Genomic DNA, 72,089 nt, shown 5'->3' with positions numbered 1-72,089 from the left:
TGCCATCAAGTGGTTACATGTACAACTACATTTTCTTCTGTACTCCCAGAGTTTATCGCAGTTCATGCTTCTGGTGATGAGACATTTTTCATCAGTGTCCTGAATCCAATTTTCAGCAATTTTTGTCATTTTTTTAACATCCCTTTTTCTTTGGTGCAAAAAAAAAAAATATTAATTTCCATGCTTCTCTTACTTTTTAAACTTGGATGACACACAGATGGGCATCCATGCGCTGTCAATTTTTTTGTCCACCAGACACATTGATTTGAATGGGTGCGTTTGATCCGTAACATGGATCAAAAAACATGTATATATATCTCCACGGAAAAAAAAAACAGGAACAGCAAAAAATACACTTAAAAAAATGAATTCTCCATTTTCTTGCATAACTACATGGAATAATAATAAAAGTACTTTTAGCTGCAATCATTTTCATGTTGTGCCGATCTGCCTACAAATTTGTACTCCATCGTAGCTGCAACATGTGAACATAGCCTAACTATGGGAGTGCAGAGTAACTATTGGGAGTGCAGAGTAACTATGGGAGTGCAGAGTAACTATTGGGAGTGCAGAGTAACTATGGGAGTGCAGAGTAACTATTGGGAGTGCAGAGGTAACATTTTTTACTAATTTATTAGGGGTTTTACATGGCAGTCTGCAACATAAGAATGCACTAATATATACATGATCCATGGTAGATACTTTGCATGTAGTTTCATGAGCTTCAATTTACGCCTCTGTTCTCCAATATATGTAAATATTACCCTTTATGCATAACATACAGTTTGTGAACAATTTCCTAGGCAGTCAGTCAACCAAAGATAATTTTGGAAGGAAAACATATTAATTTTAAGAAACCCCAAAAAAAACAAAAAACTTGCAGGGTAGGAAACATAACGAAATGATACGGTAGGATGCATGTGGAATGAATGGTATTACACTAGCTAAATACACAGCGCTCAGGTCACTCGCTTACTCATTGTGACGTACAACTGCAATTTATAAAACTGACGGGACCAATTAAGTGAATTGAATTAAGCCAAGAGTCCGGGAATATGCCGAGATCACACACATACATTCCCAGTGTCTGCAGCCTAGAGGCAGGAGATGCTGGAAAAGGATCGTTTAGATAATACAACAATGTATCCAAGGAATATATTTTGTAACCACTGATCTTTTGGGAAATATCCCACGATATAAATGCTTATCCATCACTCTTTCAATTTTTTTTCCCTCCTAATATTGTGCTCTAATTCAGAATTAATTTTCATTATTAGTTGGTTCACTAGATACAGAAGAATGGTACAGGTAGCCCCCTGGGCCCAACTGTCAGCCTGCTGACCCGATCTAAGAACCTCATATGAGGCCACTAGCTCCACTGTGTGTTCAATTACAGAGTTTATCCATAACTATTTTTTTTCACTACCGTCCTAAGAATTAACAGATAGGTAGTTGCTAACCACCTGCCTTCTTCACCCGGCTCCGGCACAGAACTGTCATTGACCTCTCCTGCCGGCAATTCAGCTGCTCAACGTTAGCAGAGCAGCTCTTCCTCTTCTGCTCTGCTCTGTTGATGGGGCGTGACCACTGACATCATGGTGATTGACAGTTGACACCCCACAGTGGGGGGGGGGCAGCTGTCAATCAACATGATGTCAGCAGTTACGCCTCCTCAATAGTGCAGAGAGGAAGAGAAGCAGAAAAAAATGCCACATGTACTAAAATCATGCCACAAAAAAAATTATTTTTTTTTAGGTTTTTTGGAAGCGCATTCTTTTGGCTAAAGACAGAGCAGACAGGTAAAAGAAAGCATAAGCTGTGCAGTCCAGCAGAAAGGCCTGTGTCTTAGCTACCATACAATGGTGAGAAGAACTTGATATTAAGATGCAGTACACCCAGAGCTTTCGAGAGGTCCTCAAGGGAACGTATAAAGAACTCCATCCTGACCTAGGCAGGAAGCCACCCATACACTCTAATCTGTCAAGTGTCAGAGGGACCAGGCCGCAAAAAGGGAACCGTTCCCTGGGCTAGTCGTGTCACTTCAAGTCTCGGCTAGGAAACCGGAGGCTTCTGACTTTTATGGTGCAGTTGCCATACTCGCATTCTAGCAGCCAAGAAAGGTAGCCGAGTAGGACCAGGGAACTCCAGGTGTCCCTGAAGGATCCGAGGACTCCATCTTGGGGCTCAGTTTGTGAGGCGCAGGCCAGGAGGGAGAGACCCAGCGTGGAAAGTCGGCTGAGGAAAGGAACATATAGAAAGGGGGTCCCGATAAGTACTCTCGAATTGCCGGAGGGACTTCTGAACCCCTGCTTGGTGAACGCAGCGCGGCACGGGAAGCGGTAACCTGTACAGTGTACCCGGGGAACCTAAAAAGAACTGTGAGTAAAATCGGATGACTGCACTCACTGTCTCTGTCGGTTATTGCCGACGCACCATCATCCCTTCTACGCCACAACGCCCTGCATCCCATCCATCAACACTGCCCCGGGGGCCCGCTCCGCCTGTGGGAAGCAGAAAACATCCCAGCTGCCATCCCATCACCCCCAGAGGTCTGCAGCAGCGCCGGTAACCATTACCGGAAACCAGAGGTGGCGTCACGAGACAAACTGTACACTAAAATCCCTTTTAAAGAGTGACCCCAGGGTACGGGCCCAGGAGCCGACTGCCGTGACATCCCAAGGAGGTAAAGGCCCGGGTACCGAGTTTCCCCCATATCCCCCCTGGGCGAGACAACTACCTTATTGTCTAATGTGAGATTTTCTAACCACAAAACATATTGCCTCATGAGAAAGTCTGTAACTCTTTAAGCTCGTTGCCTCCCTGTAAGTAAAATTGTTGAACGTTCGCCTGTGTGCATCTTCAGTCCTTCTGCCATCACTGAGTAGGGAACCACTCTGTCACCAAAAACTATATTAACCAATTTCCTGAAAGGGTCTGCCTTCCACCATACAAAGGATTCCAACTTTTTAATAAGACCTCACCTACTTGTTTAGAATATGTGAAGAACTTACTTGTCTATGTCCCCGCAAAGCGTGCCCTTACCACCACTGCTCGGTCCTCTGTAGCAGAAGGATTGCAATGCCGGGCAGCCAATATTCAGTACTAACTCCAATGCTTTCTTTTATGTTTTGCTTACTAGTCTTATTCTGGCCTGCTCCTTGAGCCATGTACAGTGGCTTCATCCTTTATCTTGCTGATATCTTGCTCATCACATGACTTGATTTTTGATCTACTTAATTTCCAGACCTTCAGTTTGACTGTTCATTCGTTTGTTAACATTTGTACTGTCTTTAGCTACCCAACTCTGTTTTTACCCTAATTAGTTTTTTAAAGGGTTTGTCCAACATTAGACAAGCCCTTTCAAATGTTCCTACTGCCCTGAATAAAATATCAGCATACTTTTCTCCAGGAACACGACTGTTCCTCCGATCTGAGCCCGTGTTAAATGTCTACAGTGTGAACGTGCTCCTACACATTGCACGTATACTAAGTTATGCTCCGGCTCATTTCTTTGGTTTTGCTGTAGTTTCTTGTACTGTGTACAAACAGGACATGGCTCCCCCTTTTTTTAGCTAGGCATTTCATCTGTATAGCTTCCCATAGGCAGGTGTCTGACCAGTCGAACCCTGGTCCTGCTCGGCCCCCATCTACATTGAGGTCGTCTGACACAAGGTGAAGTTTTAATACTAGAGGATAGGCCCGTCCCAATTAGGTACAGCTTGTTGCGGTGAGAAGATTTTTATGTTAAAAACAGCATTTAATAAGTATCCTATGTTATTTACATGGACTATTACTATTTACTTACTGCAGGGTATATGCTCATTTTTTTTCTATCTTAGGTTTTGTCTGTTAAATGGTCACAGTGTGAACGTGCTCTTATACGTTGCATGTATACCAACTTATGCACCTGCTCATTTCTTTGGTTGTACTTTGTAGTAATGCGTTTGCTTCACCTGTCATTGCTGGTCCTCCTTGCTTTACCAGTCATAACTAATTCAGCTCTGCTTTACCAGTCACCACTGTTCCAGCTCTGGTATACCATTTATCACCAATCAAGCTCTGCTTTAGCAGTCATTATTGTTCCAGCTCTACTACAACAGCTCAACACCTCCTGAAAAACTCGCTCCTCTCTCCTGCTGCTCCAGTGCCTCCTGTTTTTGCAGCTCAAACTTCTCTTCTGGACCAAGGGCTTTTAGGATCCACCTCACAAGGTGAGACATAATCGGTAATACAGTACACAGGTACCATACAGGGGCTTAAGCTCATCATACACATTAGATGCAAATTGTAAGAGACTGATGAGCAATTTGTGGGTTTGGCAGTAAGAACCTTGATAGGGAAACCTGATGCCGCTCATTAGTCATCCTGCAAACAACATAAATTCAGGATGCATTAAAAATATGACGGCGAAGTGTAAGTAAATTTGCCCTGTACTTTAACCCCCTATTTTGTTCGCATGCTGAAATATCCTTGTGGACTATATTATGTCGGGGTAATGGTCCAAACTTTTGCCTCCAAAAGTTATCTCCAATTAACTGTATTTAACTGCATAGATTCTGCGGTCAAGGAAGACTTTTAAATGAATGATGAGATGCTGTCTTTGACTGCAAATAGTGAATCAAGTGTATGGTGCTAACTACTGCTCATCTAGGGTTATGGTGGGTGTACTCCTGCACAGCGGCCCACCGGGGGATTCACCTGTTCAACCGTGGGCCAGTCCTAGCCTGTCTGTATAGCTAATAAGCCGTTTAAAGTCTATGCCACTAAAGAAGACAGTCAAGCGCTGTGCTTGGTTACCGATCCAGTGGATAGATGATCATTTGCTTAAAACCCGAACACCCCTGTAGGGCTTGTGGGTTTTTGTATTTTCAGGGTTTTTTTTAAACCGATTAAACACATCTGTTTGGATCTCAATTAAAAATTTCAATTACACTTTTTAGCGAATGATTTCAATCGATTGCCCAACAGATTAGAAGACAACGGGGCTAAATGCAGTGTTTGCTCTCGGCCTCCTCATGCAGTGTGCATTTAAATGGAAGCAAATTATTAAAATCTTCAGTTCAGTAAAGCAAATAACAGGAAAATTGCTGTTGTTCAGTAAACAGATTAATGATTTTTATGCTAATCCTGGTGTTAATTAGCCTTTAACAGCCACAACATTGTTTGGGAAAAACAACTTTATTTTTTCTCGTGTCATTTCACCATAATTAGTATTCTACTGCTAGCAAATAATTAATGAAATGATTGCAGTCATCTATCAGGCCGATTCGAACATTCTGTTATTTTGTCTATAAAGGGGTTAAACTTATAAAAGAAAAATCTGCTAGCGCTATAGAGATCAGTGGTGGTGAGAACGTCATCAATTCTTTCAATTTTCCTTTTTTTTTTCTCTTTTTTATTTTTTCTCCTTCATATTTTCTTCCTGTTTCTTATCCTCTTTTCTGACTTCTGTGGGTTTTGTTTTTCTAATGTTCTAATAATTATTATTATTATTTTTTAAGTAATGATATGTGTAATTATGTACAGTGGCATAGCTAGAGTTCAATGGGCCCCAGTGCAAAATTTGGACCTGGGGCCTCCCCTTCATGTTGGTCAGATGTATGGGCCCTTGTAGCCTTCTAGATCCTCTAAAGACATATGTGCTCACCCTCCATGTAATGTCCCTCGTCCTGTCACCTTCCTATAATAATGTAATCCCGTACTTACTATGCACCTTATTGTTGCTCATTATGGTCTCTATTTTATGATCTAATTATTGCATAATCTGTACTGATTCAGGTTTATTCAATCATGTAATGCGTTTATAGCTATGTCCATTACTAGGTCAAGTATATATTAAAACCATAGAAATAAGCCGGATCATAAGTTGGTATACATGCAATGTGTAGGAGCATGTTCACACTGTGGCCATTTCACAGACAAAAAAGAAAAAAACAAAATGATGATGAGAGTGATGACACATTCTCTCTTCAGAATTCCCCATAGGTGTTTGGTTGGGTTCAGATCAGAAGACAAATGTACACTTAATCACTTTCACCCTATTCTTCTTCAGAGATGCAACAGATGTGTGTTTTGGATCATTGTCATGTTGGAAAGGTGCACGTGTACCAAAGGCACGGAGTGATGGTAGTGACGCGCCCCCTGGGCCGCGCGGGGAACCCAGAACCGGGCCCTTTTGTGGGATGCTGGGGGTTGTAGTCACCGTGGCGGCGACCCGGTCCCGTGGCTCAGGGTGGTCAAACCAATGGCAGTCTATTTATGTGGTTTTGATGATATTAAATGTCCGACTACGCCACCCGTGGATTGCGGTCAGGATGAACCACCGCTGCAGGCCAGACCGCTTAGGCTGGTGTTGTGGGTGCAGCAGAGTGTGGTACAACTCCCCACGGGAGGTGTATAGCCTCAGGGCAGTGTAGAGTTATGATGGTGGTTGTGGTGCGGGGCGTCCCAGTACTAGTAGTGCTGACACGGTGAGAAAGTACAGAGACAAGGTGTTGCAGTTCAGGTTCTTTACTCACAGTTCTCATCCAGGTCACTTGTGCACAGGTAGGACCGCCTGAGCCGTGCTGCGTCCACCAGGCAGGGGGCTCGATCAACCCCCAGGCAATTCCGGAGTGTGGCACAGGACTCCCTTCTATCCTTTCGTCAGCCGTGCCCCACCAGTGACACTACTTCTGTCCAGCTGCCTCGGGTCTTCTCCTGGGAGGACTGGGTGTCCACTTCACTGACCCTATGTGGTGTGCCTTCCTAGTAGGTGTAGTGAGGGGTCGCACCAGTAAATGATCACGACCACCGGTTCTTGGTTAAGGATTCGTCACCTCCACCAACTTGGGATCCGGTACCCTGTTCTGCCAACCTGTCACCCGTAATCTCCTGGGTCCTTAGGGTTCCTTCCGCCTTCGTGTCTCTGAGCCCTTCTACACTTTGGGTACTTCTCTTTCTTTGCTGTTCCTTTCTGTTTCTGTTCCTTTCTTTCTGGCTCCGGCCTTCACCCTAGGCCTGCCTCGTGGAGCTGGGCCCAGACTGAGCCACAGCTCCCTGTCAGCCCTCTCTGGCTGAACTGCTTCTCTCTCTTCTCCTCCAGCCTGAACTGACCCAGAACTAAGATCGTGCCCACCTCTTATACCTCCCTCTAGTGTATGAGCCCAGGTGACTTGCAACCAATGGGCTCCTACCTATGCCCAGAAACCGTCCCCTCCTGCTCCTACATCACTGGGTTTTCCTCCCCCCTCCCCACTCCAGCCAGGGACATGTTCTGTCGTGCCTGCATTACTGTACTAATGGGAGCACCGTTGAGCTGTCCCCCGGAAAAGGGGTGTGTGTGATGCATGCAGCTGAGTCCCGGTCCACACACCATCCTTACCTGGGAGTGGGATATCACACCTCTGGTTGAGGTGCAATACCTCTGTAGCGACCGAACCCACGGGGCGCTACAGTAGCATCTTCTCTTTCTATATAGAGCAGTACATCTGCCACCACCATGACTCACTGTAGGCACTATATATTTAGAAAAATTAATTTAGAAAAATGCTTGGTGCCTGCAGTGAGACCTGTTGGTGGCAGTGTCCTTATGTGGGGCTACATGAGTGCAACTGGTGTCGGGGAGCTACATATAATTGATGGTATCATGAATTCACGGATGTACTGCTGAATATTGAAAGAGAAGATGCCGCCATTACTCTGTGCCCTTGGTAGACGTGCGCTTTTACAACATGACAATGATCCAAAACACACATCTGTTATATTTCTGAAGAAGAACTGGGTGAAAGTTATTCAGTGGTCAAGTGTCTCCTGATCTGAACGCCTATAGGGAATCCTGAAGAGACAAGTTGTCATCACTCTCCATCCAGCATCCAGTCTCTGAAAGAGGTCGTTCTGGAAGAATGAAAACAAATAGATGTTGCAATTGGTTCATTCCATGTCTAGAAGACTTGGTGCTGTCCTTAAAAGTCATGGAAGTGATCAACTAATTTGAGTAAAATAGAAGATTTTGTAATGAAAGTTATATTTTTAACTTTACTTTCAATTTATGGGTTAAAAATATTCTTTGAAACTCAGACTTGTCAATACTTGGAAATTGTTCTTGTGTTCAGTGAGATATTGATTCAAATGTTACTTATACTCACTCATTTATACAGTACTCATTTATGCGGAGTACTGTATATATATATATATATATATATATATATATATATATATATCCATATAAAAATATGGAGGCAGCACACAGAATAGAATGAAGTGATAAGATTTAATATCCCATGTGGCAACGTTTCGGTCCAAGATTGTGGACCTTTCTCAAGCCTTCTCAATCTTGGACCAAAACGTTGCCACATGGGCTATTAAATCTTATCACTTCATTCTATTCTGTGTGCTGCCTCCGTATTTTTACATGGATACAGGCCCCTTTAAATTTTTCACTCTTTGTTTCATTGCAGCCATTTGGTAAATTCTAAAAAGTTCATATTTTTCTCATCAAAGTACACTCTGCACCCCATCTTGACTGAAAAAAGAGAAATGTAGAAATTTTTGTAAATTTATTAAAAAAGAAAAACTGAAATATCCCATGGTCATAAGTATTCAGAGCCTTTGCTCAGATACTCATATTTAAGTCACATGCTGTCCATTTCCTTGTGATCCTCCTTGAGATGGTTCTACTCCTTCATTGGAGTCCAGCTGTGTTTAATTAAACTGATCGGACTTGATTTGGAAAGGCACACACCTGTCTATATAAGACCTCACAGCTCACAGTGCATGTCAGACTCAAAGGAACTGCCCAAGGAGCTCAGAGACAGAATTGTGGCAAGGCACAGATCTGGCCAAGGTTACAAAAGAATTTCTGCAGTACTCAAGGTTCCTAAGAGCACAGTGGCCTCCATAATCCTTAAATGGAAGAAGTTCGGAACCACCAGAAGTCTTCCTAGACCTGGTCGTCCAGCAAAACTGAGCAATGGTGGGAGAAGAGCCTTGGTGAGAGAGGTAAAGAAGAACCCCAAGATCACTGTGGCTGAGCTCCAGAGATGCAGTAGGCCGATGGGAGAAAGTTCCACAAAGTCAACTATCACTGCAGCCCTCCACCAGTCGGGCCTTTATGGCAGAGTGGCCCGACAGAAGCCTCTCCTCAGTGCAAGACATATGAAAGCCCTCATAGAGTTTGCTCAAAAACACATGAAGGACTCCCAGACTATGAGAAATAAGATTCTCTGGTCTGATGAGACGAAGATAGAACTTTTTGGTGATAATTCTAAGCGGTATGTGTGGAGAAAACCAGGCACTGCTCATCACCTGCCCAATACAATCCCAACAGTGAAACATGGTGGTGGCAGTATCATGCTATGGGGGTGTTTTTCAGCTGCAGGGACAGGATGACTGGTTTGCAATTGAAGGAAGCATGAATGCAGCCAAGTGCAGAGATATCCTGGATGAAAACCTCTTCCAGAGTACTCTGGACCTCAGACTTGGCCGAAGGTTCACCTTCCAACAATATAATGACCTTAAGCACACAGCTAAAATAACAAAGCAGTGGCTTCAGAACAACTCTGTGACCATTCTTGACTGGCCCAGCCAGAGCCCTGACCTGAACCCAATTGAGCATCTCTGGAGAGACCTGAAAATGGCTGTCCACCAACGTTCACCATCCAACCTGACGGAACTGGAGAGGATCTGCAAGGAAGAATGGGAGAGGACCCCCAAATCCAGGTGTGAAAAACTTGTTACAGCAGTCCCAAGAAAACTCGTGGCTGTAATAGCTCAAAGGATGCATCTACTCAATACTGAGCAAAGGGTCTGAATACTTATGACCATGTGATATTTCAGTTGTTCTTTTTCAATAAATTTGCAAAAATTTCTACATTTCTGGGTTTTTTTCAGTCAAGATGTGGTTCAGAGTGTACTTTAATGAGATAAAAAAAATTAACTTTTTAGAATTTACCAAATGGCTGCAATGAAACAAAGAGTGAAAAATGTAAAGGGGTCTGAATACTTTCCATACCCACTGTACAGTGTCTCACAAAAGTGAATAAACCCCTCACATTTTTGTAAATATTTTATTATATCTTTTCATGGGACAACACTGAAGACATGACACTTTGATACAGTATAAAGTAGTCAGTGTACAGCTCGTAAAAACAGTGTAAATTTGGTGTTCCCTCTAACTCAACACACAGCCATTAATATCTAAACCGCTAATGAGTGTCAATATTTTCTGTCACCACCATTATTTTCAAGCACTGCCTTGGTCATGGAGTTTACTAGAGCTTCACAGGTTGCCTCTGAAATCCTCTTTCCTCCTCCATGATGACATCACGGAGCTGGTGGATGTTGGAGACATTATGCTCCGCCACCTTCCATTTGAGGATGCCCAAGAGATGCTCAATAGGGTTTATGTCTGGAGATATGCTTGGCCAGTCCAGCACCTTTACCCTCAGTTTCTTCAGCAAGGCAGTGGTCATCTTGGAGGTGTGTTTGGGGTCGTTATCATGTTAAAATACTGACCTAAGGCCCAATTTCCGGAAGGGAGGGGATCATGCTCTGCTTCAATATGTTACAGTACATGTTGGCATTCATGGTTTCCTTAACCTCTTAACGACCTTGGGTCTTTCTGTTTTTGTGTTTTCATTTTTTGCTCCCCTTCTTCCCAGAGCCAGAACTTTTTTAATTGTCATTCAATATGGCTGTAAGAATCAGCTGACATGTGCCCGCTTCAGTGCGGGCTCAGCGCCGGAGCCCCCGCTGAACCGGCCTTTCCGACCTGGTGGGTACTATTACTGACCTGGTCGGAAAGGGGTTAAAGAACTCTAACACCCCACAGTCACCCCCATGACACTCCCACCACCATGCTTGACTGTAGGTGACGCGCCCCCTGGGCCATGTTGTTAGGGATACCCGGTGCCGGATCAGATGGGGGTTGTAGTCTCCGAGTGGCTGTGACCCGGTCCGTGCCCAGGGTGTCAAGCTCAGTGTGTGGCAGTCCTTATAGATGTTACTAGATGTTCTTTTGTGTCGACTACGCCACCCGTTGATTTGCGGTCAAAAGGCCGCCGCTGCAGCAGGGTCCACTGAGGCTGGTGATGTGTGTGCAGCTTAGATAGTATAACCCCCAACGGGAGGGGTATAGCCTCAGGGGGTCAGTTGCAGAGGATGGGGGTTGTGGTGGTGCAGCGGGGATGGAAATGAGACGCAGAGTCGGGCTGTGCAGTTCAGAGTTTGTTTACTTACTGCAGTTGTTCTGGTCACTCCGGCCTTAAGTGACCACCCGAGCCGTGCTGCGTCCACCAGGTCCTGGACTCGGCCAACCCCCAGGTGATTCTGGAGCGTGGTCCTGAGCTCCCTTTCTGTCCTGTCCTCTTCTCTGGCCTTCCCCACCAGGGATCCACCTATGTCCGGCTCCCTCGGGCCTCTTGGTGGTAAACCCTTGTCTCTGGGTTCCCTGACCCTATTCCTGGTCTGCCTTCCAGGTGGATTTAGTGGGTGATCGTGGCAGATCGATCCTGCCCACGACCTCCGGTTCCTGGCTAAGGTGTGCTGTAGCCTCTGCCAGCTTGGGATCCGGTACCCTGTTGCCAATTCTTCACCCTCTGGTCTAATTTGGGCTCTTGGAGTTCCTTCTTTCTCCCCCTCTGGGTCTTTCTTTCTCCTCTCTCTCTCTGGGCCTTGGAGCTGCTCTTCTCCTCTGCTCTCTTCCTCTGCTCTGCTCTGACAAAAGACTGACAGACTGACTGACGTCTCACAGACTGACCCTGATCTAAGATGGTGCCCACCTTAAATACTCCCTCTATGTGTGAGCTCAGGTGACCAGCACCCAATGAGCTCCTAGCTTTACCCAGGCTGCTCCCCCTATCTGCCCCTACACTACTGGGATGTTCCACCCCCCTCCCACTCCAGCCAGGAATAGACACTGTCGTACCTGCACATTTCTCTAGTGGGAGTACCATCGGTCTGTTCCCCGGAAATGGGATGTGTGTAGTGCATGCAGCTAACTGAGCTCAGTTCCACACTCCATCCTTACCCGGGAGTGGAATATCACACCTCTGGGTTGAGGTGCAATACCCCTGTAGCAGCCGAATCCTCAGGGTGCTACATTCCCCCCTGGTAAATCACAGCACGTCCTCGGGCTGCAAGATATAAACATCCACAAACATACAATTTTTTTTTTTTCATAAACATAAACATATAAAACATCATATAGATATATCAGCAATAAACTTTTCATATAAATAACATTCTTGTTTCTGGTTCCTCCGGTCACGGTGCAACTTGTGACCGGGTAAAGTGCGACAGTCTCTCTTGGAATAAAACAGTTCTCTATAAAACCGGTAGGGGGCGCTTTAGGAAGCGCAACTATATACAAGGGGATATGGCCGCTCTCAGTCCTCGGCCAGGTATTAGGGAGGATTGACCGCTCTCAGTCCTCGGTCAGTGGGAATAGGGACACACGGGGTTAACAGTTCACTCTTGACTGGTCCCAACGGGGACTATATTTTAACTAGAACAGTTCTTATACCCTGACGGGTAACTTTATACAGTCTCTCTCTACCGTACTTCAACGACGGCGTCCTCCTGCTCCTTCTTTAGATTCTTCAGACCCGTCCGGGTCCTCTTGCTCCTCCTCACACCGCAGCTCCTCCTCCGTCAGGCGATGCACATGGAGGGCGTAGGGTCCTTTGGCACACTTGTGCCGGGTGAAGGTGACCTCGTCCCCTAAATACAGGTCACGACCTCTGTGTCCCTCCGGTAGGTGGGACTCAACGTCTCTCCTGGTCACGAAGACGTCGCCTGGGGTGCGGTGATCCCTGATGAAACCCCACCCATGCTGCAGATTGAACTTTATCACAGTCCCGATGGTACGGGGACCATGCGCTGCACGGGGGTTTCTCCTGGTCCGGCTCTTCTGCTCCGCGCTCCTTATTTGGGCTTGTTGTTCCCGGACCCGCCTCTCTCTCCGCTCCCTCTCAAAGACCTCGAGCTGCTGGCGGCAGCACTCTGCACGCTCCGCTGCGGCTGCCCGAGTCTCCTGAGTGAACCCCATGAGGTCTTCTCCGGTGGGATCCCACTCAAACTGGGTCTCTTCTAGCGGGGGCGAGATCCTCTTCATGGGCTTTGGAGCCGGGATCAGGGATTCGCACATGGCCCTTGCTTTTTGCAGCTCCAGCTGGATGTATTCCTGGGGCCATACGAAGGGCTGCCCATCCGGGCACGTATGCTGGGCGAACAGGTCATCACCCAGGTGCGGTACTTTAGGTGTTATGGGCGCCGTGGTGGTAGCGGCGCCCGGGTTAACCAGGCCTTGCGACCAGGCCTGGGGCACCTTGAAAGTAAAGGGAACCGTAAGAACGGCGGCGCCCTGTGTTACTTGGCCCTGCGACCAGGCCGGGGGCTCCGCGGAGGTAGGGGGCGCTGTTGGTATTGCGGCGCCCGGGGGTACTAGGCCTTGCGACCAGGCCGGTGGTATTTCCTGCTTGGCCACGCTCGGGGTCGAGGCGTGTGACGTCACAGGGGTCGCGGCTTCCGTTTGAGGCCTAGTCTGCGGCGGTGACGTTGCAGCGACGGGCACGGCAGGGGGTACTTCGGGCTCTGCGACGGGGAGCTGGGGCAGGCACGCGGTTTCCCGGCTCGGGGTAGTGACGTCCCCTTTACCTGCCTCCATTCGTTCGGCTCCCTTCTCGGCGCCGTCTCCGGCCTTCAGTCCTCCTGCGCCATCCTCAGAGGTGGTCTGTCTCCTCGTCTCGGGTGGCGTGCTCCGCTGACGAGTCTCGGTCTGCTGGGCCATCTCTCGGCTCCACTCCGCCAACGTCTCTCGTTGCACCCGGGCCATCCTCCGTGCGAGGCCCTCCAGCGCGGTCTGTGCACACTCCCGGTCTCGGGGGAGCTGTGCTAGGATCTCCAGCAGGCCTTCTGGAGTGGCGACCTGCAACAGGCTCCTGACCACTGGGTCGGTGCTGCCTGGAGTGGCGGCCCGCATCAGGCTCCTGACCGCTGGGTCGGTGCTGCCTGGCTCTCCCTCCATCTCCGGGTAGGCTCTCTCTGGACTCTCTTCCAGACGTCTTGTCTCCGGGTGCGCTCTCTCCAGACTGCTCCAGGCGACACCCATCTTTGTTCTCTTCTTCTGTCTCCGCCCACATCGAGGGTGGTCCCGGGGCAACTTCAGTTCCAGGGGCAGTTCTCTCACGCTGATGGACACTTCCAGCATCACAGTCTCTGTTGGTGGGCGCGGTTTCCGCTTTTGGCGCCATTCTTCGACCTGGCCCACGATGGGAGGTGGCCTCTTGCCACCCTCTGGCACGCCCATAATGGCGTCCGCTCTTCCAAGGCGGGAAATCTTTGGAAATGGCGGGAATCGTCTCCCAGTGGCGGGAAACTCCATGGATGGCGGGAAAAAGCTGCAAATGGCGGACAACCGGCGGGAAACGACCTGTGATGGGGCCCGATGGCGGGGACCCTCCGGAACCGGCGGGAGACTTCTTTTTAAGGTAACGGTGAACTTCTCTTCAGGCACGCAGTACCCGGTTGTTGCGGGCACGTTATCCTGCCGGCTACGCCAAAGTTGACGCGCCCCCTGGGCCATGTTGTTAGGGATACCCGGTGCCGGATCAGATGGGGGTTGTAGTCTCCGAGTGGCTGTGACCCGGTCCGTGCCCAGGGTGTCAAGCTCAGTGTGTGGCAGTCCTTATAGATGTTACTAGATGTTCTTTTGTGTCGACTACGCCACCCGTTGATTTGCGGTCAAAAGGCCGCCGCTGCAGCAGGGTCCACTGAGGCTGGTGATGTGTGTGCAGCTTAGATAGTATAACCCCCAACGGGAGGGGTATAGCCTCAGGGGGTCAGTTGCAGAGGATGGGGGTTGTGGTGGTGCAGCGGGGATGGAAATGAGACGCAGAGTCGGGCTGTGCAGTTCAGAGTTTGTTTACTTACTGCAGTTGTTCTGGTCACTCCGGCCTTAAGTGACACCCGAGCCGTGCTGCGTCCACCAGGTCCTGGACTCGGCCAACCGCCAGGTGATTCTGGAGCGTGGTCCTGAGCTCCCTTTCTGTCCTGTCCTCTTCTCTGGCCTTCCCCACCAGGGATCCACCTATGTCCGGCTCCCTCGGGCCTCTTGGTGGTAAACCCTTGTCTCTGGGTTCCCTGACCCTATTCCTGGTCTGCCTTCCGGGTGGATTTAGTGGGTGATCGTGGCAGATCGATCCTGCCCACGACCTCCGGTTCCTGGCTAAGGTGTGCTGTAGCCTCTGCCAGCTTGGGATCCGGTACCCTGTTGCCAACTCTTCACCCTCTGGTCTAATTTGGGCTCTTGGAGTTCCTTCTTTCTCCCCCTCTGGGTCTTTCTTTCTCCTCTCTCTCTCTGGGCCTTGGAGCTGCTCTTCTCCTCTGCTCTCTTCCTCTGCTCTGCTCTGACAAAAGACTGACAGACTGACTGACGTCTCACAGACTGACCCTGATCTAAGATGGTGCCCACCTTAAATACTCCCTCTATGTGTGAGCTCAGGTGACCAGCACCCAATGAGCTCCTAGCTTTACCCAGGCTGCTCCCCCTATCTGCCCCTACACTACTGGGATGTTCCACCCCCCTCCTACTCCAGCCAGGAACAGACACTGTCGTACCTGCACATTTCTCTAGTGGGAGTACCATCGGTCTGTTCCCCGGAAATGGGATGTGTGTAGTGCATGCAGCTAACTGAGCTCAGTTCCACACTCCATCCTTACCCGGGAGTGGAATATCACACCTCTGGGTTGAGGTGCAATACCCCTGTAGCAGCCGAATCCTCAGGGTGCTACATAGGCAAGACACACTTGTCTTTGTACTCATCACCTGGTTGTCGCTGCACATGCTTGACACCATATGAACCAAATAAGTTTGTTTTGGTCTCATCAGACCACAGGACATGGTTCTAGTAATCCATGTCCTTAGTCTGCTTGTCTTCAGCAAACTGTTTGCGGGCTTTCTTGTGCATCATCTTTAGAAGAGATTTCCTTCTAGGATGCAGTGTGCGGCGTATGGTCGGAGCACTGACAGGCTTACCCCCCTTCCCCTTTAACCTCTGCAGCAATGCTGGCAGCATTCATACATCTATTTTTAAAAAGACAACCTCTGGATATGAAGTGAAGCACGTGCAATCAACTTCTTTGGTCTACCATCGTGAGGCCTGTTCTGAGTGGAACCTGTCTTAAAAAAAATACTCTGTGGTCTTGGCTACGGTGCTGCAGCTCAGTTTCAGGGTGTTGGCAATCTTCTTATAACCTAGACCATCTTAAGTACAGCAACAATTCTTTTTTTCAGATCCTCAGAGTTTTTGCCTTGAGAAGACGCGTTGAATTTCCAGTGACCAGTATGAGAGAGCGTGGGCGCGATAACAACAAATTTACCACACCTGATCCCCATTCACATCTGAGACATTGTAGCACTAATGAGTCACATGACACCGAGGAAGGAAATTGGCTAACGGGGCACAATTTGCCCATTTTCACTTAGGGGTGTACTCATTTTTGTAGCCAGCGGCTGTTATACAAGCTGTACACTGATTACATTATATCAAAGTGTCATATCTTCAGTGTTGTCTTATGAAACAATATAATAAAATATTTACAGAAATGTGAGGGGTGTACTCACTTTTATGAGATACTATATATATATATATATATATATATACACACAGGGTGGTCCAAAAGTAGATGGACAGAAAGTGTAATAAGGTTATGAAGGGGGAGATTTGTCAAACATGGTGTAAAGTGAAACTGGCTCAGTTGCCCTTAGCAACCAATCAGATTCCACTTTTCATTCCTCACAGACTCTTTGGAAAATGAAAGGTGGAATCTGATTGGTTGCTAAGGGCAACTGAGCCAGTTTCACAGATCTAGTTTTCACAGATAGATCTCCCCCAAATCTGTTTTCTTTTCAGATAATTCAGATAAAACATAATGGCAAATAATTTAAATACAGATCAAAGAAAATGGATATTAACAGAGTATTGGAAATCTCAAAATGCTGAAACCGTTAGAGCAAATTAGGTTGAAACATTTGGTACTCAAGCCCCAAAGAGACAAATCATTTACCACATTCGTGACAAATTCAATGCCACTGGCTCAATCCTTAATGCTCCAAAAACTGGTCGACCCAAAACAGTCTGTACAGAAGATCATAAACAACTTGTTGCTGAAACATTTGTTCAGAGTCCAAAAAAGTCCACAGAAGAGCCTCTATGGAATTGGGAATTTCATGAGCTTCTATCATGCGAATCCTGAAATCTATTGGGTGGAAAGCTTATCGTCCTCGTCTACTTCATGGTTTATTGGAGGATGATCCAGACAGGCGGCTGCAATTTACTGAGATTATGCTTAACGAACTTGAAGAAAATCCAGTAATTGTAGATAACATTATGTGGAGTGATGAAGCTTCTTTCAAATTATCCGGCCATATTAACCCTAGAACGCATGACCATAAAAATCTACACTTTCACATACCTGGGGCCTTTTAGGCCCGTGTGCAAATAATAAATAAATGACCAACTGGAAATGACAAACAACTATATACCTGAGGAATACCTAGAGTTTCAAAATTCTAACTAAAGAAATCTTGCAGAAAATAGATAACAATTAACAGGGCGGGCCTGCGAGGCCCCAGGTATGCGTTCTAGGGTTTTAACAGACATAATTGTATTTACTGGTATAATGAGAACATGCATTTAACATTAGAGCAACAACTAAATGAGCCTGGTGTCAATGTTTGGGGAGGTATTTCAAGTTTTGGTGTTTTAGGACCAATATTTTTTGATGGAACAGTCACAGGAGATAAGTATCTCGAAATTCTAATGAATCAAGTTGTTCCCCAGTTACAGCAACAGCCTAATTCAAATGACCTTTATTTTCGACAAGATGGGGCCCCTCCACATTATTCAAGAGTAGTCCGCGAGTATCTTGAGGAAACATTTCCTAATAAATGGTTTGGCTGAAGAGGCCCACTTGATTGGCCGGCACGCTCACCAGACTTGACCCCAATGGATTTTTTCTTTTGGGGAGTACTCAAGGACAAAGTTTATAGTCGAAAACCAAAAAGTGTCAGTGATTTGAAAAATTACATAAGAGATGCATTTCAAGAAATTAATACCCAAAGAGACTTGTGCAAAAAAGTTTGTCGAAGCGAAAGAGGCGACTTCAAAGCTGTGCAAATTGTAATGGAAAACAGTTTGAGCGCCTGCGGTGATAAAATTTAAGGGCTTTTGTATTATTGTTCAGAATAAAATTTAATTGTCAATGTTATGGTGTGTTAGTAAATATCATTTTATATAGAAATCAAAATAAATGTTATTATTTTCTGGCCACCTACCTTTGGACCACACTGTATATAGATATTTTTTATAGAATCATAGAAAGGTAGAGTTGCAGGGGACCTCCAGGGTCATCGTGTCCATCCCCCTGCTCAATGCAGGATTCACTAAACCATCTCAGACAGATGTCTGTCCCGCCTCTGTTTGAAGACTTCCATTGAAGGGGAACTCACCACCTCCCATGATAGCCTGTTCCACTCGTTAATCACCCTCACTGTCAAAACGTTTTTTCTAATATCTAATCTGTATCTTCTCCCTCTCAGTTTCAACCCATTGCTTCTACTGTTTCTTTGTGCAAATGAGAATAAAGCTAATCCCTCTACAGTGTGACACCCTTGAGATATTTGTAGACAGCTATTAAGTCTCCTCTCAGTCTTCTCTTTTGCAAGCTAAACATTCCCAAATCCTCTAACCTTTCCTCATAGGACATTGTTTGCGGACCAGTCACCATTTTGGTCACTCTTCTCTGAGCTTGCTCCAGTTTTTCATGTCTTTTTTAAAGATGAGGTGCCCAGAACTGGACACAGTATTCCAGATGAGGTCTGACCAAGGGGGAGTAGAGGGGGATAATTACTTCACGTGATCTAGACTGTATGCTTCTTTTAATGCAACCCAGAATTGTGTTTGCCTTTTTTGCTGCTGCATCACACTGTTGACTCATGTTCAGTCTGTGATCTATTAGTATATCCAAGTCTTTTTCACATGTGCTGAAGTAAGACTTTACATTTCTCCTTGTTAAAAAACATTTTGTTAGTTGCTGCCCACAGTTTGTTTGTTTAGATCTTTTTGAATCCTTTTTCTCTTCTCTAGTATTAGCTATCCCTCCTAGCTTTGTGTTATCAGCTAATTTAATCAGTTTACCCTCAATTCCTTCATCTAAACACATGGTCCAGGACAGAGCCTTGTGGTGTCCCACTTGAGACATTCTTCCAACTGGATATGCAATCATTTATGACCACTCTTTGGCTCCAATCACTAAACCAGTTATATGTCAATACAATTACAATGAATCTTTTCCACCAACCTATTTATTAGTCTGTCCACCTCCTCTTGCTCTATAATATGCTGCCCACAGATTGCACGCAATTTACAAGATGGCAGTTTTTTTTTTAGCCATTGTTAGAGAGGAACAGTCTCCAAATTTTTCTAGTTTTTCATATTGGGCACATGATGTAATAGTGGCTGCAGAACAAAATAAAATTTTTTTTTTATTTTTATTTTGACTCTTTAATATTAGTAATAAAAGAATTAGCACCTAAAGAGTTAACTTGTTAAGGGGGTTCTCCAGGCTTAGGGTTCAACTCTGCAGTCACTCTATCAGACTGCATAACTGTGAATCTTCACAGTGCGCGTTATCAGGATTCTCTGGTGCCGGGAGCGGGCAGCTACATTCCGACCAGATGTATCTGGCCTCGCTCAAATCACTTGTATTGGGCGAAGCCAGCATGTCTAGTTGGCACGTGACCACATGTATGCAAATCACATATTTGTATTCACGTGTTTGCCTGCTCCCGGCGCCGGCAGAGGATTACCCTAGAACGTGGAGACGCCGGGGTCACATGCCTTGCTATTCTCCTATCTTAAACCTTATCTGTTCCCTCCCCCACCCAGGGAGGTGTGAGGCTAAAGTGTGTAGGAATACACTAACCAGACAGACAAGGAAAGACAGGCATTAAAGAAAACTACAATCATGCAAAATATACTCACAAAACAACAGAGTGGAACACCGGGGAGGGATAGGTAGGAGAAACCAAATGTGAGAGGATAAGGATACACGCAAACCACCAACTCCACACAGAAATCTCCTGAAACAGCTCTCCAACCAATAACTCCAAACACTGAATTTCTCCTCCAACACCTAAACAGGAAGTAGAAGTATCACTGTCAACTCCCAAGTGCCAGTGGTGAGCATATACAGTACAGACCAAAAGTTTGGACACACCTTCTCATTTAAAGATTTTTCTGTATTTTCATGACTATGAAAATTGTACATTCACACTGAAGGCATCAAAACTATGAATTAACACATGTGGAATTATATACTTAACAAAAAAGTGTGAAACAACTGAAAATCTGTTTTATATTCTAGGTTCTTCAAAGTAGCCACCTTTTGCTTTGATGACTGCTTTGCACACTCTTGGCATTCTCTTGATGAGCTTCAAGAGATAGTCACCGGAAATGGTTTTCACTTCACAGGTGTGCCCTGTCAGGTTTAATAAGTGGGATTTCTTGCCTTATAAATGGGGTTGGGACTATCAGTTGTGTTGTGCAGAAGTCTGGTGGCTTCACAGCTGATAGCCCTACAGAATAGACTGTTAGAATTTGTATTTTGGCAAGAAAAAAGCAGCTAAGTAAAGAAAAATGAGTGCCCATCATTACTTTAAGAAATGAAGGTCAGTCAGTCCGAAAAATTGGGAAAACTTTGAAAGTGTCCCGTAGTGCAGTTACAAAAACCATCAAGCGCTACAAAGAAACTGGCTCACATGAGTACCGCCCCAGGAAAGGAAGACCAAGAGTCACCTCTGCTTCTGAGGATAAGTTTATCCGAGTCACCAGCCTCAGAAATCGCAGGTTAACAGCAGCTCAGATTAGAGACCAGGTCAATGCCACACAGAGTTCTAGCAGCAGACACATCTCTTCAACAACTGTTAAGAGGATACTTTGTGCAGCAGGCCTTCATGGTAAAATAGCTGCTAGGAAACCACTTCTAAGGACAGGCAACAAGCAGAAGAGACTTGTTTGGGCTAAAGAACACAAGGAATGGACATTAGACCAGTGGAAATCTGTGCTTTGGTCTGATGAGTCCAAATTTGAGATCTTTGGTTCCAACCACCATGTCTTTGTGTGACGCAGAAAAGGTGAACGGATGGACTCTACATGCCTGGTTCCCACCGTGAAGCATGGAGGAGGAGGTGTGATGGTGTGGGGGTGCTTTGCTGGTGACACTGTTGTGGATTTATTTAAAATTGAAGTCATACTGAACCAGCATGGCTACCACAGCATCTTGCAGCGGCATGCTATTCCATCCGGTTTGCGTTTAGTTGGACCATCATATATTTTTCAACAGGACAATGACCCCAAACACACCTCCAGGCTGTGTAAGGGCTATTTGACCAAGAAGGAGAGTGATGGGGTGCTACGCCAGATGACCTGGCCTGCACAGTCACCAGACCTGAACCCAATCAAGATGGTTTGGGGTGAGCTAGACCGCAGAGTGAAGGCAAAAGGGCCAACAAGTGCTAAGCATCTCTGGGAACTCCTTCAAGATTGTTGGAAGACCATTTCCGGTGACTACCTCTTGAAACTCATCAAGAGAATGCCAAGAGTGTGCAAAGCAGTCATCAAAGCAAAAAGCAAAAGGTGGCTATGTGGTGCCCCTGAGGGTTCAACCGCCACAGGGATGCTGCACTTCTTTAATGGAGTGTAGTGTTCCTCCTCTGAGGTAAGAACAGTGTGATGGTCAGGACCCAACCTCCACATCCAACATCACACTTCTCCCACCAGAGGGGGCTAGAAGGCACTAGGTGCTGCCCCTACTGGCACTCGGGAGACAGGGGAACAAAGAGAGAGGAGAACCAATTAGTGGGTGAGGGTGGAGGACTCACATTTTAGTGACACTTAATATTTCATATTTAATACACAGCCATTTTGGTTCTTGGTTCTTTTTAATGGCTCTTTGACTGTTCTCTATCGTGATCTCCCTCCCTGAGCGTGGATCCTGTGTGGAACTGCAGAGGATGGGGACACAGCCCTCGTACCCTGGCCTTGGGTCGAGGGGCAGGCTGCAGACGATGTATGTCTCAGCCCGGTCAAGGACCATGGCCAAGAAGGCCCGGAGCTTAGGAGTGTAGGTCCACCGCAAATGGATCCCGGGGAGGATGCAGACGGAGCGGTATACGCCACCTGTCCTCGCCTAGCTGATCTATTCAGAGGGATTCCGGCTGCAAGAGTGGTACCGGCCCCCGACACCTGACCTTGCTACTCTACGTCCTGGTCAGGGAAGCCCGGTGGGCCCTGAGGATCCCACCGGGTAAAGGAAGGAGCGGAGCTGCCACCCGAACCCTTTTTCTGAGTGAAGTTCAGAGGGAGACCCGGCCTATCTACACACACACAGACAGGAAAGGACTCGGTCTGAAGTCTAGGAACACTCCGGTGCAGGGTCCTGATTGAACACTTGACTTACTCGCAGGTTGTCGGACCCCCGTTCCTGGTGACCGCAGAACTCCGCGAGGAGCAGGGAGAAGCCTTGCAGCTGTACTCTACATCGTGAGTAAAAACCCTGGAAATTAACCCCTATGGCCTCCGGACTCTTATTCTGCACTACACCGCACTACGCAGCACCAGACCTCCTAGACTACTACCCCCTCCATCCTGCCTCTCTGCCCTGAGGCCCTGCTCCGCCTGTGGGGAGTAGTATCAATGACAGCTGCCACAACATCACGCCTCAGAGAACTGCAGCAGCGCTGGTGGCCTTCACCAGGTACCACAGGTGGCGTAGTCGATAGCAACCACTCAACCCTGATAGCCCTTACATCCTTTTTAATGTGACGGCCCTTGGCACGGAGCGGGTCCGGGCCACGACTGCTTCCCCTCAACATCTGACCCAGCTCCGAGTACCCCCATCTCCCAGGGTAGGGCTGTGAGCGTCACAGCTACTTTGAAGAACCTAGAATATAAGACATATTTTCAGTTGTTTCACACTTTTTGGTTAAGTATATAATTCCACATGTGTTAATTCATAGTTTTGATGCCTTCAGTGTGAACGTACAATTTTCATAGTCTTGAAAATACAGAAAAATCTTTAAATGAGAAGGTGTGTCCAAACTTTTGGTCTGTACTGTATACCAGAGGGGAGTGGCCAACACTGATCAGCTGAGGCAATTCAGGATGGAGAACTTCAGGAGATCAACTGAACTGATTAACCCTTGCACTGACAGAGCAAGGAAAACTTGCTCTGTTTAATAGGATGGTGAAGCAATTCTAATCAGTGCAGGATTTCGTGTGACCAGACGCTGCGATCTTCTTGCCCCTCTCTTTCGCGGTATCCCTTTGACACTACAGACTTGAACCCTAAACCTGGAGAACCCTTTTAAGTCCAAGTAGGTGTCACCAGACAGCTTCTCATACAGAGAGAAGTACCCACCCACAGTGAAAACTATCTAATAACACCCACTTAGAGTTAACAAAAGTTAACTCATTAGGTACCAAATACTTTGATTGCTAATATCTCTGCAACGGAAAGGTGAAATTAAGAAATATCAAAAAAGTGTTTTCTTCCCCTCTGCAGCCACCATTACTTCGTATGTCCAGCTCAACATGAAAAATTTGGTCACAGGTCTTCTTTAAAAGACATGCAACTTACCCACAATTATGAGACCCCTCTTCCGTATACATGGACACACTTAATGAACACATAAGAGGATGATAACTTTATTGGTCTTCATAGAGATTCATAGACAGTACTGTTCAGACATGTGTAATTTATCCTTTATTTCTAAGGAGGAGAGATACACACAGATACGGGACATCCCATGGTAGTACGAGTTGATTTGCTTCTCTGCATGTGATTCTACAGATAAGGATACATTCACAGCTTGGAAAGGTAGAAGAATACCTACAAAATCACAATTTGAAAGGTTCAGTATATCTCGTTGACATATATATATACTGTATATATATTTCATTGACCACATGGAATACTGCACCCTAAACAGCTTATTATTACCGAATGCAAAACACTTAACATGACTTCATGTTTCGGCTAAAACGCTGATCTATTGAGCAACAGACAAAGCACACAGTTTAATATTGTTTTAGCCAGTTAAGTTATTCACTAATGCAAAAGCTAATCTATCTAGCTTTCCAATTAGTCTGATGTTCATAACAAAAATACTCTAATAAAAACTAAAAATTAAATTAAAATTCAGGCCGTCTGCTTGGTGAGGTCGCACACCAATACTTTATGGGCAGGTACCTGTAAAGTGTACAACATTTCTATAAGAAACCATAATACTTGAACATGTCCCTACACAAAGGACGTAATGAAGTCTTCTCAAGTTTTCATTTTTTCCAACATGTTGTGTAGACAGATCAGGAAATGCCCGGAGACCTCATCGAAGGGATCCCAGTCGGCTCTGATCAGCCTCTAACATGGGTGAAAAGCATAAAAATCCAGTGATGTCACTGAGGCTGGTTAAAAGAGGATGTACAGAATTAGTAAAAAATGGTTGCATCCTTTTTAGAAACACAGAGAAGAAAAGGGGTCTTACTTGCAATACCACACACTACCTGTGGACAAGTGTGGCGCTGTTTTGGGGAAAAAAATAAAGTTGATCCTTTTCTTTTTCAAATTACTTTCAACCACTTTAGTCAGTTTTCCTCAAACAAGTTCTATCCGTGGTTTTTACAGATTGAACTCATTCCTATTATTGTTTATGGAGTTGTTCACATGTCCATGTATTTTGGCTAGTTTCAGTTTAGGCACTGTAAGTAACAAAATAGCTGCATGTTACTGGACTGCACTGTAGAAGTTGCCAATTAAATGCTCTTCATTGACATCACTTCCTGCTCTGCAGTGATTGGCTGAAGTTGCATCTAACAGACTTCCTGCTCTGTAGCAATTGGATGAAGTTGTATCTTACAGACGTTATGCTCTGAAATGATTGGCTAAAGTTGTATCTACCAGACTTCCTGCTCTGCAGCGATTGGCTAAAGTTGCATCTTATAGACTTCCTGCTCTGCAGCGATTGGCTGAAGTTGGTGGTCTTAAATGAGAAGATCAGGAATTCTGTGTGATGCAGCTAATAAGTGCAGATTGTTCTGCCAACCTCTGCTGCACCACCCAGTAACTTTAAGCGGTAGTTGTTTGTTGTCTGCAGTGCTAAATTTGCATCTGGGAGATCAGTGTCAAATAATAATTCCTCTGGGAATGTTAATTTGGTCCATACTAATAAAAAATAGGTTCAATTCTAAAATTAAAAATTATTGTTGAGTGTCCCAAATTTTATACCCCACACATGTCATAATGACATCAGTAAAAATTAAAACTGGAGAACCTCCTGTGAGGCTATGGCTGCAATGCGACTTTGGCCACAACACCTGTCGCGCTGCCAAAGTTTTCTCGGTGGTGCTGCTACATCGCAGGGCAATACAAGTGAATGGGGTCGCATTGTGACCCCGATGGTACTGCGATCGCGACAAGCAAGATGTAAAAAGTCCGAAGTGGACAGATTATGATCGACTGGTTTGTTGCGATCGTAGTATTCTAGGGGTTGCAATGTGACCCTATCCACTTGTATTGCAGCGACACATAGCAAACTATGGCGCCACGACTGGTGTTGTGGCCAATGTCGCCGTGTAGTCCTAGCCTTATGATTGTAATGGGCACAAATTGAGTCAAAGAATAGAACGCCAAGATCCAGGATGCTACATATTATATTATTACATTAGAGGATAAGTGCTAGAATTTGCTTCTAATCCCATCCACAGTAATGAACCTAGAGGACTGAATGTTAGAAAACGGAGCTTTCATTTAGATCCTTTCCAACGACATCTATTGAAACGTTATCCCTTCTTGTACTTGATAGATGTCTTTTTTAACCGTACCAAATATGTAACTTGTTATTTAGAGTCACTAGATGGCTTATCTTTGACGAACTATTGGGCACAGTCACAAAAGCTGAATTTTGAGGCCACATTGAAGGATTTTTAAATCTTGGAAAACCCTTTAAGGGGAATCTATCACCAAGTTTTTGCTACTCCATTACTCACTGGGCTACTTGATGTAGTTTTGATAAAATCACTGTTTTCTCTGCTGCACATCTAGCAGTTCTCTGAATACTGAGCTCTGTATAACGACGCCCACACCACTGATTGGTTGCTTTCTGTGTACACTGTGCATAGATAAAAAACTGCCAATTAGTAGTGGGGGCGAGGTTATACAGAGCTCATGAATATGGAGGACTACACGGCAGCAGGTTTACTAGTCCAGTGAAAATCTGCTGATAAAACAATAATTTTATCAAAACTACAGCAAGCAGCCCAGTAAGTAACACATCAATGGAATCAGGGTTGTTCCCCTATATTATGCTGCTTGCAAAAATCTGATGACAGATTCCCTTTAAAAGTCATGTTGGTGCCCCCTGACTATTCCTAGTACTTTGGCAGTTTTGGACTAGGACATGATAATTCTAAAGTTCCAATCTCCAGCATGGCCGCTGTGTTTGCATTGCTAGGTGAACAATGATAAGAGTCAGAACACAGAATAAGGGCGCAGTCACACGGTCGTATTGCTTGCGCGAGGATAGCATCGCAATCCTAGGACTGGCTGTCGGCTCTCCTGACTGCAATGTGACAGCTGGTATTTTTATGCGGCTCAGGTCAGGTGAGCAGACATCCAGTCCGAGGATTGTTATTCTATCCTCGCGCGAGTAATACGGCCGCCTGACTGCTCCCTTAGTCAGCCGTTCACACCAACACACCCACGGGCAAGGTTTTCTTATAGCTTTTAAATTAGACATACTTCCTTTTTTTCAGATAAACTGCAGTTTTCGTCCAAAACCATGACCATGCAATAATAATGTTATTTCTCTGTATTACCGACAAAGTCCAGCAGCCAATCAACGTACGTTGTGATGGTTTCATTCACGTGCGGCTGCTGATCCATGTGTTTTCACCTTAAAGGGAACCTGTCATGTAAAAACACGCTATTAACCTGCAGATATGGGGTTAATCGGCAAGTTAATAGAGTTCTGAAGAGTTAATAGAGTTCTGAAGCTGCTCGGCCCCCGCACTGAAAGCCCCACTGCAAGTAGGAAATTAACTTTATTCCCCCCGGCAGCCTCCAGCTTTCAGTCATAGGGGTGGTGCCGGCGCGGCTTCAGTCATTAGAGCTGGCTGTCAGTCAGAGCCAGTCATAGGGGTATAGCGGCATGGCTACAGTTTCATTTCCTCCTGGCAGCGGGGCTTTCAGTATAGCGGCCGGGCAAGCTCAGAACGCTATTAATCTGCAGATTAACCCTATATCAAATAAGTTAATAGCATGTTTTTACATGACATGTTCTCAAAGGTTCACTACCACAATGAGTTTTTGATGCTGCTTATTTTCACTGAGCTAAAAACGCAGCGACTTACGGTTCCAGCAAAGTGGATGGGATTTCTTGAAATCTCAGACCCGCTGTGCATTTTTTTTTACATTGACTGTGTTGCGTGTTTGAAATCCGCAACATGTCGATTTCTCTTCGCTGAGTTTTATGTGTGAATTTTCCCTATAGAATTGCGTTAGATGCAGAAAATCCACTGGTAAAAAAACGCATGTGCGGAAAGGCACTAAAAACATATGTGATCCGCACATGACTATCAATAAAATTTTGTCAACGTCAAATACTAGGAAGTATCAAAAACAGAACAGCTTTATTGAAAACATGACACACCAAAAAGATAAAAAAATGCAGCATCAAAACACGGTAAAAACTCATGTAAAAAAACACAAGTTACATAATAGGTGCAGAAAATCTGCAACATCAAAAACTCACCAAATACTCATCGTGGGAACGTGGCCTTAAAGGGGTTGTCCTGTCCACTACTAGGTCAACTCCTTCTTGATCTAAGTGTTTGGCCCCAATAAAATAAAAAAGCTTATACTCACCTCCCGTGCTGGCGCCGTTCCAGCGGTGTCGGCACTCGCAGTCCTGGGACTCTCGTTCGGTTGTAGTGACACGTGAGCCACGCACCCAATCAGAGCTGGAGTCACTGTCCCCGGCTTCTGTCGAATTGAACATGAAGAGGAAGTCCGGACTGCAGCTGATCTCTGACTTCCTCTTCTTGCTCAATTCGACAGGACGCGGGGACAGTGACGGCAGCGCTGATTGGGAGCTGGCGTCACATGTCACAACAACAGCACGGGAGCCCCAGGGAGAGCGAGCGCCGACACCGCGGGAAAGGCACCAGCACGGGACGTGAGTATAAGCTTTTTTATTTTATCAGGGCCAAGCGTGGGGTACGACAAAGAGTTGTCCAAGCAGTGGACAACTTCTTTAAATATTCAAAACGCATAAATTATAAAGGTACTGAAGCAAGATTTTGTGGAACACATCCAATATTTGGCTAGATGCTCATTTTACAGAATTTTTCTACATCTAAACCACATAAAAGTCGACTATGGAAGCCCCGTCATCTCACAGGACGTGACATCCTCAATAACACAACCCTGTTACATTCTATGGAGCAGTTACAAACTTCTCGAGAACTTTCCTCTTTGTTTTCCAGGAAATACTGTAGATATTTCCCTGATAATGGGATAATTGTGCTTGTTAATAGGAAGCACATTAATTTCAATTTTTTTTTCTTAAAAAGCACCAGCGAACAAAAGACATTTTTTTTAAAACGGACATAAAAAATATGTGATACTGATATAAAAATACTGTACAGAAGAACACAAATCTAGTTCATCTATGCCATTCAATGATAAACACGTAAACCTGATAGTTATGAGATGAAAGTGGTGCACCCTGTGTGTTAGACTTGGGGCATTTTGTAACACAAAAAAACAGGCTTTGTACATTTTTGCACAGAATTTTTTAAATAGTTAATTTGCTTACTTAATGCACAGTTAAGCAGTTTTCTAAATTGTCTTCATTAGAAATGTTCTAGCAATTTCATTATCCAGCTTAAAGTTACAAATCTGTCAGAGCTTCAGCTCTTTGTTCCGAAAAGACCTCTGCTCCCCTCTCCCTTCTTTCAGGGTTAGAAATAGCAGCAGGGATGTCCACACAGATATCCACAGTGTGGATAGGGGAGATAACATATACAGCTTCAGGGAGGGCAGAGAAAATACATTAATATAAAAGTAAGAAATCACATGAAGAGAAAATAAGTGCAGTATAGGAGCTGATCATGAGCTAGTGGAGACAACAGCACCCTGGATACAAAGAGCTCACATCCAGCCTATATTACCGGGAGAGACACTCCCACAATAGAGCAATCTGAAATTTGGATCAGGTTACTAACTGCACATCAGGGGATCTGAAACTTAACGCAATTGAATTAATTTAAAGGAAACCTGTCATGTCTCCAAACGCTATTTACCTGCAGATATGGTGTTAATCTGCAGGTTAATATAATTCTAAAGCTGCTCAGCTGCAGCACTCAAAGCCTGGCTACTGGAGGAAATGAACTTTAGTCTTCCCGGCAGCCTGAGGCTTTCAGTCAAAAAGATGTGGCTTCAGTCACCGGCAGCTGTAAGCTAGCCCTGGCAATGACTGACAGCCATCTCTGCACTAATACGCTGTTGAAATGGCTGTCAGTCAATGTGACAGAGCATGCCTACAGCCGCTGCTCAGTGTGTACGGAGCAGTGACTGAAGGCGCTCCAGACATGCCTGAATGACTGAAAGCCAGAAGCTGCCAGGAAAAATAAAGTTAATTTACTCCCGGTAGCCGGCCTTTCAGTACAGTGGCCGCACAGCTATGGAACGCTATTATCTTGCAGATTAGCTCCATATCTGAATAGTAATAAAGTTTGGCACGTGATAGGTTCCCTTTACAGTAACCACTAATGTATGTAAAAATAATTTTTCCATGTCAAAGGTGTCCAAAGCCTTAAAGTCAACTCTTAATTTGACATTAATTTTGTGCCTAAAAATGGACCAGTCTAATTTTAAAATCTGGAGCTTTTGTTCAGTGTCCAAAGCCATATCTGATGTTCTTTATGGCGCAAACCAATAATAAAATTTGTCTAAATTGATTTCCTCCAAACTTTTACCAAATTTTTAGTGCAAGTAATTGTAGGCGAAGGTTCTCCCATGCCTAGACTACAAAGTGGACAGATCTTCTTCCCATCAGTGTCTTTCTTGAAAATTTTCTTACTTGTACCTGTGACTTTTAGCCATTCATGTTTCATCCATGGTGGCGGACAGGAAAGCTATACCGTTCAAGTAAAACAAAAAAAAAAAATGGATACAGTTAGAAGCAGCGCTCTAGGTTTTTGAAAACTAGATCATATTTAGGATTCTAAGTCTTGGATTTTACTAGCACTAAAATACTAGAGTAGTTTTACTTGATCACAAAATCTCACATATTTCCATTTATGCAGGCACATCAAAATGTAGGGGCTCACTATTTGGCTGCACGCTGACCTCTCTGCCGAAAACAGCAGAGGAACATACCTGCGTAAGGCCCTGTTGGTAGACAGAACATAGATCAAAGTCTACAGACAAAGCAACAAAGACGATGGCGGACCAAAGTCACTGTAAAACTAATGTAACGTACTATTGAGGTGCACACTTTTATTGTAAGTGGCCCTCTCGTTGAATACGTAGACGTTCTTTCTCAACCTGAAGACGTTCCTTCTCTATGTGAAGCTTCTCAGACTCGAACTTTAGGAGCTGTAGCCTCTCCTTTTCTAGCTGAAGATGTTCCCTTTCCAGTTTTAATTTTTCAGCTTCTATGTCCAAGGGTTGCAATACAGTTTTTTCCGATGGCGCAAAATCATTCTCCAGGTTGGCTTTCTCTGCGTGCATGACTTGTAGCCTGAGCTTCTCTCGTTCAATTTGCAAACGTTCTTTCTCAAGCTGGAGTCTCTCGTGCTCCATGTCTAAGTGCCGCAATCGCTCTCTTTCGATTTGCAGTCTCTCCTTTTCTACTTGTAGTCTCTCGGCTTCAATGGTTAAACGTTGTCTTTCCATCTCCAACTTCTGCTTCTCTAGATTTATAAGTAGATGGGAATCTTTATAGGGGATTCTGGCTATAGAACTTAGGGTGCCAAACTCCTCGATTCTGGGAAACTCCTCGGGAAGGTCATTTTCTTCTCTAGAGTCGGGCAATACAGTCGATAACATTTCATCTTCTTCCATTTCGAACTAGGAAAAAAGGAATAGGAAAGGTTTTTGAAATTTGCAATTTAAAAGACAAATATCATCCAAGACACGACTACCTTGAAGAGATCCCTTTATTGGTTTTTTTTATATGCTGTTCTAATAGTCTCATGGTTGTCATGTTGTTGTATAATCCGTATTTGTAAATCTACTTCTACCGTAAGTGATCACTTTGAGTCCATGATTCTTTAAAAGGGTCGTCCGGGATCTAAAAATATATTCTAACAGCAGAGAATGTGAGAAAATATGCAATTCTCACATCTTAAAGGGAATCTTCCAGCAGGTTTTAGCTATGTAATGTGATAGAAGAATGAGGTAGGGGCTAAAGCACTGAATTCAGGGATGTGTCACTTATTAGGTTGGGTGCTGTTGTTTACATTCAATGAAGGTTTTATCACCAGGACATTATCACTGCCAGGACTAGTGCTTATGTGCCTGCTAGTCCGACCACACCCCCTCCTCTGATCAGCAGTTTACTGTCACTGTACAGTGCACACAGAGAGCTGTGGTGTGGGTGGGGTTAGCTTTCTCAGCTCTGCTTCATGCAACATCTAAAAATTCTGATTGTGTCACAACAGCTGTTCCCAGTAAATTAAGTAATACACTGTTGGAATCAGGGTCTCTTTTCCTACATTATGCTGCTCTCAGATGAGGTAGCAATTACCTGCTGACATATTCCCTTCAATCCTTCTGCTGCTCCTGTGTGGTCATTCAGGTGGTCTCCACCGGTCTCGGTTTACTTTGCTGCCTGCAGTGATCACTTGCAGATACATCTATTTGACCACTGCAGCCAATCACTAGTCTCCTGGGCGATGCCTGTGTGTACGGCACAAGGATCATGAGGGAAGTGACTGCACTGATCATGTGGGTATACAGAGACAGGTAGGAACTGCCAGATCGAGAGTATTGAAGCGACGACAAGTGAGTATTGGTTACTTTATTTTTTCACATTCATTGCTGTTAGAATTTTTTTTAGATCCTGTTGACCCCTTTCAGATTATTACCCAATATCATAGTAGGGCTGCTCAGTGATACTTCAAGCTAATAATCAAGACAGAATACTGTTTTATTGGTGCAGACAAGAGGCCCGATAGCGAAAATAAAAATGAAGGCGTCTTGGGTTTGGAAAGGGTGGCATGACACTCGGATCAGTGTCTGGTGGGAAGGAGAAGCCTGGGTTCACACTAAGATTTTGAAAAATATATGGTGGTCTTTAGAGGAGAATGTCTTTATAATGAGCCAGGCGATTTATTATACATCATTTTTATTTTCTTGCAGATTCCTTATCAATTCTTGGAGAATAACTCTTCTTGGGCCACGTTCACACGTTCAGTATTTGGTCAGTATTTTGCATCAGTATTTGTAAGCCAAAACCAGGAGTGGAGCAATCAGAGGAAAAGTATAAGGCTACATTCTTACAATGAGCTTTTGGTGCATTTTAGGAAAGTGGATGGGATTTATAGAAATGTCATGCCCACTGTTCTTCTTTTTAACGCTGCGTAAACTGACTTTTGGTGCGTTTTCAAATCTGCAGAATGTCAATTTCTCTTACGCTGAGTTTTCTGTGCGGGTTTTCCTATAGACTTACATTATATGAGGAAAATCCGCAACAAAAAAGCCTACAAGTGTTTTTAGTGCATTTCCAAAGGCGGAAACGCATCAAAAATGCGTGTAATCCGCACCTAAGTATAGCAAAAAAGTTTTGTCAAAGCAAAAAAACAGGAAGTATCAAAAACAAAGCAGCTTTATTTAAAGCATGACACACCAAAAAGAGACAAAAAATGCAGCATTAAAAACACGCTAAACATGCATGCTAAAAAACACACACAAAAACACAATGAAATAATGCAAGTAACCTAATTTAAAAATGGTATTTTTTCGGACTATAAGACGCACTGGACTGTAAGACGCATCTAGGTTTTAGAGGAGGAAAATAGGAAAAAAAATGTAAGCAAAATATGTGATCATGACGCACTGTTATGGGGGGGGCGGTCTTCTGCTATCACTGTTATAGGGGCAATGTCCCCCAATTCTGTACTAATATCCCCCATCCTGGTATATATATGTCCCCATCCTGGTATATATGGCCCCCATCCTAATCCTGGTATGCATGGTCCCCTAATCCCCATCCCAGTATGCATGGCCTCCTAATTCCCATCCTGGTATGCATGGCCACCCATCCCCATCCTGGTAAGCATGGTCCCCAATCCCTATCCTGGTAAGCATGGCCCCCCCATCCCTATCCTGGTAAGCATGGCCCCCCATGCTGGTAGGAATGGCCCCCCTTCCTGGTATCCATGGCCCCCCATCTCCATCCTGGTATGCATTGCCCACCATCCCTATCCTGGTATGCATGGCCCCCCATTTCCCTCCCCTGGTAAGCATGGCCCCCCATCCTGGTAAGAATGGCCCCCAATCCTGGTATCCATGGCCCCCCATCCACATCCTGGTAAGCATGGCCCCCCCATCTCCATCCTGGTAAGCATGGCCCCCCCATCCCCATCCTGGTAAGCATGGCCCCCTATCCTGGTAAGAATGGCCCCCCATCCTGGTATCCAGGGCCCCCCATCCTCATCCTGGTATGCATGGCTCCCCATTCCTATCCTGGTATGCATGCCCCCCCATCCCTATCCTTGTAAGCATGGCTCCCCATCCTGGTAAGAATGGCCCCCCATCCTGGTATCTATAGTGCCCCATCCCTATTCTGGTATGCATGGCACCCATCATCACCATCCTGGTAGGCATTGGCCCCCATCCCCATCCTGGTATCCATGGCCCCTCATCTCCATCCTGGTAAGAATGGCCCCCAACCTGGTATACATGGCTCCCCATCCCCATCCTGGTATGCATGGCCCCCTCATCTCCAATCCAGTATGCATGGCCCCTCATCCCTTATCCTGGTATACATGGTCCCCCATCCCCATCCTGGTAAGAATGGCCCTCCATCCTGGTATGCATGCCCCCCTATCCCTATCCTGGTATGCATGGCCCCCTATCCCTATCCTGGTATGCATGGCACCCCATCACTGCACACATGAAAAAATAAACAATTCTAATCACCTTCCTTCCCTCTGCTCCAGCACTGCGTACTGTTCTGCCAGCAGCTGATCTCAGCAACTGAGCTGCACATGACATCACTGCCCTATGCCCTCAGGCACTGAGGTGAGCTGCCGGGATATTCACTCCTCTGCACGCCGGGACTATGGGCGTGGAGAGGAGTGAATATTCATTTTCTTTAATAGCCGTCACACTGTCAGTCGCAGCCATGGCTTCCTGTTGCAGCTCAGCGATCCTGTGTGCCCGCTACTAAAGAGATTGAATATTCACTCCTCTCCATGCCCATGGGAGTTGGGAGGAGTGAATATTCATACTCTAATAGCGGGCACACAGGATCGCTGAGCCGCTGCAGGAGCCGTGGCTGTGACTGACAGTGTGGGCTATTAAAGAAAATTAATATTCACTCCTCTCCACTCTCATGGGCGTGGAGAGGAGTGAATATTCATTCCCTTTAGTAGAGAGCACACAGGATCGCCAAGCCGCAGCAGCCAACTTCTGCCTGCGCCCCGCTCCTCCGCTGCCGCTCCCCTCACCCCATCATCCACAATGTATTATCCGGACTATAAGACACACCCCCCACTTTCCTCCAAAATTTTGGAGGAAAAAAAGTGCGTCTTATAGTCTGAAAGATACGGTAATAGGTGCAGAAATGGTGCAAAAATTCTGCGACATCCAAAACTCACCAAAAGCTCATCGTGGGAATGTAGCCTAATAGAAACACGTCACCACTTCTCCATTCTTAACCCACTCCTGCTTTTGACTTACCAATACTGGTGTAAAAACTGACCAAATACTGAATGTGTGAACGTGTCCTTGTACTTCTATCTAAAATCAAAGGCATACAGAAGGTACAGTAAAGGCCAGCAGATTTCAGATGGGACATTGCCACATGCAACAAACCGTACAGGACGTTTAGTTTCACAAATCTACGTACTCAGATGGCAATATGTTGCCCGACCTGAGCTAACTGCCTAGCAAAAGTATACAACTGGCCAATAAATTATCAGCAATTTCTCATTAGGCTTTGCCATGTCCCACAACTTGGGAATAATACAGACAGTATTGTATTGTCATTATATCGTGCTGTTTCATTGCTATGCAATTTGGTTTGCCCCTCTTTAGAAGTTTATCTCTCCCTCTAGCTCTGATGTAGCTCTAATGTCAGTCACCCCTCCTTTCTTCCTCATTTACAGTCTGCCAGCCATCTTAGAAGCTCATGTGTCTGCATCTCTGGTTCAGTAAAGTATTTTTACTTACTGTATTTGTGCATAACTTCAAGAATTCAGCTGGAAAATAAACCTTCTTCTGGAATTTTCATACATGCCTCCTGCAGTCGAGTTCAAGCTACCTGACGATATATCTGTGTGAGTACTGGCTCATACTGAGGCAGCCTAGAAACAGTGTCTCAAGCGCCATACGCTTGCAGCCTAGTTATGGAGTCAGGATAGTAAAAAATACTTTTGCCAGATACATCTGTAAAGCCAGATTACAGCACCTTGAAGCCCATGAAGCACAATGGCTGAGGGAAAGACTACACAGTCTTTGCCCGATCCACTGTCAGATGAAGAATGTGTTTAATCCAGAGTCCAGTGAGAAGGCTAAACATTCTATAAAGCTGACATGGAAAGTTAAAGAATACCTAAAAATAATTAAACAGGAACTCTCTTATAATCTATCAGACTTATGGCAAAAATTGAAGTCACATCAACATCATCTCTCAGCCTGCTTCTCTCAAACTACCACTAGAGGGAGTTCTAGGACACATGTGTGCAGTTTATGAGTTTTATACCAGAAAGGCGAGCAAACTGCGAGGTTTCCAGCAACTTAATTCCGAAAGATGTCGCACAGTACGTGGTATCAAGTCCAAGACACAAGCAAGAATTGCACGAATTCCACAGATGTCATCTCGCATTTCTGGGTCTACCAAGCAGTCAAAACGCTCATCTAAGTAAGGCTCTTCGAAATCTTCAACACTCAGCGAACAACTTATAAGAGCACGTCCAGAAGCTGAGGCTGCTAAAATACAAGCCTCCGTTGTGCAAAACAAAACTGAGATGGCAGTGGGAGCAGCATGCAAGAAGGCAGAAATGGATGCATTGGAAGCGAATGTAGCAGCTAAATAAACATGCAAGGAGGCAGAAATGAAAGCCAACGCAGAGCGCAAAAGGGCATTAGTAGAAGCCCTAGAGATAGAATGTGAGCATGTCATCAATGCTATCAATGGTAGTCAAAGAGACAGTATTAGTTTAAGTAATTTTGATACAGAACACCCTCTTAAGCGCACAAGAGACTATGTACTAAGCCAAAATTGCGCACCCGACTCCCAACAATCATTCCTGACAGTGCAGACATTCATCCAAGGCAACAGGACACAGATCCTTCTCCAGCATCCTGCATTCAAGGTCAGTACAACGCGCTGCCAACCCCTCATCCTGAACCTCCTGCTTGCACCAGAACGAACCAGGCCCCTGCAACTCAGCAAACCCTATAAACAGCCAATATGCAGGCAAGCCATCACATTCCGGATAATCACATAGCCTCAGTTCCATGCATGCCAGAAACTATGCATATTACTGGACTATATGCCTATGCACACCCTACCTTCCTGCACTTCTACACTGTGTTCCAAATTATTATGAAAATAATATTTTCTCAGATTTTCCCAAATTACCTATATGAATTGCAGTCATTGTAATTTTCCAGTCAAATAACTATTAGAGTACAACTGAAAGGTTTTTGTACAAACTGCCTATGATAACAGTATATTTTTAAAAAAAAATAAAACACTCAAACTGCACTCAAAATGCACGTTCCAAATTATTATGCACAGCAGAGTTTTCAACCTTTTCATTTTAATAAAGAACAAAAAAATTGACATATTTGAAATTATAAGCATTAGCAGCTTATTACAAACTGAAATCAAACAGTTTTCAACCCAAAACTTTATTCTAGGTGATGTTACATTTGCACATAGGACCGCTTGTTCGAAAGGAGCTTCTGAACTCTCTCGTCCATTGAATTTGTCAGGTTTTGGATGGTTTCTGCTTCAATTGTTTTGCATGAGGACAGAATACCCTCCCAGAGCTGTTGCTTAGATGTGAACTGCCTCCCGCCATCATAGACACTCCTTTTGAAGATGCTCCAGAGTTTCTCAATGGGGTTGACGTCAGGGGAGCATGGGGGCCACACCATAAGTTTGTCCCCTTTTATGCCCATAGCAGCCAGAGATGCAGATGTGTTATGTGCAGCATGAGATGGTGCATTATCATGCATGAAAATGATCTTGCTGCGGAATACACGGTTCTTCTTCTTGAACCATGGAAGGAAGTGCTGTTTGAGAAACTCAACATACATTATGGAGTTCATCTTTACCCCTTCAGGGATCCTAAAAGGGCCGACAATCTCTCTCCCCATGATTCCAGCCGAAAACATTACTCCACCTCCTCCTTGTTAGTGCCGTAGCCGTGTTTGCATGGGGTGTCCATCAACCAGCCATCCTCCACTCCATCCATCTGGACCATCGAGATCATTTCATGCATGATAATGCCCCGTCTCATGCTGCACATAACACATCTGCATCTCTGGCTGCTATGGGCATAAAAGGGGACAAACTTATGGTGTGGCACCCATGCTCCCCTGACCTCAACCCCATTGAGAACCTCTGGAGCATCATCAAAAGGAGTGTCTATGATGGCGGGAGGCAGTTCACATCTAAGCAACAGCTCTGGGAGGGTATTCTGTCCTCATGCAAAACAATTAAAGCAGAAACCATCCAAAACCTGACAAATTCAATGGACGAGAGAGTTCAGAAGCTCCTTTCGAACAAGCGGTCCTATGTGCAAATGTAACATCACCTAGAATAAAGTTTTGAGTTGAAAACTGTTTGATTTCAGTTTGTAATAACCTGCTAATGCTTATAATTTCAAAAATGACCATTTTTTTGTTCTTTATTAAAATGAAAAGGTTGAAAACTCTGCTGTGCATAATAATTTGGAACATGCATTTTGACTGCAGTTTGAGTTTTTTATTTTTTTAAAAATATACTGTTATCATAGGCAGTTTGTACAAAAACCTTTCAATTGTACTCTAATAGTTATTTGACTGGAAAATTACAATGACTACAATTCATATAGGTAATTTGGGAAAATCTGAGAAAATATTATTTGCATAATAATTTGGAACACAGTGTAGTTCCAGATGATACAGGCAATATAAATAACACTACTCAGTCAGCAATTGTCTTTCCAAAATCAGAGAAAACTGACATGTCTGACTTTGCAAGGTACATGGTTGACTGCGAACTTACTATGACCGGTCTCACAAGGTTCGATGATCAATCTGAGAACCATAGAGGTTGGAAGTGTGCCTTTAGATCCATGATTAGTGATCTTGGCATCACTGCTGCTGAATAGCTAGATCTGCTAATCAGGTAGCTCGGGCCACAATCCACAAAGCGGGTCAAGAGACTCAGATCTGTTCACATCAGTAATCCAGCGGCTGGTCTAATGGCTACATGGAAGAGATTAGAAAGAAGCTTTGGCAGCCCCGAAGCCAAAGAAAATGCACTGTTCAAGCGACTACAGGATTTTCCAAAAATACCCAGTAAGGACAATTCAAAATCCCAAGAGCTCAGTGACCTACTGAAAGAGCTCCAGCTGGCCAAGGCAGACACGCACCTATCTAGCCTCAGCGACCTGGACACTGCTTGTGGGGTAAACCCAATAGTCTCTAAGCTGCCATACAATATTCAAGAAAAGTGGACCACACTGGGATCAAGATACAAAAGAGAAAACCAAGTCACTTTTCAGCTGTTTTCATACTTCTATGAGTTTATCAAAAATATTGAGTCAGTGTTAAACTGACCCAATCTTTTCCTACGGAGAACCCAGCGACCCTGGTTTATCTCCTCCTAAATATGAGAGTCCACGTTCTAATAACAGAAACAGCAGAGGTCCAGTGTCAGTGAAAAAGACTTATGTTCTTCCCACACCTAAATCAGCTCCAGACAAGAACAACAAAAGTGAAAAGGTTGAAAACTCAAATCAACTGTGTCCCATTCGTAATGAGCCACATCCCCTAAAGAAGTGCATCCGCTTCAGAAAGAAACCGTTTCAGGAGCTTTTAAAGAAATTTGGGGTGTGATTCAGATTTTGTGCTTCTACTGAACACTTTGCTAAAGACTGTAAATTTATTATTAAGTGTTTTGAGTGCAACAGTGAGGACCATGTACAAGCGATCCATCCATCCCAACCTATCTCTGCACCGCTTACGCCTTCTTACACCACAAGGCATGGCAGGGAGGATGCAGATAAAGCAGTGAGTCCTACCACAGTATCTTCTTCATGCACGAAGTCTGTGGAGAAGGCCCTTGGACAGATCATGTGCGAAGATATGCCTGGTGAACATGCATCCCAAAGGTCAACCAAAGAAATACGCAAAGGTGTACATCATCCTGGACGATCAGAGCAACTGCTCACTTCCAAGCTCAGAAGTCTTTGATCTGTTCAATTTAAAGGGAAATGCTTACCCCTGCACAATGGACACCTGTGGTGCTGTTACAGGGGTCTCTGGGAGAAGATTCAGTGGACTTATAGTATAATCTCTTGAGAACAAGGTGGAGATACCCCTAAGCACTCTCCTCGAATGCAACCAGATACCGTCCAATAGAGAGGAGATCCCAACTCCAGAAGCTGCTCTTCATCACCCTCATCTAAAGACCATGGCCAACAAGATACTAGCCCTTAACAACAGTGCAGATAGCCTGATTCTGCTCGGCAGAGATATTCTCCAGCTACACAAGATAGGTCAGCAAATCAATGGACCACATGATGCTCCATTTGCCCAATGCTTTGCTCTAGGCTGAGTTATCAAAGGCAATGTCTGCATAGATAAGATGAAGTGGCCTACAAAGATTTCCTCATTTAAGACTCATATCTTGCCAAATGGTTGCAGCACTTACTTTCAGCCTTGCCCACATCATTACTGGGTGAAGGAGAAGCTGAGTGACAGTAAGTGGCAGTAAGAAACCCCTGACAATGTGAACACGTTCCACTCCTGTGATGAAAACCTCGGGTCTACGGTATTCAATTCTACAAGTGAAGACAACAAGTTGGCACCTGCAAGAGAGGACAAACAATTCACAATGGTTATGGAAACGGAATTTGCTCAGGATGATTCCAACAGCACCTTTACTCTTTGGTTGTCCAATAACGAAGTTGCCGAATAATCTGCAGCAAGCAACTGCAAGGTTTTCATCTTTAAAACGCACCCTAAAGAGGAAACCAGAGATGAAGAAACATTTCATCGACTTCATGCTGAATATCTTTGACAGAGATCATGCAGAGTCTGCACCACTGCTAAAGGAAGTAGAAGAATGTTGGTACCTTCCATTCTTTGGCGTCTATCACCCTCGTAAACCTAACCAAATCAGAGTGGTGTTTGATTCCAGTACTCAGTGTGAAGGCATCTCTTTCAATAACCTACTCCTTACTGGGCCTAACCTAAACAACAGCCTTAGAGGAGTACTGATTTGCTTCAGACAAGAACCTGTTGCAGTTATGGCCGACATCCAGCAAATGTTTCATTGTTTTATTGTGAGGGAAGACAGTAGAAACTACCTCAGGTTCCTATGGCACAAGGGCAATGACATCCACAATGAAGTCATAGATGACCAGATGAAGATACACGTGTTTGGCACCACCTGTTGTAGCAATCTATGGACTGAGATGAACAGCCCAGGCGAGTGAGAGAGAGTACGGATCTGATGCCCGTCTATTTGTGGAGAAGAAGTTCTATGTAGATGATGGGCTTAAGTCTTTGACCACAGGTGAAGAAGCAATTGATCTGCTCTCTAGAACACAGGAAATGCTGTCAGCTGCCAACCTCAGGCTTCATAAGATCATTTCCAACAGTCAGGAGGTAATGAAGGCATTCCCATCTGGGGACGTTGCAACGAACTTAAAGGACCTCGATCTAGATTCTGATGTTCCTGCTATGGAATGCCTTGGTAAGTTGTGGGACATTAAACAGGACACATTCACATTCCAGGTGTCAGTCTGCGATAAACTTTTCACCAAATGAAAAGTCTTATCTGTTGTAAACAGTTGTAAACAACATCTTCAATCCTCTTGGGTTTATAGCATTCATGACCTTTGAAAGCAACATACTGCTGAGGCAGTTTACCACCAGAAAACAGACTGGGACACTCTGCTACTGCCTCAGAAACAACAAAGGTGGGAGACATGGAAGAAGTCTCTGAAGGTCTTAGAACATCTCCATCTTAAGGTATCTTTCAGCTGCTATCAGAAAAAGAGGTTCATATCTTCTCGGATGCATCTACAGAGGCTATAGCTGCAGTAGCCTATCTGAAGACCTCAGAAGCCAACAACAAGGTACATTACGTATTTGTCCTGGTTAAGGCCAAACTAATCCCAAAACCCGCTCACTCTGTACCAAAGCTTGAACTTTGTGCTGCATTACTGGCAGTGGAGATTGCTGAAGTTATAAAGGATGAAGGACATTGCTATTGATTCATTTACAATGTACTCAGATAGTAGACCGGTGTTTGGTTACATATACAACCAAACAAAATTCAATGTCTATGTCAGCAATAAAGTAGAGCGCATCAGAACCTTTTCTACTCCAGAGCAGTGACACCACATCTCCATTGACCTGAACCCAGCTGACCGAGGAACAAGACTCACAGCTGCATCTAAGCTCAATGACACTAAGCTCTAAAGTCACCTCCAAGTCTCCTATACAAGTATTCTTGATCAATGGACACCAACAACACTTACGAGCTGGTGGAACCGGAGTCTGACAAAGAAATCATACCAACCATCTCTACTCACTACACTTCTATGATACCAAAATTGAAGCTAAAGTCTCAAGTTGGTCATCTGTAGTGTGGACCATAGCTTGTCTTACTCACATCACTCATTGTTTTATCATAGACAATTCATCCGGATGTTGAGGCTGGCAAATGTGTAAAGGACACCGTATGGTTGCTGACATCGAACATGCTGAACAGGTTATCATCAGGGGTGCGCAAAAAGAAGAATATCATCATGAGATTGATAGTATCACAAAGGGTACCAGCCTGTTCAAGAACAGCACACTGCTTGAATTGAACCCAGTGGTTGATCATTGCAAACTGATAAGAGTGGGTGGTCATATAGAGAAGTCTTATCGATGGGATAAGGAGTAGAATCCTCTCATCATTCCAGGTCAGCACTACATCGCTACTTTACTGGTCCATCACTATCATGAGTGCAGCACCAAGAAAGACAGATTACTGAAGGCCCCATCAGGTCAGCTGGCTTATGAATTGTAGGAATGAAGAGGTATGTCTTCTCAGTGCTCCACAGATGCGTTAAGTGTCAAAGGTTTAGAGGAAAACAACATCAACAGATGGTGAGTCTCCCAGCAGATCAGCAATTCATGTACGTTGGCATAGATGCCTTTGGCCAATGGTCGGTTGTTAAAAGAGGACCCGTAGTGGAGCCGCAAACTGTAAGTAGTGGGCTGTGCTGTTCAACTGTCTTAGCATCCGAGCAGATCACATTAAGATGATTGAATCCATGGATTCCTCTTGCTTCATCAATGCCCTCGGAAGATTCTTGTCCATCAGGAGACCTGCCAAACAACTCAAGTCTGACTGCGGCACTAACTTTGGGAGAGCCTGCAAGGAACTGCAGCTAGACAACTTCTTGACTCACAATGGGTGCTCCTGGGTATTCAATCCCCCACATTCATCACATATGAGGTTATCCTGGGAACGTATGATTGGTATCACAGAAATAATCCTTGATTTGAAGTTGCTGGACCACAAGTTGCCTCTCACTCATGAAGTTCTGGTCACCTTTCTAGCAGAAGTGTCCACTATAATAAATGCAAGATCATTGGTACCAGTATCATCGGACCTTGATGCTCCAACGATTCTGCCTCTGGCCACACTTCTTATGCAGAAGGTTGGAGCTGCTGCACTCCTTCCAGGGAATTTTGAGACATTTACAGATGTCAGTGGAAGCAGGTACAACACTTGTCTAATGTCTTTTTGGCACCACTGAAAGACTGAATACCTATACTTGCTTCAAGGCCGTCACAAATGGCAGACTGCAAAACCTAATCTCCAAGAAGGAGACATTGTCCTAAAAGATAAGAAAGTTCATTGCAATGATTGGCCAATCGGTATAATCACCAAGGTTATGCCTAGTAGCGATGGGAAGACTCGATAGGTGGAAGTCAAGGTGACGAAAAGTGGTTCAACAAGAGTTTTCTTTCGCCCAGTCACTGAACTTGTACTGCATCTGCCAAAGGAGGATATAACTTGAAGCTAGACATTATTACTGGATACAGCTTATGGCGGAGAGAATACCTGCTAATACCTCCAGCTGCGTTAGAACCTTCACCATCGGATTATTAGGTTGGTGGAAGTGTTTGCAAGCTGCAGCTTCCAAAATCCAAAGATGGGTTTCCGATTGAACTCGGATTATCCTATTGTTGTGGACTACAGGCCACCAACCGTAGTTGCAGTTTTATGGTTGCGAGTTTGTGTGTTTCTTTTTTATCTTTTAGGTTACAGATCGACGGTGGACATCATTGAAGGACTTTATGTCAAGATTGGATCATCGTGAAATCTAAAGATTTTAGATGGGGAGTGTCATGTCCCTCGACTTGGGAATAATACAGACAGTTATACTGTGCTGTTTCATTGCTATGCAATAAGGTTTGCCCCTCTTTAGAAGTTTGTCCTTCCTCTCTCCCTGTCTCTCCCTCTAGCTCTGATGTCAGTAACCCCTCCCTTCTTCCTCATTCTTCCTCATTCACTGTTGTCAGCCATCTTAGAAGCTCATGTGTTTGCATCTCTGGTTTAGAAAAGTATTTTTTACCTACTCTATTTGTGCATAGCTACAGGAATTCAGCTGGAAAATAAACCTTTTTCTGGAATCTTCATACTTGCCTCCTGCAGTCGAGTTCAAGCTATCTGATGAAATATCTACGTGTGAGTACTGGCTCATACTGAGGCAGCCTAGAAACGGTGTCTCAAGCGCTTTGCACTTGCAGCCTAGTTATGGAGTCAGAATAGGCTTATTGCAGCTGCAGTCATAGAATATAATATAATAAAAGATTTGGAGACCATATCTTCCAATCTGTCCACTGATTCCTTTTCTAGTTCTACATTACATTTTCCTTTTTTTACATTTTATACATATCTTGACATCTAGTATTACATTTACTACAATACAATGATCTTCGCTTGATCTTTAGGCAAATGAAGAAATGACAAATGAAGCATCACTGCTGTTTCTTACTGACTTTTTGGAATCTATTTGATTCGCATTCACTTTTCTAAAATTCTCTACTGGTGTTTTTCAATGTCATTTAGTGAGAAACACCACCTGCCAAGAAGATGAACCCCTCCTGATTCATTAAGATTGCTTTATTTTATGCTAGTATTATTAATGAGGAGTGTGCGTAGATAAGCTTTGCCAAATTCATTAAGAGGAGCACTCCAATTAATTAATTTGGGCACCTTTTCAGTAGCATAACCCTCTGTGAAACTTGCCAGAACTGTTACTCCAGACGGAGACTGGAGTAACACTTCTGGAGTAAGAGACTCTATCACTTTTGAAGAATTTTACAGGTGAGCATAGTCACGCCTTGTCTCCTCCCCAGGTTTACCCATTTTGCCATAGCTGCCCAAAACTGGTGTGAAATCGCCAAAAAGTCAGAAAAGTTTTGTGACTTTTCAAAATATTTTATGCCTAAACTGAATTTTCAATTGTTGGTGTCAAAGAAACATTAATCCCCTATATTTATTTGCCTTTTTATTTTATATTTGTCTGTCATAAATAGTATAACTGTAATTTACTATAATGTTATTATCTAATTATGATTTTATTCCATTAATTGAGGTCGTGTTCTCAATCTACTACTGTGGATTGGCCGACTAAAACATCCTGCAGATCTACAACGTAGGCCATGGATTCAGATTGCAGGCTACCCTATATGGGGTTATATAGGTTATCATGCTACCATAGGTACATGGGATTATATAGGCTGTCATGTTATCCTATGTAAATGTGGTTGTGTAGGCTGTTATTGGACATTCAGGGTAGTCTAAACAACTGAATCAGAAAAAGAAGAAAAATCTCTACACACAAAAGCAAAAACATTTTTGGTCAAAAATTTAAATATCCAATTTCCCCATTAACAGCAACTTTCACTTTGGCTAATTTAGTGGTGGAGGTTGGGGAACGCCAGATGCCTCCATTGCCACATATTGTACATTATATGGACAAAAGTATTGAGACACCTCCACATTACACCTATGGCTTCCCATTCTATAACCATAGACATTAATATGGTGTTAGTCCCCATTTTGCAGCCATAACAGCTTCCCCTCTTCTAGGAAGGCATTCTATAAGAATTTTGCCCCTTCATCCACAAGATAATTTGTGAAGTCAGATACTGATGTTGGGCAGAGGCCGGGCTCACAATCTCCGGTCAAGTTCATCCCAAAGATGTTGCATGGGGTGGAGGTCCGGGCTCTGTGTGGCCGGTCATGTTCTTCCAACCATACTCCCCCAACCATGTCTGTATGGAGCTTGTGCACTGGGCACAGACATGGGGAACAGAAAAGGGAGAACCCCAAACTGTTCCCACAAAGCTGTAAGCTACAATTGTTCAAAATGTCTTGTAAGTTGAAGCATTAAGATTTCTTTTCGAAAATTAAGGAAAAGAGGCCAACCCCTGAAACACAACCTCATAGTATTATCCTCCGCTACCAAACTGTACAGCGGGTGCAATGTAGTCAGGTGGGTAACATTCTCCTGGCATTCACCAAACCCAAACTCCTCCATCAGACGCACATAGAGAAGTGCGATCCGTCACTGCACAGAACACGTCTCCTCCAAAGCCCAGTGGTGGCGGCTTTACACCACTCCATCCGATGCTCGGCATTGTGCTTGGTGATGTACGGTTGCATGCAGCTGCTCGGCCCGGTGGGGTCGCAGTGTTTGTGCTGATTTTATACCAGAGGAGGGGTCTGGACTCTGCAGTTATGGAGTAAGCAGAACGTTGGTGACTTTTCTGCCCTCTGATCCTCAGCAGTCGGCCCCCCGCTTTGTAATGTTATGAGGTCTCCACTTTGTGGCTGAGTTGCTGCAGTTCCTTCCACTTCTCCATAATATCTTTAACAGGTGATGGTAGAGGAAGAAATGTCATGAACGGACTTGTTACCCCGGTGGCTCCTATTACAGTACTGCGCTGGTATCAGGGAGCTCTGCACCACCGGCCGATCTGTTACATGTTAATAAAGGCAGACGGCATGTGAGGGGTGGATGTTATACACCAGGGTGTGGGGCTAGATGTCATACACCAGGGGCGTGGGGGGTCGGGATGTCATACACCAGGGGCGCGGGGCCGGATGTTATACACCAGGGGCGTGGGGCTAGATGTTATACACTGGGGGTGAGGGGCTGGATGTTATACACTGGGGGTGAGGGGCTGGATGTTATACACCAGGGGCGTGGGGCTAGATGTCATACACCAAGGGCGCGGGGCCGGATGTTATACACCAGGGGCGCGGGGCTAGATGTCATACACCAGGGGCGAGGGGCCGGATGTTATACACCAGTGGCGTGGGGCTAGATGTCATACACCAGGGGCGCGGGGGGTCGGGATGTCATACACCAGGGGCGCGGGGCCGGATGTTATACACTGGGGGTGAGGGGCTGGATGTTATACACCAGGGGCGTGGGGCTAGATGTCATACACCAAGGGCGCGGGGCTGGATGTCATACACCAGGGGCGAGGGGCCGGATGTTATACACCAGGGGCGCGGGGCTGGATGTTATACACCAGGGGCGAGGGGCCGGATGTTATACACCAGGGGCGCGGGGCCGTATGTTATACACCAGGGGCGCGGGGCCGGATGTTATACACCAGGGGCGCGGGGCCGGATGTTATACACCAGGGGCGAGGGGCTGGATGTTATACACTGGGAGCGAGGGGCTAGATGTTATACACCAGGGGCGCGGGGCCGGATGTTATACACCAGGGGCGTGGGGCTAGATGTCATACACCAGGGGCGCGGGGGGTCGGGATCATAGAATCATAGAATCATAGAATGGTAGAGTTGGAAGGGACCTCCTGGGTCATCTGGTCCAACCCCCTGCTCAAAGCAGGATTCACTAAATCATCTCAGACAGATGTCTGTCCAGCCTCTGTTTGAAGACGTCCATTGAAGGGGAACTCACCACCTCTCGTGGCAGCCTGTTCCACTCATTAATCACCCTAACTGTCAAAAAGTTTTTTCTAATATCTAATCTGTGTCTCCTCCCATTTAGTTTCATCCCATTGCTTCTAGTCTTTCCTTGTGCAAATGAGAATAAAGATGATCCTTCTACAATGTGACAGCCCTTGACATATTTGTAGACAGCTATTAAGTCTCCTCTCAGTCTTCTTTTTTGCAAGCTAAACATTCCCAAATCCTGCAACCGTTCCTCATAGGACATGGTTTGCAGACCAGTCACCATTCTGGTCGCTCTTCTCTGAACTTGCTCCAGTTTGTCTATGTCTTTTTTAAAATGTGGTGCCCAAAACTGTACACAGTATTCCAGATGAGGTCTGACCAAAGAGGAGTAAAGACCGATAATGACTTCACGTGATCTAGACTGTATGCTTCTGTTAATACATCCCAGAATTGTATTTGCCTTTTTTGCTGCTGCATCACACTGTTGACTCATGTTCAGTCTATGATCTATTAGTATACCTAAGTCTTTTTCACATGTACTGTTGCTTAGCTCTATTCCTCCCATTCTGTATATGCTTTTTTCATTTTTATTGCCCAGATGTAGTACTTTGCATTTTTCCCTGTTAAAAACCATTCTGTTGGTTGCTGCCCACTGCTCCAGTTTATTTAGGTCTTTTTGAATCCTCTCTCTCTCTTCTCTAGTATTAGCTATCCCTCCTAGCTTTGTGTCATCAGCAAATTTAATCAGTTTACCCTCAATTCCTTCATCTAAATCATTGATAAAGATGTTGAACAATACAGGTCCCAGGACGGAGCCCTGTGGTACCCCACTTGAGACATTCATCCAGCTGGATGTGAAGCCATTTACAACCACCCTTTGAGTCCGATCACTAAGCCAGTTATGAATCCACCTAACAGTTGCCTGGTCCATTGCATACTTGGTCATTTTTTCAATAAGGATGGTGTGAGATACTTTGTCAAATGCTTTGCTGAAGTCAAGATATACTATATCTACAGCATTTCCCTGATCCACCCAGTCAGTGATTCTGTCATGGGATGTCATACACCAGGGGCGCGGGGCCGGATGTTATACACCAGGGGCGCGGGGCCGGATGTTATACACCAGGGGCGTGGGGCTAGAAGTTATACACCAGGGGCATGGGGCTAGAAGTTATACACCAGGGGCATGGGGCCGGATTTTGTATACCAGGGGTGTGGGGCTAGATGTCATACACCAGGAGCGCGGGGCCGGGATGTTATACACCAGGGGCGTGGGGCTAGATGTCATACACCAGGGGCGTAGGGCTAGATGTTATACACCATGGGCATGGGGCCGGATGTTATACACCAGGGGCGCGTGGCCGGATGTTATACACCAGGGGCGCGGGGCCAGATGTTATACACTAGGGGCACGGGGCCGGATGTTATACACCAGGGGCACGGGGCCGGATGTTATACACCAGGGGCGCCGGGCCAGATGTTATACACTAGGGGCGCGGGGCTGGATGTTATACACCAGGGACACGGGGCCGGATGTTATATACCAGGGGCGTGGGGCTAGATGTCATACACCAGAAGCGCGGGGCCAGATGTTATACACCAGGGGCGTGGGGCCAGATATTATACACTAGGGGCGTGGGGCTAGATGTTATACACCAGGGGCACGGGGCCGGATGTTATATACCAGGGGCGTGGGGCTAGATGTCATACACCAGGGGCGCGGGGCCGGATGTTATACACCAGGGGCGCGGGGCTAGATGTCATACACCAGGGGCGCAAGGCCGAATGTTATACACCAGGGGCGTAGGGCTAGATGTTATACACCAGGGGCGCGGGGCTGGATGTTATACACCAGGGGCGCGGGGCTGGATGTTATACACCAGGGGCGTAGGGCTAGATGTTATACACCATGGGCGTGGGGCTAGATGTTATACACCAGGGGCGCGGGGCCGGATGTTATACACCAGGGGCGCGGGGCCAGATGTTATACACCAGGGGCGCGGGGCCAGATGTTATACACCATGGGCGTGGGGCTAGATGTTATACACCAGGGGCGCGGGGCTGGATGTTATACACCAGGGGCGCGGGGCTGGATGTTATACACCAGGGGCGCGGGGCCAGATGTTATACACCAGGGGCGTGGGGCTAGATGTTATCCACCAGGGGCGTAGGGCTAGATGTTATACACCAGGGGCGCGGGGCTGGATGTTATACACCAGGGGCGCGGGGCTGGATGTTATACACCAGGGGCGTAGGGCTAGATGTTATACACCATGGGCGTGGGGCTAGATGTTATACACCAGGGGCGCGGGGCCGGATGTTATACACCAGGGGCGCGGGGCCAGATGTTATACACCAGGGGCGCGGGGCCAGATGTTATACACCATGGGCGTGGGGCTAGATGTTATACACCAGGGGCGCGGGGCTGGATGTTATACACCAGGGGCGCGGGGCTGGATGTTATACACCAGGGGCGCGGGGCCAGATGTTATACACCAGGGGCGTGGGGCTAGATGTTATCCACCAGGGGCACGGGGCCGGATGTTATACACCAGGGGCGTGGGGCCAGATGTTATACACCAGGGGCGCAGGGCCAGATGTTATACACCCACACCAGGGGCGCGGGGCCGGATTTTATATACCTGGGACAGTGGATTTGAATGAAAGACCTGATTTCAATGATTAAGACGTGTGTCCCAATACTTTTATCCAAATAATGTGTCTTAAGAGTAGGCAGATAAAATCTAAACTGCCCATGCTATATTCCCATTAACATAAAGCTGTAAAGGAGGTTTTGGCAGCCAATATGACATATCATTTAGAAATTGGGGTAGAGCCTACATGCCATAGGGATGTTGGCCAATTATGGAGCTACGTGCTCCTCAAACACAATTTATGGACCAAGTAATGGTTATTCTAGAAATAGTGGTTAATAGGAGTCCATCAACAAACATGAAATTTTTGACCCATCCTCTTGTTATCTATCATCAGATTTGTACATAATTACACAATTTTTACCTAGAATAATAGGTCCAAGGTTAATGTCTTGTTATTATGGTAGATGGCATTGATCTTTCTAACATTACGGGTCACATACCTTCTCTTCACTAGGCGTCTGATTATACACAATTCTATTTTGACGGGAGTTGAACTGGATTCCAAAGCAAGGATGTGATATTCTCTTTTTCCAGCTAGGACCCTGTAATGTCAGAAGAGGTCAATATAATTTTCCTGTCTCTCAGAAGGTCTACATATGTAAGGGTAACAGAATTATTGTGGATGTACAGGTGCATCTCACTAAATTAGAATATCATCAAGAAGTTAATTTATTTCAGTTCTTCAATATAGTGAAACTCCTATATTATATAGAGTCATTACACACAGAGTGATCTATTTCAAGTGTTTACTTCTGTTAATGTTGATGATTATGGCTTACAGCCAATGAAAACACAAGTCATTATCTCAGTAAATTTAAATAATTAACAAAAAACACCTGCAAAGGCTTCCTAAGTATTTAAAAAGGACCCTTAGTCTGTTTCAGTAGGCTCCACAATCATGGGGAAGACTGCTGACTTGACAGATGTCCACAAGGCAGTCATTGACACACTCCACAAGGTCCCAGAGTACCAGTTTTCATTTGGAAATTAAGGTCCCAGAGTCTGGAGGAAGAGTGGAGAGGCCACAATCCAAGCTGCTGGAGGTCTAGTGTGAAGTTTCCACAATTAGTGATTCATGCTTCCATCTGCCGACAAGCATTTTGGAGATGGAAATGTCATTCTCCAGCAGGACTTGGCCCCTGTCCACACTGCCAAAAGTACCAATACCTGGTGTAAAAACAACAGTATCACTGTGCTTGATTGGCAGCAAACTCGCCTGACCTTAACCCCATAGAGAATCTATTATAGAGAATCTATGGGGTATTGTCAAGAGGAAGATGAGACACCAGACCCAACAATGCAGATGAGCTGAAGGCTGCTATCAAAGCAACCTGGGCTTCCATAACCCCTCAGCAGGGCCACAGGCTGATCGCCTCCATGCCACATTGCCGCATTGATGCAGGAATTGATGCAAAAGGAACCGACCAAGTATTGAGGGCATTTACTGAACATACATTTCAGTAGGCCAACATTTCGGATTTTAAAAACATTTTTCAAGCTGTTGTTATAAACTATTCTAATTTACTGAGATAATGACTTCTGTGTTTTCATTGGCTGTAAGCCATAATCATCAACATTAACAGAAATAAACGCTTGAAATAGATCACTCTGTGTGTAATGACTCTATATAATATGGGAGTTTCACTTTTTCTGTTGAAGAACTGAAATAAATTAAATTTTTGATGATATTCTAATTTAGTGAGATACACCTGTATGTATTTTCTATAGTCTGGGCTGTTGTTAGTCTTATCCTACAAAACTTACATTTTTTGGTTTGAGAGGGATATCCACCATTCCATTGTATTTTTTTAGGATTGTTATATTATGTATGGTGAGTTTCATTCAACAAATATGGCTTTATGTCATTGAGATGCTAAAAAATCTCCGAGAATAATTAAAAATCAATTAAAATCTTCAATCTTCTTTACTCTTTCCCTACAAACCCCTAACAAAATAGGGTCAGTTGTGTCAGAGCCGTGTTATATTATGTTCTGAAGTCAGGACAGATCTAGCAGTGGACGTTTGATGTGGTGGAGGACTCAACCGGTCCAGGTCTCATTCTACAAGTACGGTGGAATGGGTGGATGGTGTCATGGTAGGAAGTTGGAGAAATATACAATACAATGAAGAGACAATATATTCAAAACATTTTTTTACATTGAGTGTCAATCCTTGCAAAATGCTTATGAGGATGATGGTGGAGAAGGAATTACATCTGGTCAACAGGCTAAACAACACAACCGCAAGTTTCACACCGATAGGGTGCAGCTTAACTGACTTTAACGGTGTTTTATGCTTTCAGAAATCTGGACCCCAAATGATTACTGTAATGAAAAATAACAATGTCAGATACTATTCACCCTCCCCAGCTTCAGGGCTGGCTCCCCAATGCTGCTCTGGTCTCTCAATTTTGTCTGCAGCGGTGACGTCACATCGACAGCTCCCAACACTCCTGCAGCCAATCACTGAACTCAGCATCTCGTGCCGTCTACAATAGCAAAGCCACTGAGCTTAGTGATTGGCTGCAGCGATGATGCGCACTGCCGATGTGATGTCAACTGAATCAGGGGAGGGTGAGTACTATTTGGCTTTTTTATCCGAACTCCGGACTCCCGATACACATCTACGCTCAGGTCATCAGAATGTGTCTTCTCAATGAGTAGAAGTGAGCATGGCCATGCCACCACTGGTGGTGTTTTATCTCAAATGAAAATAAAAGGATCAGGACATCCCTAAACCTCATTGAACAGATAACCCTCTCTCACTAAGATCCATGTTTTTTTTTTTGCTAAAATTCACCATGTCTATAGAAACCAGTAGCTCTTTTTAAATGGGTTTCTCATCTTAACAAGGATACGCCATTCAAGATTGGTAATGGTCTGACCTCTGAGAAGTCCACCGATCCTGAGAATGAAGGGGAGATGGTGCTGGCGTAGCTTTACACCACTTTCACTGGTTTTCTGCTGCACAGTGGACCCTTTCCACCAAAGTAACTCAACAAGTGAATGTGATAGCATGTAGGTTCTCGCACCATCAGGTGTCCAGGAACACCACTGTTCAGATCAAAATTAGGAGAGCACATAATGCTATACTAGTGCTGCATGTCCTTTTTTCTCTGGACCATGGGGGTTTCAAAAGTTTTCTATTCATAAAGGCAAGGTACATCCTATCTTACAAAATGGGAAAACACCTTAGAGAACCTTTCACCAATTTTTTCATATTGAACTGGACGCACTATTTTATCGGTGCGGCAAAGCAGAATAAAATATTTTTTTTATTTTGTTTCTCCGTTGGGGAGTTATTAGTGACAAAAGTATTTGGCACTTAAACAGTTATTTTCTTTTCTTATTAAGTCCAAGTGGGCATTAGCAGATAGATGTCACTGAGGGCATGTACTTATTCCTCTTTCTGACGCTTACAAATCATAAGCAATCAGCAACACACTGGAGAAAGAAGCACACGCTCCCACAATAGCACTGACAAAAAGTCTGCTCCCCTCAATGCAGAGTGATGATGTGCTGGAGAACAGTAGACCTGAGTGTGATTAATTGACAGCTTTTAGCTCTCACCTCCAGCAGTTAGTGTGGGGGAAAGGCAGTAAAGTAAAAAGTTGAGTCTCACTACAAACACTTCTAGTAGCTCTCTTCTCAAATTCAAATGAGATTTTTTGGCAGGACCAAATACACACTAGCCTTTCCAAATAAGTCTAGTGCTGCCAACTTTGCTGCACTGCCCCTTCCCCCACATTGACTCCAGGACATAAAAGCCGAAAGCTATTAATCACACTCAGGTCTCCTGTGCTCCAGCACATATAATCACTTTGTAGTGAGGAGAGAAGACTATGTTATTATGTCTCATACAGAGCCTGGTCTAAGCTATAGTGGGGAGTGCTAATTTTCCCCTTGTATTTGGATGCCTGCTTATGATTGGCAGATCTGGCAGCACTATAAGAGGAAAGCTAGTAGAAGTGTTTGTAATGGAACTCTTCAGCACTGCCCCTCCCCCCACACTGACTGCTGGAGATGAAGGCTGAACACTGTCAGTTAATCACACTCAGGTCTGCTGTGCTCCAGCACATTTCATCACTCTGCAGTGAGGAGAGCAGACTGATTGTGAATACATGTCTCATACTGAGCCATTGTGAGGGCATGTTCTTCTTTGTTTCCCCAGTGTGTTGCTGCCTACTTATGATTGTTTTGCATCATACAGACAGAAGAAGTACACGCCCTCAGTGAAATCTCTCTTGTATTGCCCACTTGGACTTAAAAAGAAAATAACTGTTTAAATGCCAAAACCTTTGATCGCTAATATCTCTAATTCATTGTCTATCGAACTGCTGGAGATAGCCAAGTACAGTACTCAGCTTTTTCCGTCAGTCCCCTGCACAGACACTGCTTCATTCCGATAATGAATTTTAGACCCCGTTTTTGGGAAAGCCTCTGTAGCCTGTGGATAGGTGATAACTCTTAATGTTGGGAATGACCCCTTTTTCCAAGTTGCAAATCAAGAAGAATTAGTCTTATATTATGACAGCTTAATCTTCAATCTTATCACATAAGTTCAAAAAAATTCTTACTTCAAAATTCTGAGCTTCTTCTTCTTCTTCAACTTTGATCTCAGCCATAGACTCATTTGCTTCTCGGCCATCTGGCACATTTTTCCACTCCAAGCTAGAGTCATTCGTTAACCCACTTGGCTTGTCATCCGAGTCGTCAATTATGGAGTCCAGATCTGACAGTGGTAGGTGATTTCCAGAATTTCCCAGTTTAAGATCTGAATTCAGACTTTTCCTTTTTATAAGGGATCTCCAATCAAGATATCTTCTTTTAACTTCAGTGCCCGTCCTCTGTTCACCTTCTCCAAGCGCATTCACACATTCCGCTATCTCTTCCCAGGCTTTGCGCTTCATTTCATTAATTGTGGTGTTGAGCTGCTTCGAAAAAATGACATCTCTTCTCTTTTTTATTTCCGTTAGTAACGTTTGCGTTTCTTGAACGCTGAAATTACTTTTCCTTTTTCTTTTTAACTGCTTCATCATGGACGGCTGTAAGGTCATTTTTTTCACATCAGCAGAAACACCAAGATGAGTCCGAGATGGAAAGATCTGAGGTAGCTGCTTCTTTCTGCTGAATTTGGCCAGTTTTAAAAATTAAGTAATCACTTTTCCTAGAGAATCTTGAGAAAACTGAAAGAGAAATGTAAAAACTCAATGTAAATAACTATATATATATAGTATAATAATAAAAGTGAATGCATTATCTAGAGTGATAATATCAGTTTTGCGGACTTAGAAAGGACACATTGCAACAAAACATTAAAGGTTTTACAAATGCGTCTTTTCTTATCTTTCCTCTTGGCTCAACATAAGTGGAGCGAGATTACCATCTTTAAAAAAAACAATTTTTGTATACTCTGTCAGAAGATATTTATGCTATACGTGTCTATGAATTGCCACCCATTGGTTTGGATGTGGATTACAGGCTGCCAAGTGTTTTGCTAGCATGTCATGTAACTGTATTGAATTTGAATAAATTGCGAAGACTTCAAGTCACTGATCAAAATTTATGCTCAATTTTTACAGCAGGGCTCTTTTTCTATTTGTTTTTATTTATTTTTTTTAACTTGCACTATCTTTTTTTTCATTTAATTGGTGAAAAAAAAAATCGAAAATTTGTTCAAAAAAACCCCCTTTGCATTAGTTGCCATTTTCTGAGACAGGACCACTTTCAATTTTTCGGATCTGGGGCTGGGTGAGGGCTTATTTTTTACCCCCTGAGCTGATGTTTTTACTGATACCATCTTGGGGTAGATGTGATGTTTTGATCGCCCGTTATTGAATTTTATTGTAATGTTGCGGCGACCACAAAAAACTTAAATTGTGGAGTTTTGATTTTTTTTTCTCATTACGCCGTTTATCGATTTAATTATTTATTTTATATTTTGATAGATCGGACTTTTACAAATGCAGTGATACCTAATATGTGAAGTTTATTTATTTATTTATTTATTTTTTTTAATGGGTCAAAAGGGGGTGATTTGAACTTTTGTGATTTTTTTTTTTTCACAATTTAAAAAAATACCGTATTTGCCGGCGTATAAGACAACCCCCCAACATTTCCACTCAAAATATAGAGTTTGTTATATACTCACCCCCTCCCGTATAATGCCCCATGTAGGATGTCACCCCCCATATTATGCCCCATGCAGGCTGTTACCCCCCCATATAATTCCCCATGCATGATGTCACCCCCCATATTATGCCCCATGCAGGATGTCACCCCCCATATTATGCCCCATGCCTCCATACATGAAAAAAAAAATCCAACACTCACCTCACTCCTCCTCACCTGCTGCCGCTGCTCGGGTCTGGACTCCAGCGTCGCCGGCGTCTTCCCGCTCTGCGCTGCCTGTGACGGCTTAGGGGAGGGCGCGGTGTAAAGACGTCACCGCACCCTCTGACCTGAGACGTCACAGGGAGCACACAGCAGGAAGACAGCGGATCTGCAGAGGCACGGGGAGAGGTAAGTATCCGGCTGCCGGGGCCCTGAGGAAGCGGAGGAGAAGGGCGGGCTCTGAGATCGCTCTCCTCCCCCCCATAGCCTGGCGGGGTGCCCGACCGCAAGTGGGCCCCCCCGCCTGCTCAGGGCCCAGGCATCTACCCGGCGCATCTCAACTGAAGTGCACCCGGCGTATAAGATGACCCCCCCACTTGGAGGCATGTTTTTCAGGGCAAAAAAAGTCATCTTATACGCCGGCAAATACGGTATATGTTTTTACATTCTTAATGTATTAAATAGTCCCCTTAGGGGACTTGAAGCTGCTATTGTCTGATCGCTTGTGCTACACGTAGCGGGGCTTCAGCACCGCTATATATAGAGAGAGTAATGGTTTCCTATGAACACCAGCTATAGGTTGGCTTTCTCAGGAGGTTCGTAATGACAGGCACTGGGGTCATCAGGTCATCTGTTGGGAAAGATGCGGGCTCAGAGCCGGAGCCCGCATCAAAGTCAGGAACACATATGAAGTAAATGTATGTCATCTGTCATGAGGGGGTTAATTATTTTATGCCCAGACATCACAGGGCTGCAGCTGGCTCCTCGTGTACCCTGACCTATATCATATACTGACCCCATTGCTAAGGCAGCTCGCTGCACAACCCCCTAAGGCAGGGATGTCAAACTCAAAAACACAGAGGGCCAAAATGAAAAACTTGGACAAAGTCGCGGGCCGACCTTGATATGTACTAAAAGAATGTCTACAATTGAGGAAGATTTTCCTTTTCATCAAATATTACGATGAACCTTTTCATATGAAAACAAACTTAAAGGGTTTGTCCAACAAAGAAAGTATATTTTAATTAATAAATCTTAAAATAGAAGCGATTATTGTTCTGTTACTGAAGCCAGGAAAAGACCCTAAGCATCCGGACTCCTATAGACTGATTTGTCTGTTGCCAGCAGACGTAAAAGTATTAGGCTTAATAAAGTTATATTGGAGCTGATTCATGAAGACCAAACAGGTTTTATGCCTAATAGGTCCAAGGCTATAAATATTAGACGTCTATACCTTAATATGCAACCCTGTAGTGTGGAAATGGGGCACAGAGTAATAATGTCACTCGATGCAGCGAAAGCATTCGATAGTGTTGAGTAGAACTATTTATGAGTAAAATGAGAATGGGCCAGAAGTTTAGAAATTGGGTCAAATTACTGTACTGGTCACCATCGGCAAGGTTGAAAATTAATGGGCTCCTCTCAAGCCCATTTGCATTAGGTAGGGTAGGAGCACGCGTCGGGGTTGTCTGCTCTCACCACTCCTATTTACTCTGGTGATAGAGCCATTAGCTTGTAGACTAAGGGACTTACGGAACTTTGTAGTATTCAGGTGTAATGATATAGAGGAAAAAGTATGTTTGTACAGTATGCTGATGACATGCTGTTATATGTGGGAAATTTGGAAGCGCCCAATTATGTCGGAAATAGGGGAGTTTGGGCGTTGGTCTGGCCTGATGATCAACTGGGAAAAATCATCATTGTTGCCAGTGGCTCCCCTTGCACCCATAGATATAATTTCAGCAACACAAATTCAGGTAGTAGAAAAGTTTAAATATTTTCGTGTACTGATTGGTTTACATATAAAAGATTATACAATGCTACATGTTAACCCATTATTAGACAAATTTAGATCTAAAATAAATGCATGGTGCAGACTTCCTTTATGGGTAATTGGGAGGGGTAACCTTATCAAAATGATTTTAATGCCCCGATTGTTATTTTTTGTTACATAACTCCCCATGTTGGATCCCACCTCCTATATTCCGTAAGGTGCAGACAATGTTTAGAGAACTAATTTGGTGTAAGTGTAGAGCAAAGATTAGGTTGTCAACTCTCCAGAGGGAAAAAACAGGAGGTGGACTGGCGATACCAGATCCATGGATCTACTTTGTGGCTTCACAGATGCAGCATTTTCATGGTTGGGGGACAAGGGAAGGCATGGGTAAGGCTGGTAGTCTTGTCCTGCAAGATGAGAAATGTTCCTCTCCTATCCATATATTGGAGTGGGATGTCGGTTGCCCAGATGGTGATAGACCAACTTTTGCGCTAATGTATAAGGTATGGAATAGAGGAAAGAGATTGTTGGGAATAACTGGGATCTCCAGGTTTACTCCACTGTGGCATAATCAGAAATTGGCGGAGTTTGACAAAGTAAAGGTGTTCGGGGGATGGGAGCTGAGAGGAATACAGACTGTGGATAATATAATAGAAAGTGAAGCACTCAAAAGTTTCAACAAACTTCAACAGAAGTTTGGACTTTCTCATGCACCCTTCTACCAATATTTAGAATTGCGATATGCATTTCAGACTCAGTTTGGTGTTGCTGTACCTGACATTCAAAAAGCTAGGGTCTTGAGTCATTAGCAACTACAAAATATACATCCAGTCTAATATCTAAGATATATCTGCAGCTTCTACAGACTCGTTCCAGTGGTAATAATTGGACGGCAAAACTAAAATGGGAAACGGATATGAGGCATACCACGGAAAAACAATGTAAAGAGATATTGGAGAGTATTCCTAGATTGTCCCTTTGTGATCCTCAGAGACTCTCACCTCTATACCTCATACACAGGGTGTATAGAACACCAAGTTTCCTTTTTAAGATCGGGGTTCTCCCAGATGCGGATTGTCCCAGATGTGCCCCAGATGTGGGGTCACGTCACTGATCAGCATTGGGCTGTTTTTTTTTATGTGAAAAAAGAATTGAATAGAAAATAATTTAGATTAGTTGATAGGACTAGATTAGGGACAGTAAAAATATACTGTAATAATCAGCATCTACTACAGTATTTTTTACCGAATACAGTCAGGATTAGTGTCAGATAGTAAAGTGTAAAAAATGGATTATTAGGTACCATGTAATCCAGAGTAAAAATATATTGTCGTAAATTGCTTATACTACAGTATTTTTACCAAAATATAATCACAATATGCATCAGATAGTTGCGGGCGCTCAGTAATTTGTGCATCTAGTAATTGTAGTTTCAGAATTTTAGTGGAAAATTCTTGCAGTAATTTCTGCAGGTTTTTCTACTTCATAGAATTACGATTAGTGTAATTTAGTTTAGTTTTTATTTTTCCAAAATGTTATATTCTCCTTTTTATTTTTAACTTTTTCTAAATTCTTTTCTTCTACTCTTTCTATTTTTTTTTCCTTTCTTCTATTCTAAATGTAATTAAAAAAGTTTACACCAAGCATTCACACTCACACACCTAAATAAAATTTGGTATTCAGCCGATGAGGCATATGCCTTCCTTGCCTCCAACACTGATAGTGAGGGACAGGATGCGACCTTCCTTTATTTTTCATCCTCCGCCTCCTCTTCCTCAAGTGATACTGAACTGCCATGCAGACGCCTCAGGGCAGAAAATGAGCCAGAGCCCACCGTTACTGACCCGCTATGGGCCTCACCTCCTGAAAATTATGAGCCACAGGTTCCTGATTTTGTGGCTCAATCAGGAATCCAATTTGACATTACCGGACTCAGAGAAATTGACTTTTTCAAAGTATTTTTCTCTGAAAATTTTGTAGATCTCATTGTGTGACAGAAAAATTTGTACGCCCAACAATTTTTATCCCAAAATCCCACTTCATAATTTGCCAGTTAGACCCCTGTAGACGCAGTAGAAATTATGAAATTTTGGGGCATGGTTCTTCACATGGGGATAGTGAAGGTAGGCAGAACTTCGGCAATATTTGAGTGTTGAGGTTTGTATAACACTCTAGTGTTCCGCATGGCCATGTCCCATAAACGAATTGAGGCAATCCGCAAATTTTTGCATTACAACGATAATGCGCAAGGTCCTCCCTGAGATGACCCCAACTTTGACCATTTTTTCAAAGTTCAGCTGGTCATCAAGCACTTCAGCAACAAGTTTGCTGAGGTGTACAACTCCCAAAGGGACATCTGCATGAGTCCCTAATACATTTCAAGGAGAGGCTCAAATTCTGGCAATTCCTGCCCAGTAAGAGGGCCAGGTATGGAATTAAACACTACAACCTGTACGATTGTACCTCAGGGTACACCCACAGGTTTAGGGTTTATGAAGGGAAGGACTCTGGAACTGAACCCCCTGAATTCCCCCCTGTTCTGGGAGTGGGTGGGAAAATTGTTTTGGATTTGGTGCACCCACTACTGGATCAAGGTTATCACCTCTAGGTAGATAAATGTTATACCAGCATCCTACTCTTCTAGTGTCTCTCTCTCCGAGCTACCGCAGCCTGCGGTACTGTCCACAAAAATCAGAGAGGCCTCCAAAAGTCGCTAATTGGGCAGATGCTCTGAAAGGGTGAGAGCAGAGCCCAATGTAGTGACAACATGCTGGTGGTCAAGTACAAGGGCAAGAGGGATGTCCTTTTCTTGACCACTATACATGGTGATGGCAGAACCCTCAGTACTGTACGAACTACCTCTACACAGGTCACCAAACCAGACTGTGTACCAGGGTACAACAAAAACATGGGGGGAGTTGATCTCTCTGATCAAGTCATCCAGCCGTACAGTGCCATGCTAAAAGCTAAAATGAGGTACAAGAAGCTGGCCGTGCACATCATACAGATGGCAATGTATAAATCTTTTGTGCTATCACGATGTGCAGGCCAAACCGGGACCTTCTTTCCGTTCCAGGAGATAATAATCAAGGCCCTAATATTTGGAAGTCAGGGAGGAGCGGGCCTTAGGAGAGTATGCCTACCTGATGTACTCTACACAACTCACGTATGCCTACCTGATACACTCTACACAACTCACATATGCTTAGCTGATGCTCTCTACACAACTCACGTATTCCTACCTGATGCACTCTACACAACTCACATATGCCTACCTGATGTACTCTACACAACTCACGTATGCCTACCTGATGCACTCTACACAACTCACATATGCTTAGCTGATGCTCTCTACACAACTCACGTATGCCTACCTGATGCACTCTACACAACTCACGTATGCCTACCTGATGTACTCTACACAACTCACGTATGCCTACCTGATGCACTCTACACAACTCACGTATGCCTACCTGATGCACTCTACACAACTCACATATGCTTAGCTGATGCTCTCTACACAACTCACGTATGCCTACCTGATGAACTCTACACAAATCACGTATGCCTACCTGATGCCCTCTACACAACTCACGTATGCCTACCTGATGCACTCTACACAACTCACGTATGCCAATCTGATGCTCTCTACACACATCACGTATGCCTACCTGATGCACTCTACGTACCTCACGTATGCCTACCTGATGCTCTCTACACAACTCACGTATGCCAATCTGATGCTCTCTACACACCTCACGTATGCCAGCCTGATGAACTCTACACAACTCATTTGATCAACATTGTCAATCTCACTTGATCATTTTGCACATGAAATGAGCAGCTTAAATAAAAAAAATAAGGTTTTTTTGATACTCTGTAGGGAGATGTTTATGCTACATATGATGTGGCCACCTAGTGGTTGTGATGTGATTTACAGCCTGACTAAGGTCTGCCAAGCATGTCACCATAATGTATTACATTTCCATTATAAGAAATTGGAGACATTGATGGAATTCAAGAAAATGTAAGCGAGAAAACAGTCTCTGTACACATAGAAATCATTACTATCATTCAATAATAAGCTCCCAATCAAACAAGCCCTTTGAATGTATCAGCAGGGTGCATGCTCGACAGGTGCACCAATGCTTCCCTACGGGGCTGTTGAGCTCAGCTTTTTCCGCCGGCCCCATAGAGAATGAATGGAACGGCGATTGGGCATCCGACCTGCTCTACCATTTTGTAAAGGGAATTAGGCTATGTGCCCACGATGCAAAAATGAAGTGGAAAATATTTTTTTTAGCCCAAAATACATGCATTGAATTAAGAAAAGAAAATTATCCCCAAAGGTGGAATTACCCCCTTCACGACATATGACGTAAACTTGCCTCATATGTTGTGTCCCTGCCTCCCTCCGCTCATCATAGGAGATGATGATTTTTTCTACACATAGCAGGGCTGAAGCACAGCTATGTGTAGCACAGGCGATCGGGTGATCACAGCTTCAAGTCTCCTAAGTAAAAAGTGTAAAAAAAATGTTTTAAAAAATTAAAAAAAAACATAAAAGTTCAAATCACCCCCCTTTTGCCCCATTCATAATAAAAGAATAATAAAATAAAAAAATACACATATTTGGTATCACCGCGTTCAGAATCGCCCGATCTATCAATATAGAAAAATAATTAATCCGATCAGTAAACGGCGTAAGGAGAAAAAAAAAATCAAAACATCAAAATTACTTTTTTTGGTTGAAGCAACATTGCAATAAAATGCAATAATGGACGATCAAAACATCGGATCTACCCCAAAATGGTATCAATAGAAACGTCAGCTCGGCGTGCAAAAAATAAGCCCTCGACCAGCCCCAGATCCCAAAAAATGGAGACGCCACGGGTCTCCGAAAATGGCGACTTTTTTTATTTAGCTTTTTTACAAACTTTGGATTTTTTTTCACCACTTAAATAAAAAAGAACCTATAGATGTTTGATGTCTATGAACTCGTAATGACCTGGAGAATCATGATGGCAGGTCAGGTTTATCATATAGTGAACATGGTAAATAAAACACAAAAAACAATTGTGGAATTGCACTTTTTTTTGCAATTTCACTGCACTTGGAATTTTTTCCCCATTTTGCAGTATACTATATGGTAAAATCAATGGTTTCGTTCAAAGTTACAACTTGTCCTGCAAAAAACAAGCCCTCATACAGCCATATTGATGGGAAAATAAAAAAGTTATGGCTCTGGGAAGAAGGGCAAAAAACGAAAGGGCAAAAACAGAAAATCCCAAGATCGTGAAGGGGTTAAACCTAAAACATTTTAAAAAAAATAAATACACATATTTGGTATCACTGTGTTCCGAAATGTCCAATCTGTCAAAATACAAAATAAATTAATTCAATCGGTAAACAGCGTAAAGAGAAAAAAATCAAGAAGAAGCGAACAAAACATCATATCTACCCCAAATGGTATCAGTAACAACGTCTGCTCAGGGCGTAAAAAAAGCAGCCCTCATATAGCCCCAATATCCCCCAAAAATTAAAACATTATGGATCTTGGAAAATGGCGACAAAAGCAAAAAAAAAATTGGGGGGAAAAATTTCCACATTTTTTTTCACCACTTAAATAAAAACAAGTACTAGACATGTTTGATATCTGTGTACTCATACTGACCAGCAGAATCCTATCGCCAGGTTAATTTTACCATATAGTGAACACGGTAAATTAAAAAAAAAAAAAAAACAATTGTGAAACTGCACTTTTTTTGCAATGTCAACGCACTTGGATTTTTTTTCCCCGTTTTCCAGTACATTATATGTTCAAATGAATGAAGTCATTCAAAAGTACAACTCGTCCCACAAAAAACAAGCCCTCGTACGGCTATGTGGACAGAAAAATAAAAAAGTTATGGCTCTTGGAGAAATGGGGAGGAAAAAACGAAAATGAAAAAAAAAAAAAAGGAAAATGGCGTGAAGGGGTTAATACATAGAAAGAAAAACGCACTCCACGCGATTAGTACAATCGTTAAAGTTCTGATTGGTTTATATTGTAGTTTAATCCGAGGTGCTGCCATACTGTTGTGTTGTACCGCCACATCATTCATTCTTGCACCTGTAGTAGGATGTGTGAGGAGCAGTGATTGTCTGCAGCCGCCGCAGTCAGATGTGATCTCCTGAGAGATAAATGCAGCGGCAAGTGGAGTCCCCATCCAAAAAGTTGTCGTCCCCTACATGCACAGTGTAGTATCAGTGGTGCTTACTATAGGGTGGTGCAGTGTATGACTGACAGGTGTGAACAGACACTGAGCAGAATTAAAGCCCCAAGAAATAAATGTGCCATTGTCCCCAAATCTAGTCCCCTTACCCCTGCTGGGCTTGTCATAGATTCTCCATGTAATAAAATATAGTATTATATAGTATTATATAATATAATAATAATAATAATAATTAATAATAAAATAAAATATAATAATAATAATAATAATGTAAACCTGATTTTTTATCTTCCACAAACCAGGCAGCTGCAAAAGAGTTCAATGATAAACTCAGCTCTGCTACATCTGCCTATAGATCCCATCTATGATCCACTTTACACAGCAGAGCTCTGCATAGCAGACAAGATGGCGATGTGGAGCAGAGGGAAAGAGCAAGAGGAGGCCAAGCTGTGAGCAGAGCACTGCAGATCCCCACAGGGACACACCGACTCTGCAGGTTGCAGACATGCAAGTTGCTCTCTTACCTGCAGACGCAGTGCGCTGAGTAGTATGGATCCCCCCTGGGCACAGACACAGCAAGGGATGCCCAGCCCCAGATAATAATAGCAGAGGGGGGTTACTGCCAGGCACAGGAGCTGGCGGACACAGGGAGAAGGAGGGGGAGATCCACACAGCCACTGGGAAGAGGGGAGGGAGACAGGCTGCAGAGGAGGAGGAGGAGGAAGGGCAAGCTACTACAAGGAGGCAAAGGATGAGGAGGGCGAGGGGATCAGCCAGGCTGTAGGCACCGCAGACACAAAGAGGCGGCCAAAATAATAATGTCGTATCACAGCGGCTGCAGCGATGACACCGCTACGTGCAGGATACCACACCGTCTGCGCCAAGTCCCGAGAGAGAGCCGTCTAGACCGGAGACATCACATGGGCTTCTCTACGTGACTGGACGTCTCCATGCTGCTTCACATTCACGGTTCAAATACGGACGGCGATGTCCGGACCGGCCGCGGGTCCCGTATGAGGCTGGGACTGGAGACCCGCTGTCGATCCGGACTCAGAATGTCGGAGGTGTGAAACCTACAGTCGTGAACCTGCTGCGTCCGGCGTCTTCCCCAAAACTGAATGTGAATATGAGTTTTTTGGGTGAATTTTTGGCTCTGAATCTTCTCGCTGCATCAAAAATGTAGCGTCTTAGGCAGGGCTGTGGAATCAGAGTCGGAGCCCATTTTGGTGGAGTCGGAGTCGGTATAAAATGGACCGACTCCGACTCCTAAAATATATAATAAATTGAGTACAGTAGTTCAATGCAGTTTGTGGGGAATATTTTTTCATAAGAAAGTTATAAAATGTCCTATAAATGTCTGTCCTATTCCTGATCTAAGGGTCTGGACTTTTAGCTGAGATGAATCTGTGCTACAGGAAATTTATCACTTAAACATGAGCCGTGTATGAGGGAGTCGGAGTTGGAGTCGGTGTCATGGAAATTGAGTCGGAGTTGGAGGTTTGGCTTACCTACTCCACAGCCCTGGTCTTAGGCTACGTTCACACGATAAGTTTTTGGTGAGTTTTTTTTACGCTGCATATTTTCGAGAAAAATGCAAGTAACCTATTTTACTTAATGGGTGCAAAAATGATGCAACATCATAAACTCATCGTGAGAATGTAGCCCTACAGTTCCAGCAAAGTGGGTGGGATATATAGAAATCTCACGCCCGCTGCACTTCTATTTTTACTCCGCGTAAACTGACCGGCGGTGCGAGTTTCCAATCCGCAACATGTGAATTTCTCCTGCGGACACGCTGAGTTTTATGTGCAGATTTTTCCCATAGACTTGTATTAGATGCGGAAAATCCGCAAGTAAAAAAAAACGCATAAAAAACACATGTAATCCGCACATGACTATCAATAAAGTTTTGTCAAACCCAAATACCAGGAAGTATCAAAAACAAAGCAGCTTTATTAAAATTAAGACATATCAAAAAGAGACCAAAAATGCAGCGTCAAAAATGTGATAAAAACACAATAAAAAATGCAATGAAAAAAAAACAAAAGTAACCTAATTTACTTAGGCCACATTCACACCTTCAGTATTTGGTGAGTTTTTTACATCAGTATTTGTAAGCCAAAACCAGCAGTGGGTGATAAATACAGAAGTGGTGACATGTTTCTATTATACTTTTACTCTGATTCCACTCCTGATTTTCGCTTACAAATACTCAGGTAAAAAAGTCACGAATTACTGAATGTGTGAACGTGGCCTTACAGAGACAGTGAGATCATCAGGTCTCCCATCTTGCATCACATCTCCTATCTAAGCTAATGAAGGAGTCAAGGCCGCCATACACATACGGGTATGTGCACACTTTAAGTACTTGCAACAGAAATTTCTTTATCTCCTGGCGGGAAAAACACTTTGCTGGCACGTTTTAGATGCTTTTTTTTTTTTTTTTTACATGCGTTTTTCATGCAGATTTTTCCCCACTGATTAGTATGGGTGAAATCTGCAGCAAGAACGCTGAAGGGGTTGACATGCTGCAGATGCATGAGACATCAGGATTCTCATTCACTTTCTTGGCATCAGGAAATCCTTCAGGTTTTGTGACAAATCTGCTCAGAAGAACCCATCGATATGTGTATAGGGGCACAGGCCATTGTGATGGTCCGGAGAGATGTTGATCGCACGTGTAGAATTCATACTGCCAAATAGCATTATTCTCACTGAGAACAGCCACTGGCCGACATGTTAACTGGTGACTTTCTCATAGAGAACACAGGAACGCTCGGCCAAACGAGCGCTCCTGTATATGGGAGAGACGGCGGAGATGGCTGTCAGCCGAACGATCGACCCAAAGCATCGTTCTACCTACAGCCTTTTGTGTCTCTTACTCAATTGCTCCCGAAACTATCCACCAGCCATTATAGTGCCAAAGATGTGACAGCAGCTTAGTTTAGGTATCCATGGTTACGGCCACTAACCACTAACTAACTGTCACTATAAGGCTGTGTGCCCACGATGCGTTTTTTAAGCGTTTCTGCAGCGGAATTGAAACGCTTAAAAAAACGCATGGTAGAAGGCCTGCCATGTTCCGCAATGACAATCCGCATGTGCTGCGCACATGCTGCGGAAATTTCCGCTGCGGATTATCATTGCGGAAAAAAACGCAGCACTACCAATTATTTTGCGGAAGCGCGGCGTTTTCGCCGCCATTGACTTGCATTGAAGCGCATGGATTACGCATCACTGGATCTGTACATGCGCATTCCATGCGTTTAGATGTGTAGATGGTTCCCGGGTCTAGAGGAGACGAGACTCTCCTCCGGACCCGGGTACCATAGAACCTGTAAAAAAAAGAATAAAATAAAAAATAAACATTATATTTACCTTCTGATGGCCCACGGTGTGCTTGTCTTGGCTTGCCGGCAGATTGCGGTGGACTCAAGGACCTGCCATGATGTCATTTAGTCATATGACGGGTCACGCGACCGCTGACGTCGGCAGGTCCTTCAGTGTACCGCAAGCTGCCGGCAAGCCGAGACGCATCGAATAAAGATAACCGGGGGCCATCAGAAGGTAAGTATAATATTTATTTTTTACCATTCTTTCGGTCAAACTATATAAATCCATGCCGGTTGCATGGATTTATATGGTGTGACCAAGTTGTCAAGCACTTTCCAAGTGATGCTAAAATCGCTTGGAAAGCGCTTGTCAACCCGCATGTGGAAATGCATGTGAAGAACGCTTCACATCCGCATGTCCCTGTCAGGAAAAACGCATGTACAATCCGCATGCGTTTTTTCTGCCAGGGAGATACAGAAACGCTCAGGAAAAAATCCGGAGCATTTATGCATCGTGGGCACATAGCCTATGAGTGGTCATAATCACTATGGATATCTAAGCTTCTGCAATGCCCTGCGCATGGGGTAAGCGACATAGCTAATCAGAAGAACTACACTACATTTCTATTTGGAGGCATTTGATAATATTATTAATATTACACCTACTACATACTGGAATAAGAATTTGGAGATGGCGATACCCCTTTAACTATAAAATCATGTGCCCTATAACTATAATTTTAAATGAGTCCCAGATAAAGGATCAAAAATTAATAAGACACCAGACTCTAACTTCAGACTAGACCCATAAGTAAATTTTGACCCCTAGATCCGACCAGAAGAAGACCCCCCTCCATTTTTCTTACACAACTTGCTCCCCATATTTCTCTCCCACAGACTTCTCCCCCTATTCTACACACTGCTCTCCATAGAATATCCTCTTCTCACATACAGACTAGTCTTGTCTAGTGGCGTACCGCCAATGGCAGTAGGCCACGCCACTGCTATGGGGCCTGTAAGCCGGGGGAGGGCCCTGTGTCTGGGCCCCGCCTCCACCCATCAGCACCCGCACTGCATGACCGCACAGAATGATGAGGCTGGAAGCATCTGCTGACGCTCCCTCCGCCATTATCATTACTCGTGCTGACATCCGGAGGGGGGCCCGGTGCGAGCAATGATGATGGAGGAGGTGTAGCACCCTAAGGACTCGGCTGCTACAGGGGTATTGCACCTCAAGCCAGAGGTGTGGTATTCCACTCCCGGGTAAGGATGGAGTGTGGAACTGAGCTAGTAGGCTGCATGCACTACATACATCCCATTTCCGGGGGACAGAACGACGGTACTCCCACCAGTATATGTGCAGGTACGACAGCGTCTGTCCCTGGCTGGAGTGGGAGGGGGGGTGGAACATCCCAGTAGTGTAGGGGCAGATAGGGGGAGTAGTCTGGGTAAATGTAGGAGCTCATTGGGTGCTGGTCACCTGAGCTCACACATAGAGGGAGTATATAAGGTGGGCACCATCTTAGGACAGGGTCAGTCAGTCAGTCAGTCAGTCTGTGAGTCAGCAGTAACTCCAGGAGAGGAGAAGGAAGAGGGACCCAGAGGCGCAGGACGAGAGGGGACCCCAAGATCCCAGAATAAGGACAAAAGGGTGAAGGGTCGGCAAAAGGGTACCGGATCCCAAGCTGGCGGAGGCCAAAGCAAACCTTAGCCAGGAACCGGAGGTTGTGGGCAGGATCTGCCACGACCCTCACCAAATCCACTAGAAAGGCACACCAAGCATAGGGTCAGGGAGCCCAGAGGAGGCTTGACCAACAAGAGACCCGAGGGAGCCGGACATAAGTGGATCCCTGGTGGGAACGGCCAGAGAGAGAGAGAGAAGAAGGGAGCTCAGGACCATACTCAGGAATTGCCCGGGAGTTGACCGAGTCCCGCACCTGGTGGACGCAGCACGGCTTGGGTGGTCACTGCTGTACAGAGTGACCCGAGCAACACCAGTGAGTAAAAACCCTGAAACTGCATTTCATGCCTCTGAGTCTCCTTGCTGCACCTTCATAACCACCATCCTCCACGTCTGACCCCCTGAGGCTATACCCCTCCCGTTGGGGGTTATACTACCACAGCTGCACACACACCACCAGCCTCAGCGGACCATCCTGCAGCGGCGGCCTTTTGACCGCAAATCAACGGGTGGTGTAGTCGACACTAAGAACATCTGCAAGGACTGCCGCACACTGAGTTTGACACCCTGGGCACGGACCGGGTCACAGCCACTCGGAGACTACAACCCCCATCTGATCCGGCTCCGGGTATCCCTAACAACATGGCCCAGGGGGAGCGTCAGCAGACGCCTCCACCCCCATCACTCTTCCTCGGCGTCTGCTCTAAGATGTTCGGCACTTTACACCGCTCACTGAGGAGACTGGAGCATCAGGTGGAACCAGGAGAGGTGAGTACTGTGTTTATTTTTTTTAAATCAGTGACTAGTGGCCATAATACAGTATGGGGGGTGCATTATATTGTATGGAGGACCATGGGGGGTGCATTATATTGTATGGAGGACCATGGGGGCTGCATTATATTGTATGGATAACCATGGGGTGCTTTATATTGTATGGAGGACCATGAGGAGTACATTATATTGTATGGAGGACCATGGGGGTGCATTATATTGTGTGGAGCCCATGGGGGCCGCATTACATTGTATGGAGGACCATGGGGAGTGCATTATATTGTGTGGAGGACCATGGGGGGTGCATTATTTTGTGTGGCGGACCATGGAGGGTGCATTATATTGTGTGGAGGACCATGGGGAGTGCATTATATTGTGTGGAGGACCATGGGGCCACATTACATTGTATGGGGGACCATGGGGAGTGCATTATATTATGTGGAGGACCATGAGGGTGCATTATATTGTATGGAGGGCCATGGTGAGAGCATTATATTGTATGGGGGCCATGGGGTGCATTATATTATGTGGAGGACCATGGGGAGAGCATTATATTATGTGGAGGACCATGGAGGTGCATTATATTTTATGGAGGACTATGGGGAGTGCATTATATTGTTGGAGGACCATGGGGGCCGCATTACATGTATGGAGGACCATGGAGGGTGCATTATATTGTATGGAGGACCATGGGGGCCACATTACATGTATGAAGGACCATGGAGGGTGCATTATATTGTATGGAGGACCATGGGGGGTGCATTACATGTATGGAGGACCATGGAGGGTGCATTATATTGTATGGAGGACTACGAGGAGAGTGTTTTATTATATGGAGGACCATGGGGAGTGCATTATACTATATGGAGGATTATTGGGTGCATTATACTATATGGAAGTGACCATTATAATATGTGGGGGCCATTATACTGTATGCAAGCAATTATACAGTGTGAAGGTTTGTGTGGGGTCCTTCATACTGTGTGGGGGCCATTATACTGTATGGATAGCTGAGTGGGGTCACAGTTGGGGGATCATACTATGTTGGGGGGTCACTATACTTTACGTCGGGAGTTGAGGTGGGGTACAGTAGTGTCATTATACTGTGCACGTGGAGGAATGCACCATGGGGGTATCATACTGTGTTTAGGGGGGGCACTTTTGTTGGCATCATATTTTATGGGGGCAATGAAAGAGGAATCTAGGACTTCAGCAGGAGGAAAATTACAGTGTAAAGGCTGTAAAGTTGTGAGATATGCTCTTCTGTGACCTCGACAATTATTTAATTTTTTTTTGTTGGGGGGGAGGTGGGGTGCCCAATTAGAACTTCTGCTTTGGGGCCCCATGATGTCTATGGACGCCCCTGGTCTTGTCCCTTCACACATCATACATCCCCTCATTACCTTCGCCAAGGTGTTACTCTTCTTCCTCTGCGGTGCAGGACTATGATGTCGCCAAATGTCCTGTATCAACAGTGTTGTCACAAATTCTGCATAAATGTGGCAAAAATTTGATTTTGCTGCAACAAACCTAGAATCATATCAGAAACAAAGCAGTTCTGTAAAAATCATGTTAATTTGCAGTTTTGCTATATTTTTCCCTAAATTGAGGCTAAAAATGCAAAAGGGAATAATGCAAAAAAAACCCCTAAGATACTGCTGAGGAAGAGCAGAGCTTAAGCCCGCCATACACAAGAGATGGCCGTCGGCTTAACGACGTTTCTGCTTGTCATTTGCCCGGCAGCAGGATTGCCAATCATCCAGAAATTCTAGGACAGTCTGTAAAAATTGATCACTTTTTTGACCTGCCCGTAAAAAAAAT

General features: G+C 44.6%; 1 protein-coding gene across 4 annotated transcripts; it reads right to left on the bottom strand.

Annotated features, from left to right (window-relative positions):
- Positions 1–27,471: 27,471 nt before the first annotated feature.
- MSANTD4 (Myb/SANT DNA binding domain containing 4 with coiled-coils) lies at positions 27,472–65,361 on the bottom strand. Of its 4 annotated transcripts, none has more exons than XR_012266387.1 (5): positions 65,009–65,355; positions 54,737–55,345; positions 50,601–50,702; positions 30,481–31,173; positions 27,472–30,236 (listed from the first exon to the last, which is right to left on the bottom strand). XR_012266387.1 is itself a non-coding variant. In XM_073662082.1 (5 exons), exons 2-4 carry the CDS (start codon positions 55,214–55,216, stop codon positions 30,601–30,603), a joined length of 1,155 nt encoding a protein of 384 aa, XP_073518183.1. In that variant the 5' UTR covers positions 55,217–55,345; positions 65,009–65,355; the 3' UTR covers positions 27,472–30,236; positions 30,584–30,600. The 4 variants fall into 4 exon arrangements, 3 of the variants coding, with proteins under 3 accessions (XP_073518183.1, XP_073518182.1, XP_073518184.1); XM_073662082.1 differs by having other exon boundaries at positions 30,584–31,173; XM_073662081.1 differs by having other exon boundaries at positions 27,472–31,173.
- Between the last annotated feature and the right edge of the window lie 6,728 nt (positions 65,362–72,089).

This window comes from Phyllobates terribilis, unplaced genomic scaffold (genome assembly GCF_046119375.1).
Source record: "Phyllobates terribilis strain yellow unplaced genomic scaffold, ASM4611937v1 Scaffold_2__4_contigs__length_985480577, whole genome shotgun sequence".
NCBI lineage: Eukaryota > Metazoa > Chordata > Amphibia > Anura > Dendrobatidae > Phyllobates > Phyllobates terribilis.
The sequence above is the reverse complement of the archived record's forward strand: the minus strand, read 5'-3'. Positions and strand labels throughout refer to the sequence as shown.

Bases quoted from the DNA above. Each gene is read 5' to 3' on its own strand.
- MSANTD4 (XM_073662081.1), bottom strand. From the start codon at position 55,216: ATGACCTTACAGCCGTCCATGATGAAGCAGTTAAAAAGAAAAAGGAAA. The intron at 50,703-54,736 runs GTAAGAATTTTT...CTGACATTACAG, and splicing joins AAGAAGCTCAGAATTTTGAA to GGTCCTAGCTGGAAAAAGAG. The intron at 31,174-50,600 runs GTATGTGACCCG...CTTTTTTCCTAG, and splicing joins AGACGCCTAGTGAAGAGAAG to TTCGAAATGGAAGAAGATGA.